The sequence below is a fragment of the Salmo salar genome, chromosome 09 (genome assembly GCF_965601325.2).
Source record: "Salmo salar chromosome 09, fSalSal1, whole genome shotgun sequence".
NCBI lineage: Eukaryota > Metazoa > Chordata > Actinopteri > Salmoniformes > Salmonidae > Salmo > Salmo salar.
Genome location: NC_138299.1, coordinates 86,428,100 through 86,489,047, shown reverse-complemented (window position 1 = coordinate 86,489,047; position 60,948 = coordinate 86,428,100). Strand labels below are relative to the sequence as shown.

The following is a 60,948-nucleotide window of genomic DNA, read 5'->3' as shown; positions in this document are numbered from 1 at the left end:
ACACCCAAACTGTTATAGACCTATATCCATCCTGCCCTACCTTTCTAAAATCTTCGAAAGCCAAGTTAACAAACAGATCACCGACCATTTTGAATCTCACCGTACCTTCTCTGCTATGCAATCTGGTTTCCAAGCTGGTCATGGGTGCACCTCAGCCATGCTCAAGGTCCTAAACGATATCATAACCGCCATCAATAAAAGACAGTACTGTGCAGCCGTCTTCATCGACCTGGCCAAGGCTTTCGACTCTGTCAATCACCGCATTCTTATCGGCAGACTCAATAGCCTTGGTTTCTCAAATGACTGCCTCGCCTGGTTCACCAACTACTTCTCAGATAGAGTTCAGTGTGTCAAATCGGAGGGCCTGTTGTCCGGACATCTGGCAGTCTCTATGGGGGTGCCACAGGGTTCAATTCTCGGGCTGACTCTTTTCTCTGTATATGTCAATGATGTCGCTCTTGCTGCTGGTGATTCTCTGATCCACATCTACGCAGACACCATTCTGTATACATTTGGCTCTTCTTTGGACACTGTGTTAACAAACCTCTAAACAAGCTTCAATGCCATACAACACTCCTTCTGTGGCCTCCAACTGGTTTTAAATGCTAGTAAAACTAAATGCATGCTCTGCAACTGATTGTTGCCCGCACCCGGCCGCCCGACTAGCATCACTACTTTGGACGGTTCTGACTTAGAATATGTGGACAACTACAAATACCTAGGTGTTTGGTTAGACTGTAAACTCTCCTTCCAGACTAACATTAAGCATCTCCAATCCAAAATGAAATCTAGAATCAGCTTCCTATTTCGCAACAAAGCATCCTTCACTCATGCTGCCAAACATATCCTCGTAAAACTGACTATCCTACCGATCCTTGACTTCGGCGATGTCATTTACAAAATAGCCTCCAACACTCTACTCTGCAAACTGGATGTAGTCTATCACAGTGCCATCTGTTTTGTCACCAAAGCCCCATATACTACCCACCACTGCGACCTGTATGCTCTCGTTGGCTGGCCCTCACTACATATTCGTCGCCAAACCCACTGGCTCCAGGTCATCTATAAGTCTTTGCTAGGTAAATCCCCGCCTTATCTCAGCGCACTGGTCACCATAGCAACACCCACATGTAGCACGTGCTCCAGCAGGTGTATTTCACTGGTCATCCCCAAAGCCAACACTTCCTTTGGCCGCCTTTCCTTCCAGTTCTCTGCTGCCAATGACTGGAATGAATTGCAAAAATCACTGAAGTTGGAGTCTTATATCTCCCTCTCTAACTTTAAGCATCAGCTGTCAGAGCAGCTCACTGTACCTGTACACAGCCATTCTGTAAATAGCACACCCAACTACCTCATCCCCATATTATTTATCCTCTTGCTCTTTTGCACCCCAGTATCTCTACATGCACATCATCATCTGCACATCTATCACTCCAGTGTTAATACTAAATTGTAATTATTTCGCCTCTATGGCCTATTTATTGCCTACCTCCCTACTCTTCTACATTTGCACACACTGTACATATAATTTTCTATTGTGTTATTAACTGTACGTTTGTTTGTGTAACTGTGTTGTTGTTTTTGTCGCACTGCTTTGCTTTATCTTGGCCAGGTCGCAGTTGTAAATGAGAACTTGTTCTCAACTGGCCCACCTGGTTAAATACAGGTGAAATAAATAAAATAAAATAAAAACTCCATATTAATGCCCATGATTTGTAATGAGATGTTCGATGAACATGTGTCCACATACTTTTGGTCATGTAGTGTATGTTATACCCACCAAATTTTTGCCTGCTTGAACGGCAATAGCTCAGATACACATGAAAACATGAAATGACCCAGGGAATAGGTAGAACAACGCTCAGAGATGCACAAAAACAATGGAACATTCAAAATGGGTGAACCTTTACTTTAAGTACTATGGAAGAAGTTAGTACAATGCTGCCACCTACTGCAGAAGAACACAAACAAATCAAATCAAATTTTATTGGTCACATACACATGTTTAGCAGATGTTATTGCGGGTGTAGCGAAATGCTTGTGTTTCTAGCTACAACAGTGCAGTAATATCTAACAATTCACAACAATACACACAATACACACAAACCTAAAAGTAAAAGAATGGAATTAAGGAATATATAAATATTAGGATGATATGAGATGAGTAAAGCAAAAATATGTAAACATTATCAAAGTGACTAGTATTCCATTATTAAAGTGGCCAGTGATTTCAAGTCTATGTAAATAGGGCAGCAGCCTCTAAGGTGCAGGGTTATGTAACTGAGTGGAAGCAACCTAGTGATGGCTATTTAACATGGCTTTGAGATAGAAGCTGTTTTTCAGTCTCTCGGTTCCAGCTTTGATGCACCTGTACTGACCTCGCCTTCTGGATGATAGCGGGGTGAACAGGCAGTGGCTCGGGTGGTTGTTGTCCTTGATTATCTTTTTGGCCTTCCTGTGACATCGGGTGCTGTAGTTGGGCAGACCGCATCACTCTCTGGAGAGCGTGCAGTTGGCGTACCAGGCGGTGATACAGCCCGACAGGATGCTCTCAATTATGCATCTGTAAAAGTTTGTCAGGGTTTAAGGTGCCAAGCCACATTTCTTGAGCCTCCTGATATTGAAGAGGCGCTGTTGCGCCTTCTTCACCACACTGTCTGTGTGGGTGGACCATTTCAGATCGTCAGTGATGTGTACGCCGAGTAACTTGAAGATTACCACCTGCTCCACTGCGGTCCCGTCGATGTGGATAGGCGCATGCTCCCTCTGCTGTTTCCTGAAGTCCACGATCAGCTCCTTTGTTTTGTCGACATTGAGTGAGAGGTTATTTTCCTGACACCATACTCCCAGGGCCCTCACCTCCTCCTTGTAGGCTGTCTCGTCATTGTTGGTAATCAGGCCTACTATTGTCATGGGTGAATAGGGAGTACAGGAAGGGGCTGAGCACGCACCCTTGTGGGGTCCCTGTGTTGAGGATCAGCGAAGTGGGGGTGTTGTTTCCTACCTTCACCACCTGGGGGAGGCCCTTCAAGAAGTCCAGGAGCCAGTTGCACAGGGCAGGGTTCAGACCCAGGGCCCCAAGCTTATTGATGAGTTGGATGGTACTATGGTGTTGAATGCTGAGCTATAGTCAATGAACAGCATTCTTACATAGGTATTCCTCTTGTCAGATGGGTTAGGGCAGTGTGCAGTGCGATGGTGATTGCATCGTCTGTGGATCTATTGGGGCGGTAAGCAAATTGAAGTGGGTCTAGTGTGTCAGGTAAGGTAGAGGTGATATGATCCTTAACTAGTCTCTCAAAGCATTTCATGATGACAGAAGTGAGTGCTAGGGGGCGCTAGTCATTTAGTTCAGTTACCTTTGTTTCTTGGGTACAGGAACAATGGTGGACATCTTGAAGCAAGTGGGGACAGCAGACTGGGATAGGGTGAGATTGAATATGTCCATAAACACTTCAGCCAGCTGGTCAGCACATGCTTTGAGTATGTGGCTAGGGATGCCGTCTGGGCTGGCAGCCTTGCGATGGTTAACACGCTTAAATGTCTTACTCACATCGGCCACAGAGAAGGAGAGTCCACAGTCCTTGGTTGCGGGCTGCGTCGGTGTCTCTGTGTTGTCCTCAAAGCGGGCGAAGAAGGTTTTTAGCTTGTCCGGAAGTCTCTCTCATGTAGGCCCCTTTCTGCCTGAAATGTGAATTTCATATTTGAAGGTATTACGAAATAGATCAGTTGGTTGGTACACACAAAGAAGTCCAAAAAAGATTTTGAACAAATACAGCCTTTCATGTAATCCAAGATATCTGTTTAATACATAAAAAATGTAGGCAGTGACCTTATATATAGACAGGCTTTAATGTTCTAAACATTTTCGGGAGCAAAGAGATCTAAACAGGCTTGGGCTCTTCTTTATTTTCTTTTTAACACAAAGGCCTCCAGTTGTTCCTGGGCAGAGTGCCAGCCGCTGAGCGACCTGCTGCTGCTTCCTCCTGATATTAAATTCCTCTGGCATGTACTCTGCCCTGGCTGACGCCAGGCCGCCACCAGGTCTCGAGTAAATATTTCCAGCTGGCACTGTTGCTGTGCTGCTCTGGTGAGGTAATTCATCGTTTTTTTGTAAGGATCGTACTGTTAAAATATAGTTTTCATCATACTCATTTGGAGGCACATCTGTTTTGTTAATTTCTTTTCCTCTTTCCAACAAATACTATATTAACTGTTACTTTGTCACATTACACTGGATTATCTTTTATTGGACTATTGTTGAACAGGAGTGGATCTTGAACCAGCATTACAAAGTGTCATAAAGGTCAAGATCACTTGGCAGACAGGTTGTAATAAACTTAAAGTAGACTATTCTGTCTCACTTTTTTGACCATGAGATTACCTTTTTAAAAATACATTATTTTTCATTTTACATACTGAAAGAATATATTGTGGCGTTTACGGGGTTATTAACCACTCAAAGTTGGCCTTAGTGCGGGAGTGACCTACTCTGGCCCGTGGTCTGCTCACCCTACCCCAGAAGGGTCACTACAATATTTATTCACCATAACGTTTATGAACGCAGATTGGTTCTTGGTTTGGTTTTGCTAATTTATAATGCTACAGCTGCAGTGATAGGTTGACTAGACTCAACAAAATAACCTGATAAGGCTCACGTGGTTGGGAAATTTACTTGAGAACAAACTATTCAAAAAGCAGTTGATTGGATTACCAATTTTAAAGAATCCATTTGATATATCCAAACTGGTGGAGAGAGTGCTGGGTAAAGTGAAGGCTGTGAGGATCACGAGAGGCGGGCTTGTTTAGATGTTTTGTTCTTCTGAGGATCAGAGGGAGCGTTACCTCAACATCAGAGTGTTGCCTCTCACCCGATTTGAGAAGTTTGATGTGTCCTGTGTGCCTCTTCGGAACAGGGCATCCCTCAAGTGGGTAATATCTTGCAGTCATGAAAAATATTCCTGGAGTAAATGATGCTTGTCGGATGAATCGTGTGGTGAATGAAGAAAAAGTGTAGACTATCTGTTCTTTTGTTTTTTAATATGGAGTCTCTCACTACTCAAGTGCATTTGGGATATATAAACTACCAAGCCAGAACATCTGTTCCAAGACCATCATTGTAAAGCTTTTGGATATGTTTCAAGTGTTTGCAGAATGGAGAAGCCGAGATGTTCAAGTTGTGGAAAAGATCAAATGTGTTTTAAAAGTGATGAAAATGTGACATGTTGCAATTGTGGTGGGAACCATGAAGCCATGTCTTTGGAATGCCCAACAAGGGTGAAAGAGAATGAGGTGTCCAAAGTCAGGGCTGTTCAGAGCGTTTCATATGCAGTGCCTGTTAAAAGGGTTGAGGGTTCAAATGGTTCTCCTGAAGAGTCCATGGTGGTGGATAGGCCTTCACTGAAGGCTGCAGGGGTTGCCCTTCAACAGCAGGACCCAGATATGTTCAAGGTTAAGCAGGTGGACTTTGTGGTATTTATAGCTATGGTGATTAATGGCACTGCCAAGGTGGAGAGAAAGTCCAGGAAAATAGATATTGTGGATGCGGCGGAACGGTTCCTGGCTCTGAAAGACTTCTCGGCGGAGGAGTTGCATGGAGTGTTGTCACAAGCCGTACCACCCTCTCAGGTCATAGAGCCTGAGAAGGAAGATATGGAGATTTGAAGGAAGGAAGAAATGGGAGTTTGGGGTTTTTGTTTTGTCAATGTGTTTTTTTGTTTTATTTGGGGTTGATTAAGTTACTTTTCCCTATCACACTTGGGTTTTATTTTACCATGGTTTTTTCAACCCAGTACACCTTTTTGGTTTGTAGTGTGCCATAAAATGTACAGAAGAACCCAGGCTGCCGTCCAAACTCATGGTTGTCAGCGCTAAACCCTCAGCCTTTGAATAACGTTTTACATCGTCACGTCCGAGTGTACCTTAAATGTCCCTTGCCGAAGCAATTTAAAAAAAAAAAGTAACCTTTATTTAGCTAGGCAAGTCAGTTAAGAACAAATTCTTATTTACAAGAACAGCCTACCCCGGCTAAAGGTTGGGCCAATTGGCCGCCGCCCTATGATACTCCCAATCACAGCCGGATGTGATGCAGCCTGGATTCAAACTAAGGACTGCAGCGACGCCTCTTGCTCTGAGACGCAGTGCCTTAGACCACTGTGCCACTAGGGAGCCCTTAAAGTAAGGGAGAGTGGTGATCAGAGAGGCAAGGTTCTTGGTGGAAATCTTGGAAGTTGAGCTTAAAAACAACCAACTTAAAACTATGAATGTAGCTAGCACCCGTGTCAGGCAGCTAGCTACAGTTACCCATAGCAGGCTAGCTAGTTTTTTAGTTTGGTCATTTATTCCAATACATTTTAGTATTCCTAAAAGCTAGCTAGGTTGATTAAATGCCACTTCGCGGCCACCGAAGTATGACGCTCAACTACAGTTTGCATTAAATTGTGGGTCATATCAACCACAAGTGGTCTAACTTCGTCACTCGCTCCCTTGAGCTAAATCGAGGGCCGTGGGGGCAAAGTTAGTGAATTGGACCTTCACTTAAGATGGAAATCAAACTGCATCCGGTTTCGACGGGGATTCCCCTAAATGAAAGGGTAGAAATAACTTGTTTGGACTGCAGCACCTGACTTTTATTTTGAAAATTCAGGGGATAGCGAAAGTCGTGGCACAGGATGTTGTCATTTTTTGGTCTGGTTTCTTCCTATTCAGTTCTAGCTACCTAATGTGTTAATAAAATTAGCTAGACTGTTAGCTTCACTAGATATAAATACATTGGTAACATGGATCGGCCAGAAGTAACGTTTTCTTTAGCCTACATAGTATTAGCGTTTTGCTTTGTATTTACACCAAATGAATTTCGATCAGCTGGTTTCACCGTGCAAAATCTGTTTTCAGGATGGCTCGGAAGTGAAGATATTGGTTTCATTCAATATCATGTGAGGAGAACGAGCGTCACTTTACTAGTTCATTCAACTTTGCCACTTGGTAAGTCACTTAGCTAGCAGCTAACTAGCTGTCAGGGGCCTAGTGAAAAATAGCTAATGACATGCAATACCCACATTAATCACTGTCCTGTCAAGTGATCATTCATACTAACTGATTTAATTGTTGTTTTTTTACTATAGTTTAGCTCGTCTCAATTTTATCTGTGATAAGTCTGCCTAGCTAGTAGCTAGCGACATCATTCAAACATCAATTCTATTGACATTTGAGCAAACTTTCTGTTCCGTATCCAACAGGTTACTACATGGGAATGTGCATAGCTGCTCCAGAAAAGTATCTGGCCTATGTTCACTTAATAAGTGATGGCTGGAGGGCTTTCTTTACATTGTCACTGGCTCTTCAGCTCTTTAGCTGGGTGCTCGTCATCTACTGGTCTCGGCACAAATGGGGAAATCATCCAATATCAAAGAACCTTAAAGCCCATGCATTGCCCCAGTCCGGCTGGGGGGCAGTTGCCTCCTCTGTCAACACAGAATTTCGCCGCATTGACAAGTTTGCAACGGGTGCTCCTGGTGCAAGGGTTCTCATCACTGACACCTGGATCATGAAGGTCACTACCTATTATGTACATATTGCACTGCAGCAAGACACTCACTTGACAGTCACAGACTCAAGGCAACACCAGCTCTCCCCTGACTCAGCTACTCCTGTTCAGATCCTGACACTCCGGGTCGCTAGCATCAACCCCAGCGTCAAGCCCTTTGACATAAGGTACAGTAGCTAACACGTGCTATAGGTTAAGTTATAGGCTAAGCTTGCTGTTGTCCTGTCAGCTCATTTGAGAAGTAAACCGTAAACGCCAACCCCTTTCAAAACCTTAAATAGAACTACCATATTTCTTTCACATCGTAACACCTGTTTAATGCAAATATTTTTTTTCTGATGCATAATGCTGTTGTACTATGTATGTGAAATACTCTGTTCTGAATTATGCACCTGTGTAGGCTCAATTCAACAGAATATGCAGAACTGCGAGAGAAGCTGCATGCACCAATCAGGAACGCTGCCAACGTGGTCATTCACCAGACTATGAGTGACCTCTTCTTGGAAACATTCAAATCCCAGGTGGAAATGAACCAAGTCTACCAGCTGACAAGCGGACAGGTGCACCCATGTTATATTGTCTATGGGTGAACCATTTAATGTATTCAACATTAAAGGTAGACTCAGCGATATGATGCAGAAACTAAACGACACAGCGTGAAGTGAACCTGTGCACATACTGTGTGTGGTAGCCTAGTGGTTAGAGCGTTGGGCCAGTTCCCGAAAGGTTGGTTGATCTTATCCCCGAGCTGACAAGGTAAATATCTGTTGTTCTGCTCCTGAGCAAGGCAGTTATCCCACTGTTCCTTGGGTGCCGAAGACGTGGATGTCGATTAAGGCAGCCCTCTGCACCTCTCTGATTCAGAGGGGTTGGGTTAAATGTGGAAGACACATTTCAGTTGAAGGCATTGTTGTACAACTGATTTGGTATCCCCCTTTGACTGTGTGAGCGCAAAGCGCTCACCTCAATCTCCGGTGTTGCTCGTGACAACATCATTTTGCTGAGTCTACCTTTAAATGAATTCTCCCAACATGCTTGATAAATGGTCATGAAAAAATGTGTTCTGCTCAGTGTAGTAGAAACTAGAAATATCATGCCCAATATTTCTCTGCCTCTGTTCTTAGGAGCTGGAGTCCTGCATTGGTTGCATGCAGGTCCCCGCCAACACCAAACTGTTACGGCTATGCCAGGAGGAGGGTGAAGGAGAGTGCCAGCAGTGCTACTGTAGACCCATGTGGTGTCTCACCTGTATGGGCAAATGGTTTGCCAGCCGCCAGGACCAGCAGAAACCTGAGACCTGGTTGGGCAACAGAGTGCCTTGCCCCACTTGTAGGGCCAAGTTCTGCATCCTGGATGTCTGCATTGTCCCCTGATCACTCAATACTGTTTTCTTCTCAGTCAATTCTAAAGATATGCATAGGAATCTGCTGGTGGCCTGGTGCGATGTGCATCAAATTGCCCTTGTGATTACTTTTCTAATTGTGCCTTGTCTCTGTTGCATCATTAGTGCCATTACTCTGCTATGGGAAACCTTGGCATATTGTAGTTTTGTTCCAACTTTGCTCTTCATGATTTTGATTTGATCAAATATTTTCCCCAGCACAATATGGCTACAACATGAACTTTGAGCTTTGAAGCTGAGTAGATTGCTAAGTAGAGGTTAAATTTAGTCTCAGCAAAATGACATTGCCATGAGCAGCACCAAAGATATTGCGAGATGCAAGACTCGCACAGTATCTGTGCATGTGCACGTGTTCGGGTCACACTGTTAGAGTGGTAGCTACGGGACCAAAACAGCTGAGAAGTTTAGCCTCGCGAGTCAATGCTCGTAGTTTTGTGGAAATCATCCCACTATGGCGTTTACTTTGTGCACCTACGTCATATCGCTGAGTCACTTATGCCTAAATGTTTGTCTGCCCCTTGAGTTACCTTGTTGCCTTGTGTGGTTTTCAACATATTCCACTTGATCGTACTGATGAGAGTCAAATGGGGCAAAATTTAGTCGGATCTGGACAGTACGGCACAACATATCTTTACTCTGTTTTACTGTCTCTTTCAAGGGTGCTGTAATGGAAACATTTTGTTTACCTTTGTGTTATCAGTCTTTCATCGGTCTGTTATGCAATTATGGAACTTTGTCAATTAGGGCTATGAAAATATATTAAATGAAGTAGTCAGTTGATGAAATGGGGAAATCTGATGTGGTACATGGTATATAAAATTGCCATATCTAATTTCACAATAATTATGTTACCTTTATTAAAATATAGCTACCCTCTATTTGTTTTGTTTGTTGCTGAATGTCCACTGCGTGATACCACATTTCGATGAGGATTTGTCAACAGAAAATGAACTAACCTGACCTGGGAACAAAAAGGTTAAGAATTGTTGTGTGAGAATTGCCACAAAACATGTTTTTAACAATACCGAGAATGGATGACGAAATTACTGAACTACATTGATCAGTAGGCCTAGTGATCCACCATGATGGTCTTGGGTGCCTCTTTGTGGCAATCAACCGTAATGGCGCATTCACTAGGAACTTTGGGACAAATCACGACGTCAGTGATATTCAAGTCAGAAAGTCGGAGTACTAGAAAGATGCCGGAGTTTCCGACTTGGATGAACATTCAAAATGATTTTCTCAGTTGGTGCTCGTTTTTTTCGAGAGTTTCTAGTTGTCTTGAACGCACTGAAGTTGGAAGTGACAGATTTCCGAGTTCCCCGTTTTATTTGAACGCGGCACCATTTGGTTTTTGTCAACGAAATTTATAAGCACAACATGTGTTAGCGCCGCGTTTCTAACAATTTTGAACTCGGAAATGTCCGTCTTCAGTGTGTTCAAGACAACTGGGAGCTCGATTTAAAAAAACGAGCTCATACTGGGAAAAATATTTTTAACCATAGAGAATGATAGAGCCCTCTTGCGGACGAAGTGCAGTTATCAGCATGGGCAGCGCCATTGGGTCTTCCACCATTTTAATGTAGTCAACAGGGCGAGACATCCAACTTCATTGGCTAATCTCTCCTGGTGACCCTGCTGGAGTCATGTCCAATCGGGTCATCAGGAGGGATCAGCCAATCGTACAGAATACATGTTACTACTCATTGGCGCTTCCCATGCTGTCACAGATGCAAAGACGATTCAGCATTCACGTGGTACTCGGATTTAGAAAACTCTGAAATGTATGCATAACTATCTAATTCCCAATTAAGTGGGAGTTTCATGTCGAAAACTCTGGCATTTCTGTAGACCTCTAACTTTCTGACCAGAAGATCACTGACATGATTTGACCCCGTTTTTTTCAGAGGTCCCAGTTGTCATGAATGCACCAATAGACAGTTGGGCCAATGCGGTTTCTGCATTATGACGTATTAACGACACTTCAACATTCTATGTTATGCCGCGACATTTCCGACTTGCTGATTTGTTGAACGCAGCACGTGTATAACTACTACCCGTTAAAAAGTTGGACATTTCGGAGTTTCCTAGTTCCGAATAACACATGGGCGTGGCGTTAGCTCCACATTAACAGTACATGGGGAAGAAAACATTTGTCTATAAAACTGAATGTCTAGAATGAGCATTATGACGCAGTTACATGACACTACAACATTCTATGGCAGCCATGTTAGCTCCCCATTACCATTACATGGGGAATATTTAAACAATGCGATGTAACAGAATGTATAAATTAGAACAATATTCAAAATTCTAAAAGTTTGCCTAGCTCCCTAAATATATGGCTATATTTATAACTAAACCACTCACTGTTCTATCTCCTAGCTTTGTTCTATCTGTGGTTTTGTAAACAAGCGAGACAAATCCCTCCCCTTCTGTCAGGTGACAGAATAACGTGAATAACGGGCATGTTCGTTTGCACATGGCACGGTGCCCCGGAACAGCAGAGGTTGCGAAATTAGACCATTCCATTGGTCCTTAAGCGATATCTCTACACTCCATGGGCACCGGGCCATGCGAAATGAATTCTCCAATTGTTGACTGACGTCAATGAAGCGCCATTCCTTAGCTTTGGCGCGTTTACATCAAAATCAAAAGATCTCTGCTTAAAGGAAGTAGCTACAAGTCCTTCGTTCCTCTGTAAGTATAGAAGAAAATGTCTTTTCGCCACAAATCCAGACGCACCGATGCTGAATATAACGGAGATGAAAATAGGTGAGTTGTCATGAATTTGTAAGTGTAATTTAAAAATATATTTAAAAATATATTTTGCTAGTTCGCTTTCTCGCGCCAGTCTTCTCCCGCGAAATCAGGAATTGTTGCTGCTCTGGTTAGCTAGCTGGCTAACTGTTTCTAGATACATTAGCTGGAAAAGCGTATGTTTCCTATCGTGTTAAGTATGTGAACATTTATTGCGTTGCTGGCTTATGCATGTTTGACTAGTTTTGCTACGTACAGTAACGTAGTGTTTGCTTTATTTTGATCAGATGTTAGCTAGCTAAGTTTACTGCTGGATAGCTAATCAGCTAACGTTAGCTTGCTAACTTGCCTTAACTAGTTACAGTAGCTAAATAGAAAGTGTAAACCATTTGTTTATCCAACTAACGTTAGCTAGCCAGCCAACTTTATAACTAATTTCCCTCAAAATGTAGCTAGCTAATGTAACTGGTTTGAACGCAACAGCTAACTAGCTACTAACGTTAGCTTGCTAACTATATTAACGTTGGTTGGCTAGCATATTTCGCGCTCATGCATTGTATGGCGCCGAAGCAGCTATTGTACTGTGCTTGAAATATCTCATAAATAGTCAACTAGTGTGCCTACTAGTGTCTCCACTGAGTCTGTAGTGATTGACAATAATCAACTAAAACAAAGGGAACAAGGCATTTTTAATGCTGTTATAGTGTTAAGTTCTTCGGGAAAATGATGTTCTTGACAATGGTATGATCTTTCAGTCTTGTTGATCCATATATCATTGTTTCTAGGAATAGGGGCCCTTCAAGGTGGTCCAACTGCAGGAAACGGGGAGCTGATGGCAGTATGAGATCAAATGGGGACTTGGACTCGACCGGTACCAGTGATCTGAAGATTAACCCTAACCACAGACCTGTTAGGTAAGATAAGATTCAGACTGCTCACTTGGGAGTTATCAAACGAATATTTTAGGTTGATTTTCTGTTGAGCCCTTTCTTGCGTCCCAAATGGCACCCAATTCCCTACATAGTGCACTACTTTTGACCAGAGCCCTATTGTTTCTTTATAGTGCACTTTATAGGGACACGCCATTTGGGATGCAGACCTTGACAGCCATAAATGAGGTAGACTGTCCTGTGACACATGTAATTGAGCTGTAAATGAGGGAAGCGTTTGAGAACAATAGCTAGGTTGGCAGATGGTTGCTAAATGCAGATATACCACATGTATGTCACCCTGAATAATGCTGGTAAAAACAAGCAATGAAAATGTATTAAAATAGGTGGTGTTTAATGTCTTTTTCACACCATCAGCCATCTCCAATTTAAGGTGTTTTGAGACATCTTCTGGAGAGGAGGCTCATAATAACTGTACATTTCATTCCTCTTTCAGTTTTACCACTCCTGAAAGTGAAGGTCCAGTTCCCAGATGCGCGGATTGGGGGAGTGAAGTGGAGACTGACGAAAGGCGCTCAAGTGTCCGTCGTGATATGCAACGGTCAGCAGTCACTGCAGTTTCCCCTTTTAGTTAAATGTGCTTGTAAAAGCTTTCAATTGCATATGGTATTGTTTCTTTTAGTTACAGGCGGAGGATACTAACATCAGATTTTGGTCCAAGGGAACGAAAGAACTCTTCTGGAAGGTATATTTCAAAATTGATGTCTCATACTGTGTTTTGCATGAGAGCCTAGTCCCAGATTTTTGTGGTCTTGCCAACTCCATTGCTCGCTCATTGTCAAGCCAAACAAACAATGTGCATGACAAGGAGTTGGCATGATAGCACAGACAGACTGGCACTCAGACTACATCCATTCATTGCATTTCATTCATTAAGCTGTTTCCTGTTTCTTCAGCTCAGAGTCCAGAGACTCTCCTGTCCCTGGTGAGGTCATGGAGGAGGACGAGGAAGTCCTGATGAGGAGGCAGAAACAGATCACCTACGGGAAGAACACACTCGCCTACGACAGATATATCAAGGAAGTACCCAAGTGAGTAAAATAGTGTTGGTTTTCATTCAGCTACCACCCTAATAGATCAAAGCTAATATTACCCCATTTGTTTCCATTGTTTTGCCAGGCACTTGAGGCAGCCGGGAGTTCATCCTAAGACTCCCAACAAGTTTAAGAAGTACAGCCGGCGCTCATGGGACCAGCAGATTAAGCTGTGGAAGGTGAAGATTCACGCGTGGGATCCCCCAGCCCTGGAAGGCAGTGAGCTGCAGGCCATGTAAGCCCCTCAAATATCCTGCCATTTAAAACGATCGAGTAAAAAAAATATATTGAACTTGAACTTTATATATTGAACTTTATACTCCCTTTGCTATAGTCCTTCAATTGTAAGCACAAGTTGTTTTCCTAAAATTGGATTTTGGAAATGTGTTAAAGCCATCCTGTCGGATTTTTTTTTATCTAGCTAGTCTCTGGGTATATCCTGGTGGCTTACTCAAACCAAGTTTGTTTCATCTATCATTTAGAGAGGAGGTTGACTTGGACGATGTCATGGATATTGAGCTGGACTTCCCTGAGCTGGATTCAGACTCAAGCGCACAGCCTCTTAAAGTCAGCAAGGCCTCTTCGTCTCAACCGGTTTGTTCTTTAACCAGTCTTGGCATGTTTGAAGACAACTATTGGTCCATGTTCAAAAGCAATTTTGTGAAGCTCTGTTGGACTCTTACCAAACACAATTGGAGTGACTTTGTGCTGCATTTTGTCAGTATAAAACTAATCTTCATTTTTTTTTTTTTTTATGTTGTAGGAATCCTGCCAAGGAACTCCCAGCAAGATGATGAAAATAGATGCATCAGTTGATCTTGACATGGCCTAACTGTTGTGTATTGAAAGACAATCCATGGTTATCACCCCAGAAGGGAAAAAAATGATTGAATGCTTAATTAAAATTCCAGGATAAATTCATGATAGATTAAGTTCAAGTCAGTGACCTGAATTGTATATAGTTACAATTTTCTTACGTTGTGCTGTGAATGCTTGCATTTCATAATTGTTAATGCCTTTATATGTTAAGAAAACAAATTTATTGTGAGCAGTTGGGAGTGTGTAAATTTGACTGCGTTTAGACAGGCAGTCCAAATCAGATCTTGTTTTCTTCTCTATCAGATCAGCTCTGAAAAAGGTCTGATGTGGTTGGTAAAATGACCAATTAGAAAAAAATATCAAAATTGGGCTGCCTGTGTAAACTGTTTTGAAATACAATGTTGTACTGTATTTTGAAGGGTTATGTTGACATTGGGATTTGTATAGGCAGTTTTTAAAAATTAAACAAATGAGAAGTTATGCTTCAAGGTTATTTTAGTCTATGATCAGTTTTCTGTATATGCATTCTTAGCGTTCTGCCTGGCTGTAGCTGAGAAATGTATATGTTTTTCATAGTACATTAATGCTTACTACTTAAGAGAACATTTCGTTTATAATCGGTAGCTGTGATTGATAAATTGTGTAGGTCGGAAGCATGGATGAGCAATAGATATATCTGGACGAGCGCCATAGCTCCGCCCCGTATTAGGCATAACAACAAGGGACGCTCTCTTTTCATTGGCTGTTTGTATCTCATGACGGTTACCTAGCTTTGAGCTAGCAATGCTATTCGTGGACCAAGCCCGCTACTTTCGTGAGCACTAGGATTAAAACTCAAAATAGGATTGGCTAAATTACTAACAGTTGACTGCTGTAATCCTCACAGCAAGTGTTGATGTGAAACACGGAAGTATTCAAGTACAAATGTGATGTATTACCTTTAACGGTAGCTAGCAACAATGGATGCTAATTTCCTGTTTTGCCATAGCTTGTTAACTAGAAAATATTAGCTTTCTAGCTCGAGTCGTGGCAAGCAACTTGGAGTAAAAAGTAATGTTGATACATTAACTTGCCGACGCTAGGTGTCAAGAAGAGGAAGCAGATTTACGAGCCAGCTAAATGGGGTTCTCTTACTGGGCCTTTACGTCGGATACTGATTTCACAGGTATTGTGTTATTGCCGTTTTATTATGGCAGTAAATCGCCTATACTTTTCAGATGGCCAACGCGTCAGCTACCATGTTAGGGTGTGTGTCACTGTGGGATAGAGTTGCTATGAATCTCACTAGAGTTTGGCAATGACAAGCAACTGTGAAATCGTTTTCAAATAGACACCTGTACTAGTTATGTGAACGGTGGCTATTTTTGCTTTGCTATACGATAGTCCACTATCAGCGACCGCACATATGGAGTATTTGGTGTATATTTGGTGGCGACAGCTTGTAAAGGAATACTATCAGAAAACATCAGCAGGCGAGCTTGACCTCATCCCTAAAGTTTAAGAGCTAGACGTGACCTGAATATGAAATCTAAAGAGGGTGATCATGTTACCTTGAGTAACGTTAAAGTGCTGTTTCCTGGAAATGTGTTCATTTATTCTGACTATAAGGGCATTTAATAACTTTGTTTCCAACAGCAATGTGAGCCATTTTGGGGAAGACCTCTGAATGCTGCGTCCTGTTTGATATGGCTCAGATTTTATGTACCCACCAGGAGACCCAGAATGGGACCGCTCTGGAAGTAGAGGGGCAGGGAGGTTTGGACAAGGCAGGAGGTAACCTTCTCTGTTCCCTAACGTCTACACTGACATTGTGAATAAGTAGTTTATTGTTACTTCGTGTTCTGTTTCAGAATAGAAACACTGTTGCGTGGTTTGATACTACTCTTTGTCTCCATCCAGATAAAACAGAGACATCCCCTGTGAATGAGAACCCAGAACCCTTTTCTTCTGAAGATGAACAGGTAAGTGACTAACATTCTCAATGAAATATTTTGTGGTAAGTCGATGTAAATTTTTTTTAAAAAAAAAGTAAGTTATGATTTTATTATTGACCATTCTCTGAACCATCTTATTTCAGAAGAGACTAAATACTTTGTCAGATGATGACTTTCTTTCAAAGGACAAGCTTGATGGTATGGGCAACGCCTTCTTTGTTACTGTTTTGATAGTTAACACCTGAGCTATGTAATTAGAAACAAATTGATAAGAGGACCATGCTGTTTGTGTGGCATTACAGTAGCACTATACTCCTGTCATCTTCAGCTTCTTGGTCCCAGAGTTGCCCCTTCACCAAGTCTCTGCAGAAGGCGGAGGCCCTGCTGAGGACTCGCTTCAACCCCAGCCTGAGGTGGCTACTGAGGCAGAAAAGTGATGATATGTGGGAATTTGAGAACCGGGATAACTTTGTAGCGTGCCAGAACCTCACCTCTCAGTCGTCTAGCAGGCTGCAGCGGCTAGACCAGGGCATGCTGGGTCTCAGTCCACAGTGCCAAGTGTTGCGGGGGCCACGGACAGGCCAGCTGCAGAGTTGCGTCAGGTGCCTCGCTACAGAGGGCAGTTTCTACCACCACCCTCCAGCCGCTACCCTCAGCCAGCACTATGGGCAGCTGCAGTACCTACTGGAACAGCGGGCTCAGCTCCTTTTCCTCCATGAGTATGCTCGGCGCACCAGAATCACCACTGTGTACGTTGACAAACTGACGAGCCTGCTGGAGCGGGAGCTAGGTTTGTTGATGGACAGGAGTCGAGTCCTGGAGCGACCAAACTCTGCCTGGAGCTTTGGGATGGGAGCCCTGTGCCAGGAACTACGTATCCACGTGAGCCATTGGGATGCTCTATGTGCCAAAGCCCAGTCTGACGTCTGGCTGAGAACTGTTCTGTTCCAGAGGACAGAGACCCTTGCTGTCATGCGGCAGACACTGAGAGTGCTGGGACTGCAGGCCCTGGTTCTGATGGAACGTTGTATCTATACAGCCCTCTCCGCTGTGGCCTCAGCTCAGCTGGCCAGGGTGCCTAGAGACGCCTTAGAGGACCTGCTGGCTGGGGCAGAGGTCTTTAACCAGGTACTGGAGGAGCAGAGAGTCCAGCATAGAGGCTCGCGGTGGAGGACTCAGACCCTACAGCTGTCTGACTGGCCTGGGCTGTCTAGTAGGCAGCCCACCCGGAGGGGTAGCTTTCCTGCACCGTTCCCAGTGGTTGAACTGATGAGGATACTGGCAGAGCATAGGGGGCAGATCGCGGCAGAGCAGCTGTACCAATGGGCTTCCCAACAGAGCTTCCTCCACTCCCAGGCCCTGCACACTGGAGCCCCAGCCCCTACGTGGGAGAAATTAGAACTGTTATTCCCACTGCTTTCCCCTCTACACCCATCAGAGCCCAGTCCTGATGGGCTCACACTGGATAACCTCCCTGGGCCCTCTTCAGATGAATCCAGGTTGGGAAAGCCCTGTCCCTGGTCCTCTGATCTCCCCTTTACAGCCTTCATCCGTCAGGACCGAAAGTCTCTAGAGATTCTCTTCCAGGCCCTGGTGTCCTCCACAGACCTGCTGGTTCCACACATCCCCAACAGACCCAGGCCGGAGTGGACCAACAACCCAGAACATTCTCCCAGGTGCTGTGAGGGAGAGTCCTCACCCACAGATGAGGCCAGGCAAGAGATAAAGAGACCCAAGTCAGTCCAGTCTGGGGCCTGTGTGGAGCTCTTTGGTCATTACAGGACAATGCTGTGGAGGGAGTTTGGCAAAGCCGTCATCCAGCGCTTCCACCAGCCACCAAAGAGAGACCCTTTGGGCAGTGTTAACCAGTGGAACGACCAGATGGTTTTCCAGCTTGTGATGTGGCTCAACCATGGCTGTAGAGGAGGTAACAAATGCTGCCTGTTTTTAATCAGTTGATGTGTGACTGTCACACTTTCAATAAATAATAGTTGAATGCCTTGCAGAGCTCGTCCCTGAGGAGTGTAGAGGAGTGGTTGATGACTTCAGCTTACAGCTCCTGTCCAACACTGCTTTTAGGCACTGGGATGAGGGTCAGTTTCTGTGTTTAAAACATCCTTAATCCAGTGTAATTTGACACCCATCTGCATCATGTAGTTATAGTAATATAACAACACAATGTTTTTGGTTTCTGTTAAGGTATTGCCTCTAATCTTTGTGTGTGTTTTTTTTCTCTCTTGCAGTGATGTGTGCATCACTGGGCTCAGGACTGAAAGATAAATGTCTTCCAGGAGTTGAGCGTGAGAACTGCATGGTGATGACATGTACAATGGAGAGACTCCTGCAGCTGTCCCCTCCACTCCTCACAGTGCTGCAGTGTCTTCAAACTTCAGCCCACCTGGTCCAAGGTAACCCTTATATCATCCCACCTGGTCCAAGGTAACCCCTATATCAGCCCACCTGGTCCAAGGTAACCCCTATATCAGCCCACCTGGTCCAAGGTAACCCCTATATCCATATGATTTAAATGCTTATTAATCTGGAAATCACCTCCAAATATCCCTAGGTCATTCTCCTTCTCTACCTCTTAAACATTCTACCAGGCCACACGGTAGTCATCTTGCTTTTCATAATTCATCAGGTGACAGTAATGCTCGGACTATGAGGTCCCTTCACATAGGATCGCTGAGCAGAGCGGTGGCATCCGTCCGATCCTCTACCTTCTGGGTCATGAGAAAGGCCTACCAGTTCCTTTCCTCCTGGTCCCTCAACAAGTTCCTGCTCGTCACCCTAGGAGACCTCAAGGTGAGGATTCACTCTGACATGCTTCCCAAATGGCTTCCTACATAGTGCACTACTTTGAACTAGAGCTCTGGTCTAAAGCAGTGCACTATATAGGGAATAGGGTGACATCTGGGACACACTTCTTCTATTTCCCTATTGAATATATGTTGGCCTTGCTTCAGGTGGTCTCCATCTTGTCTTTAGTGAGAAATCCTATGTTGACATTGAGGGATGCACCTACATAAGTGTGTTCTGTGCTTTAAGGTGCTGAGAGCATCAGTGGTGAGGCTACTGCAGCATGTGGAGGCCCTGAGTGTGAATGAAAATCATTATCTCCTCAAGCTGCTGGCTGCACAGCTTACTCAGGGAGTCACAGATCTACAGGTGAGGGACAACATAATGGTTGATCTCCTGTTAATTTCTAGACCAATGTTCCACTTGTCTTCTCTTATAACCGATTAGAGTTTATTACTCAAATAAACTCAGTTCTATTATGTCTGCATTGTTGAAGGTATTCTCTGAACTGGTGCTCAGAATCTTCTCCATGGACTGTAAGAGGATGTCTGAGGAGATCTTTTTGCAGACCATGCCCTCAGCAAAGCACTGGAGAGTGAACTATAAAACAGGTAAATTACAGACTGATGGAACTGAAATATCCTATATTCTAAACATGAGAAACATGTCCACTATTTGAGTTTTTGTTCTGTTGTACTTTGTGTATGGCGCCAATGTAATTGATACTTGTTTTTTTTCCTTCATCTTATTGTATCTGCAGAGTTCCCCAGCAGCCCTAGTGATTACGCTGCTACTGCAGCTCAGAGTGTAATAGGACAGGTACTGGAGGGGGTGCAGCCCCTGCCTGAGGAGGCTCGGATCCCCGCCCTGACAGAGGCCATGACGGCCTTCATGGAGGCCTGGATGGAGCACATCCTCAAGCAGAAGATCAAGTTCAGGTATGTGTACAGTATTCTCTGATTTTAGATTAGCAAATACAACCGTGCTGAATACCATAGAAATACAATTACTAGAATGGGCATAGAATCTCTGACTTGGGAAGCCCATACTAGTGATTCTATTTCTGTGATTATACTGATTATCATTACTGTTCTCCTAACATGGCACTAGTAAGGGGAGTGATAGACACACCCACTCACCAACCATTCTGTTCCTCTCTCTCTCTGTCTCTCTCTCTCTCTCTCTGCAGTATCCAGGGGGCTCTACAGCTGAAGCAAGACTTTGACCTGATCCGGAACCTGATACGCTCAGAGGAATACAGCCTGTCAGAGGAGATCCACCAGAGGCTGCTCTCCCTCCGGGTCTTCCACCAGGTGGACAACGCCATCGTGTGCCTGCTGCAGCAGCCCATGGCCAAGCCCTACATGCCTTCGCGGGGCTGGGAGCCCTTCAGACGCTGCTGTAAGTGTCCACCAGGGGGGGTGCCTTCATCATTGATAACATGATGTTTAGTTCAATCCCATCATAGTGGAATTATAAAAGTAAGCCACACAGGCAAGTCAGACGTACCACAACACTTTACAGCATTGTATTTGGCCTGTTTCTCCTGTTGACAATCATGTGATTCCTACCCGTCAGGTCCAAGTAGTGCCAATATGGTGGACCAATCGTCTAGCAGTCTGAATAACTTTGAAAGCATGGACCTCCAGTCTGCGTGTCAACAGGCCCTGGCCCAGGCAGAGGGCTCTATGAGCCCTGATCTGCTGGCCTCCACCCCGCAGGAGTCCTACCTGGTCGTGGCACAGCAAGAGTGGCTGGACCTGCGCATACACAATGGAAACCGCTGGAAGCTCCCTGGGCTGCAGTGCCTGACAAGGTCAGAGCCCTAACCCTCAGGTATTCTATCTAGAAACTCATTCCTCCTCCAGACCAGACACTGGAAATTAACAGCCTTTTGGCCTAAAGGCTGTCCTACACGGCTGCTCATCTGGAAGCCATTTTGCTCGTTGAATTAATAAATGTGTCAATGCGCTAGGGCCAGACAGCAAAATGATGGATGGTTAGTTTACTAGGTTATGAAGTTACTAGGAACATTTGGATGTTACATTTCCTAGGACTTCATCTGAACAAATCAAAGCCATGTCAATAGACTATTATGGAAGTTATTTATGTTATCATTAGCTACAAAAGGTACAAAGCAATAACGTTACTGAAAAGTATTTTTGTTTCTTTTCAAAACAAAATTTCAAATATTGTGTGTATCCATGGCATGTGCATATACTTGAACATATTTTTGTAAATCCGTGCTGATGAAGTAATGGAAAGTAAAGATTTGTTTTTCATCTCTGGCTCCTGAGGGGTTTGTTTTGTTTACTTTTTAACCTCAGAAAAGGAAACATCTGGTCATACAATAGATGATCATGGTTGATCTATAGATGGTAAACCCTCTCATAGTAAGATTACAGAATTATCGACATAATACATTGATGATGATGATACATTACAATATAGCAACATCAAGAAGTGCATTTGATGCAAAAAAAAACATTTACAGTTGATAAGCTGAAGTAGTGAGAACTTGGACTACCTGGCACCCATGACTAGAATTACAATCAGGGCGACAAGGAGACCACAGGCTAAGATGGTGGCCAAGACTGCCCACACGAAGGTGGATTTGGATTGGTCACACAGGGAGCTCCTCATGGCTTGTCTGGCCCTGCGTGCCCGTGAGCGGTCCTGGGGTGGGTACCTGGCCATGTTAATGCATTCCATGCCCAAGGACTTGATCAGGCACGCACGGTGGTGGCTGAGCTGGTCGAAGGTGTGTTTCCCGTGGTACCTGCCCATTCCACTTTGACCTGTAGGGGTTCAGAGAGCAGCAAGTGAGGTCATTATAAGATAGGATATTAGACAAGGAAAATTCACTAATGTGCTGGCCAAAACTATTAAAATACTTGAGTTGGTTATCGGTCTTACCTACGCCGCCAAAAGGAAGGGAGTTGAGCACGTAGTGCATTATGACATCATTGACTACCACCCCGCCGCTGCTGGTCTCAGCAATCATTCGCTTTATCACCTCATTGGCAAAAATACAAACAAGAATAATATAGTCTGTGTGATCCTCCACACTCTCCTAATATGGAGTCCTATTGTTTCAACGGTAGTAGCTTACCTTCTTGTCAGAGGAAAAAACATACAGCGCTAAGGGCTTCTCTTTCCCATTGATGAAGCGAATTGCATCACCCACATCACCAACAGTCACTATCGGCAACAGAGGTCCGAAGATCTCGTCCTGCATAAGTCTGGTGTGAGGAGACACATCCGTTACCACTGTGGGAGCTGGAGGAGCAGATGGGGAAAAGGTCATTGTTATTGACAGACACACAGGAAGGTCACAGGGACGGTACAGTCAGTTACATCGGCACATCACAGCACTGACAAAAGTTCATCCCAGAATTGATTCAATATGGATTTGTATACCCATTGCACAAATAAAGAAGCTTGGCATGAGTCCAGCCAACCATCTCCCCCATAAGGATTCTCCCTACCAATATAACACTGCGATGGGTCGCTCTCTCCCCCTAGTGCCACACTGCACCCCTCCAGCAGACCCATCACTCGACTAAAGTGGCGCAGGTTGATGATGCGACCGTAGTCTGGGGAAGATTTGGGGTCCGGGCCGTAGAACTCCTGGAATTGTCAAAAGACAAGGATTAAATGCTTTCTAAAACATGGATTAAGTGCTGTCTAAAATGAGGATTAGATGCTGTCTAAAATGAGGATTAGATGCTGTCTAAAAAGAAGATGCTGTCTAAAACCATACAGTGTAATAGACAGATATAGAACCCTGATATATTGTCCATGGTAAAAGACTACTCTGCTGGGTGAAGACAGATCTGGAACAGACCTGTAGTGTATTCCGGATGCCCTCCACCACTTTGTTCTGAATGCTGGGCTCACACAGGATGTAGTCAGGGGCGATGCACGTCTGCCCAACGTTGAAAAACTTTCCCCATGTGATTCGGCTATAAAAACAAACAAATGACGTAGCAAGACATGTCTATATGAGCCATGTGACTATGGATAAAATGGGTTGCTGAGCAACGGTGTGAACTAGCAAATAGCTGTTACCGGCAGGCCACGATGAGGTCACAGTCCTTGTCAATGTAACAGGGGCTCTTGCCCCCTAGCTCCAGGGTGACAGGGGTCAGGTGTTTGGCCGCGGCCTCCATCACCACTTTCCCCACTGTGCTGTTCCCAGTGTAGAAGATGTGGTCGAATCGCTGCCTCAGCAACTCCTGGGTCTCTGAAACTCCACCTGTCACCACAGGATATAACTCCTGACAGGGAAAATAACCCAACATTAAAGTGATAGTTTACCCCAAAACCACAAATTTAGATTTTTTTGTTATTACTGATACAAGGTTAGCAAAATGTAAGACCTTGTCCAGATATTGAGGGAGCAGTGCTTTGAGGAGACTGGCTGAGTGCTCACTCAACTCAGAGGGTTTCACCACTGCTGCATTCCCTGTAGAGGAAGCATGAACAGCGTGTGAGAGGGTTGCTGAGAGAAAGTTAGAAAATGAAATATGCATCCATTACAGGATCAATGAGTTAGCCAGGTAACTTGACTAAATATTGGTATATAACCTTGTATTTTTAAAGATAAGCTTGAATTGGACATGGTCTAGTTGACTCAACAACCAAAAACACATCTCTAAGTTTAACTTCATTAATGAGCCAGCAAATAAGTGGTTATTACTGGTTGTTTATCAACGTTAGGTGGCTAACTCATTGATCCTGCTTTGTAGTAAACCCCTCTGCTCCGCTTGTAGTGGGAACATTTTAAGGAATTTAATTCAACTAGGGCCTGGGGTATATACCAGCTGCGATGGCCCCGATCAGGGGCTGCAGAGTGAGGGCCCAGGGGTAGTTCCATGCCCCGATGATGAGCACCACTCCCAGGGGTTCAGGCAGGATGTACACCTGGTCTGTTAAGGTCATGATGTTCTTCTCCACATGGCGAGGGGCAGCCCACTGAGACAGCTTCCCCACCGCCAGGCTGATCTCATTCTCCAGACCAATCAGCTCAGAGAGGGCTGTGTCATACTGGCTCTGTAAAACGACAGGGCAGTGATGTCTGTCTGTATCGAGGCTATATGGATCGTTATTATTCACTTATCAACACACTCTGTGCCTGGATTAGTCATTAAAATTAAGTCGGTGGTTGGACTTTGCTAATATGGTAAGGGGTATCTCCCTCTTTTTTCCCTCAAAGTTATGAAAACTCAGACATTCATTTTGTTACTTTTATGATTTGTGAAGCATCTATATAGGTCTTATAAATGCATAACGATTTACGAAGGCTTTATTACGTCTAAAAAGCTTGGTGTATATCTATATGCCCTTTGTTGATACATTTGAGTGTACAAAACATTTCGAATACCTGCTCTTTCCATGACATAGACTGACCAGGTGAATCCAGGTGAAAGCTATGATCCCTTATTGATGTCAATTCACTTCAATCAGTGTATAGGAAATGGAGACAGGTTAAAGAAGGATTTTTAAGCCTTGAGACAATTGAGACATGGGTTGTATATGTGTGCCATTCCGAGGGTGAATGGGAAAAACAAAATAATTAAGTGCAATTGAACGGGTTATGGTAGTAGGTGCCAGGCGCAACGGTTTGGTCAAGAACTGCAACGCTGCTGGGTTTTTCACACTCAACAGTTTCCCGTGTGTATCAAGAATGGCCCACCACCCAAAGGACATTGAGCGAACTTGGCACAACTGTAGGAAGCATTGGAGTCAACATGGGCCAGCATCCCTGTGGAACGCTTTCGACACCTTGCAACTCAATATTAGGAAGGTGTTCTTATTATTTTGTACACTCAGTGTATGTCTATTTATCAAATATTTTTTTCAATGACTTCCAAACTCTCACCCTGTTGAGGTCCTGCTTGAGCGCTATGGCAATCTCTCCTTGTCTTTCTGTGATCAGCCTCTGAAGGGACTTTAACTGTTGAACTCTGAACTTCAGGGGTTGGGACCTCCCTGTGAGAAAAGCATCCCTGGCAAAGTCCACAGTCTGCTTCTCCATGTGTACGTCCATCTATCACAGACACCTGTAGCCCACAACCATAATCACAATGAGAAAGACGCTAAAATATGCACACCTACAGCAATAGACCTAATCCTTTTGGTTTGAAAATGTCCTAAAATATACTACATTTACTGTGATATGCCTGACCAACTAATCAAATCCAACTTTATTAAAAGTGCTTTTCAACATCATAATAATGCTATTTTTCTGATAGGCAGAGGGTTGAAAATTGAGCACAACATAGGGTAAAGTGCAATACTTACATGTGAATGAAAGCAGTAGCCTACACAAATCCTAATGTTGCATGTTGTGCTGTCATCAAACCCATAAATATAGAGATGGTCTGTAAAGAAATGTAAATCCCAAATCTATTCACTGTTCGATGAGTACTACAAAGGCTGCTGCATATCTATTGAGAGGAAGTTGTTATATAGGCTACCCAGGGTCATATAAAATCATTACCCAGTTCTAGTGAATATTCAATCAAATTGTATTAGTCACATACAACAGGTGTAGCCCTTACAGTGAAAAGCTTACTTACGAGCCCCTAACCAACAACGCAGTTGAAAAAAAATAGGGATAAGTAATAAAAGTAACAGGTAATTAAATTGCAGCAGTAAAATAACAATAGCGAGACTATATACAGGTGGGTACCTTTACAGAGTCAATGTGCGGGGGCACCGGTTAGTTGAGGCAATATGTGAGTCACAAAAGAGCAGGACTCTACTAAAGCCTCGGGCTCACCGGACACTGCCTCTGATCCCCCCCGACCTAGGCAAGGTCATGGCGGCGATCATTAAGTCCGAACAGACTGTGCTGGCTAAGGTGGAGTCACTATCCACTGACCTATCCGCACAAATAGCCATTCTTGCCACCGAGGTCAACACAAAGATCGACTCCGTTAAAGACGACTTGGCGAAACATGACACCCGTCTGAATAGCTTGGAAGGCGGTGCAAATACTTACTCCGACAAAGTGGTGACACTGGAAGAGGAAATCACCCAGACTGGCTGCCTTAAGCAATCTTCGTGAGGTTCAACTCATTCCGTTACATATTTGCTGACAGTACATTTCGTTCTGATTCATTAACAGAAAATTATATATAGTCCATCCCAGCTTCCGTGAAGTCTTATCACTTCTGCAGATTATCATTAACCAGGGAGGGGGCAGAAACACATCGTTTTACTTTTCAACAGTAATGTGTTCATATCCAAGACTTGTGTGAAGATACATTTTTTTATTTAAATGTTAATTCATTAACTTTCATTTTATTTTACTCTTGAAAACCTTAATTGCACAATATCAAAACACCCTGTACTGTATGAGGTTCGTGATTGGACTTGGACTGCTACATATATGGCAAAGTTATAAAAGAATGATCAAGTTCTAGGGTATAATAACCTGACGCTTCTATGGAAGCTTCTTCCTGATACCTACCTCACTGACGTAACTTTGGGTGACACCGTGGACAATTGCCAGTTATTTTTACCGCTTGAGATATCAGAGGCAGCCTGTTAGTTTAATCATTACCTTAGCTCTCTAATAATTAGCACGTGCCATTGGGGGCATCAGTACCACTATAAGAATCTGGCCTTGCTGGACAATCCCAACATCATACCAGGAACCAGTGCTGGTCCACGGAGCAGAGGTTGAGAAACTCTGAGCTAGACTGTCTGTAGTCTCTTCAAAGCAGCTGTGAAGAGACTTGACTGGCTGCCTTAAGCAATCTTCGTGAGGTTCAACTCATTCCGTTACATATTTGCTGACAGTACATTTCGTTCTGATTCATTAACAGAAAATTATATATAGTCCATCCCTGCTTCCGTGAAGTCTTATCACTTCTGCAGATTCTTATTAACCAGGGAGGGGGCAGAAACACATCGTTTTACTTTTCAACAGTAATGTGTTCATATCCAAGACTTGTGTGAAGATACATTTTTTTATTTAAATGTTAATTCATTAACTTTCATTTTATTTTACTCTTGAAAACCTTAATTGCACAATATCAAAACACCCTGTACTGTATGAGGTTCGTGATTGGACTTGGACTGCTACATATATGGCAAAGTTATAAAAGAATGATCAAGTTCTAGGGTATAATAACCTGACGCTTCTATGGAAGCTTCTTCCTGATACCTACCTCACTGACGTAACTTTGGGTGATACCGTGGACAATTGCCAGTTATTTTTACCGCTTGAGATATCAGAGGCAGCCTGTTAGTTTAATCATTACCTTAGCTCTCTAATAATTAGCACGTGCCATTGGGGGCATCAGTACCACTATAAGAATCTGGCCTTGCTGGACAATCCCAACATCATACCAGGAACCAGTGCTGGTCCACGGAGCAGAGGTTGAGAAACTCTGAGCTAGACTGTCTGTAGTCTCTTCAAAGCAGCTGTGAAGAGACTTGACTGGCTGCCTTAAGCAATCGTTGGGAGGTCCAACTCATTCTGTTGCATATTTGCTGACAGTACATTTCGTTAGGATTTATTGACAGAAAATTCTATATCGTCCATCCCTGCTTCCATCAAATCAAATCAAAAGTATTTATAAAGCCCTTCTTACATCAGCTGATGTCATAAAGTGCTGTACAGAAACCCAGCCTAAAACCCCAAACAGCAAGCAATGCAGGTTTAGAAGCATAAACATTGCTTCCATGAAGTCTTATCACTTCTGCAAATTCAGATAAACCAGGGGAGGGGGAGGAAGCAATCTTCATTACTTGGTGTTCTAGTCCAACATACCACAGTACATTTGTTTTCAGTTTGGATATTGGTTTGATATTTGGAGTTTGTTAATAAATACCTCTTCGACAGAAGGTCCTAGGATGATTAGGGTGATATATCTAGAATCAGATGACGCTAGAGAGCAAGGTACAGCCTTTTTTTTCTTCTCTGTTCCGTTTTCAAAAAGTGACTTCAAATTGGTTTCAATGGGAGAATATTATGCATGGGGGACTGTCTTAAAGGGGCTGTCTTAAAAGTGCAATCAGCAAAACCTGGTGTTTACAGAAAAACTTTTTTTTGTCTCAATTAAATGATCTAGAGATCTTAAACCAACTTTATGTTTTTCCCCACAACAATTACATTTAAAAATGTTAACCTGTTTATATTTCATGGATTTTATATAAAAATATGAACTCAAAAAGAATAAATGGTGAGCAGCAAAATGTGAAGATGCATTTTCTCGGTGCTCCTGTCCAGGGCTAACAATTTACTATGAATACTTCACCAACATCTCCCCTACCATGTTAATTTTGTAACATTTTTGGCCTTTTGATTGTGAAATATCAAAACAACCACGGCCACGAGTCACAAAAGAGCAGGCCTCTACTAAAGCCTCGGGCTCACCGGACATGGGATGGGGGGGGGAGACCCAGACCCAGACCCAGACCCAGACCCAGACCTAGCCATGGTAATGGCGGTGATCATTAAGTTGAACAGACTGTGCTGGCTAAGGTGGAGTCACTATCCACTGACCTATCCGCACAAATAGCCATTCTCGCCACCGAGGTCAACACAAAGATCGACTCCGTTAAAGACGACTTGGCGAAACGTGACACTCGTCTGAATAGCTTGGAAGGCGGTGCAAATACTTACTCCGACAAAGTGGTGACACTGGAAGAGCAAGTCACCCGGCTTTCATCAGATGTCGTCAAACTAACTTCCAAGGTCGAAGACCTCGAGAATAGACAGCGCCTGGGGAACGGTCACATTTTTGGCGTGAGAGAGGAACTTGAGTCCGTAGGTGGATTGCGGCCTACCCTCTCCATAGCTAAATTGCAATTGGAAATTCCCGACCTTGATTACGCCCCACTCTTGACCGTGCGCACAGAAGCCTTCGAGTCTGCACTGAAGAATGGGGAGCTGCCCAGACCCAGCGTAGTTAAATTCCACTACCTTCAGAAGGAGAATGTCTTCCGAGTGACTCCCATCACCTACGACGGCCAGAATATTCACATTTACCCGGACTACACGGTGGCAGTCATGAAGAAGAGGTCAGCCTTCAACGAGGTGAGGGGGCTCCTACACTGCTGTCTGGGCACCAAGTTCAGCATTCTTTACCCAGCTGTACTGAAGATCACTATTCCCAAAGGACCACGTGTATTATTCTTTACTATTTGACTGGTTGGTCCGCCTTGGCGCTTAGTGGCAGCTGGCACGGGAGCGCAGGTTGTATAGCCGAGCGAACACTGCAGGACGGTTATTAATTACCATGCGTTTGGCAGTCATTTTTCGATGTTCTGGCTTGTTAGGATGTTCACCAGAGAGTTACATTTATTCCATTTTTGAATTATACTGGGTTTGTTTTCCTATTTACTTATTTCAATGTTTTTATATATATATTTTTTTTCCGTTAGTCATCAAGTGGATGGGGTTGGTGGGGGGCACTGATAAGGGAATTTATATGTTTAAGGTAATGACTAAAGAATTCCACCCTGAAACGTAATTATTAGATTATGTAACATGTATTATGAATAATTAGACAAACGTAACTATTAGATTATGTAACATGTATAATGAATAATTCAAGTTAGAAACTTAAGTCCAATTGTAATGGCTGTCGTAGGAGAGAGAGGACCAAGGCGCAGCGGGTTGCGTGCTCATCATTATAATTTATTAAATAAACGTGAACACGGAAAACAAGAAAACAAAGAACGAAAGACCGACAGTTTCACAGGCTACAATAATAACAGCAGTGCGAAATACAACTACCCACAAACTACAAACAAAACACCTATATATAGGACTCTCAATCAGAGGCAACTAAAAACACCTGCCTCCAATTGAGAGTCCAACACCCAATTACCTAGACATAGAAATACAAAGTACTAGAAATAACATAGAAATACAGAAAAACATAGAACATAACCCAAAACCCGGAAATAATAAAACAAACACCCTTCTAATCAAACCACCACCCCGAACCAACCAAAACAAATACCCTCTGCCACGTCCTGACCAAACTACAATACAAATAATACATAAATACTGATCAGGACGTGACACCAATAAGGTTTGGTCGAGACCAGTAAGGGAGAGAAATGTGTGTGTGTGACTAAGAAAATACAGAGGACAATTAAACTATTCACGACCTGACCTGGTTGGAACTCTAAGAAACTTACAACAGGAAAGGGAGTCCTGTCAAGGTCCCTCTAATCTCGGGAGGATAGAACTGCCAGCCTGGTAGTGATAAACGTACTTTCCAAGTGATACTTACGTACTTTCTAAGATGGCATAGCAGTCAGACGTCCTTTGTCCTCCTCTTGTCGTGTCCCGTGTATATATATTTACATCTTTTCTTCGCATATCTTTTAATATATTTAAAAAAAAATCAACCTCAAAACACTCCTCCTCTGTTCCTCTGGTGATGTAGAGGTGAATCCAGGCCCTGCAGTGCCTAGCTCCACTCCTATTCCCCAAGCGCTCTCTTTTGATGACTTCTGTAACCGTAATAGCCTTGGTTTCATACATGTTGACATTAGAAGCCTCCTCCGTAAATTTGTTTTATTCACTGCTTTAGCACACTCTGCCAACCCGGATGTCCAAGCTGTGTCTGAATCCTGGTTTAGGAAGCCCACCAAAAACTCTGAAATCTTCATCCCTAACTACAACATTTTCAGACAAGATAGAACGGCCAAAGGGGGCGGTGTTGCAATCTACTGCAGAGATAGCCTGCAGAGTTCTGTCCTACTATCCACGTCTGTACCCAAACAATTTGAACTTCTACTTTTAAAAATCCATCTCTCTAAAAACAAGTCTCTCACCGTTGCCGCCTGCTATAGACCACCCTCTGCCCCCAGCTGTGCTCTGGACACCATATGTGAACTGATTGCCCCCCATCTATCTTCAGAGCTCGTGCTGCTAGGTGACCTAAACTGGGACATGCTTAACCTGTTAGGGCTAGGGGGCAGTATTTGCACGGCTGGATAAAAAAAATGTACCCGATTTAATCTGGTTACTAATCCTACCCAGTAACTAGAATATGCATATACTTATTATATATGGATAGAAAACACTCTAAAGTTTCTAAAACTGTTTGAATGGTGTCTGTGAGTATAACAGAACTCATTTGGCAGGCAAAACCCTGAGACATTTTCTGACAGGAAGTGGATACCTGATGTGTTGTATTACCTTTAAACCTATCCCATTGAAAAACACAGGGGCTGAGGAATATTTTGGCACTTCCTATTGCTTCCACTAGATGTCACCAGCCTTTACAAAGTGTTTTGAGTCTTCTGGAGGGAGATCTGACCGAACAAGAGCCATGGAACGATGATGTCCCATTAGACACCTGGCGCGCGAGTTCATGTTGGGTACCCTCGTTCCAATACGTTATAAAAGAGTATGCATTCGTCCACCTTGAATATTATTCATGTTCTGGTTAAAAAAGGTCCTAATGATTTATGCTATACAACGTTTGACATGTTTGAACGAACGTAAATATATTTTTTCCTCTCGTTCATGACGAGAAGTCCGGCTGGCTTAGATCATGTGCTAACAAGACGGAGATTTTTGGACATAAATGATGAGCTTTTTTGAACAAAACTACATTCGTTATGGACCTGTGATACCTGGAAGTGACATCTGATGAAGAGAATCAAAGGTAATGGATTATTTACATAGTATTTTCGATTTTAGATCTCCCCAACATGACGTCTAGTCTGTATCGCAACGCGTATTTTTCTGGGCGCAGTGCTCAGATTATTGCAAAGTGTGATTTCCCAGTAAGGTTATTTTTAAATCTGGCAAGTTGATTGCGTTCAAGAGATGTAAATCTATAATTCTTTAAATGACAATATAATATTTTACCAATGTTTTCTAATTTTAATTATTTAATTTGTGACGCTGACTTGACTGCCGGTTATTGGAGGGAAACGATTTCCTCAACATCAATGCCATAGTAAAACGCTGTTTTTGGATATAAATATGAACTTGATAGAACTAAAAATGCATGCATTGTCTAACCTCTATGGGCTAGGTGGGACGCTAGCGTGCCACCCGTGGTGCACTCCATCAACAGCAGGTGCATTTCAAGAGCGGCAAATTTGAATCCAAATAAATGTCAAAATTCAAATTTTTGAAACATACAACTATTTTACACCCTTTGAAAGATAAACATCTCCTTAATCTAACCACGTTTTACGATTTCAAAAAGGTTTTACGGCGAAAGCATAAATTTAGAGTATGTTAGGACAGTACATTTACAAGAGTTGTGTGTAATGTTTTGTCAATTCAAAGACAGGGTAACCAAAACCATAAAACCAGCTAAAATGATGCACTAACCTTTTACAATCTCCATCAGATGACACTCCTAGGACATTATGTTAGACAATGCATGCATTTTTAGTTCTATCAAGTTCATATTTATATCCAAAAACAGCGTTTTACTATGGCATTGATGTTGAGGAAATCGTTTCCCTCCAATAACCGGCAGTCAAGTCAGCGTCACAAATTAAATAATTAAAATTAGAAAACATTGGTAAAATATTATATTATCATTTAAAGAATTATAGATTTACATCTCTTGAACGCAATCAACTTGCCAGATTTAAAAATAACCTTACTGGGAAATCACACTTTGCAATAATCTGAGCACTGCGCCCAGAAAAATACGCGTTGCGATACAGACTAGACGTCATGTTGGGGAGATCTAAAATCGAAAATACTATGTAAATAATCCATTACCTTTGATTCTCTTCATCAGATGTCACTTCCAGGTATCACAGGTCCATAACGAATGTAGTTTTGTTCAAAAAAGCTCATCATTTATGTCCAAAAATCTCCGTCTTGTTAGCACATGATCTAAGCCAGCCGGACTTCTCGTCATGAACGAGGGGAAAAAATATATTTACGTTCGTTCAAACATGTCAAACGTTGTATAGCATAAATCATTAGGGCCTTTTTTAACCAGAACATGAATAATATTCAAGGTGGACGAATGCATACTCTTTTATAACGTATTGGAACGAGGGTACCCAACATGAACTCGCGCGCCAGGTGTCTAATGGGACATCATCGTTCCATGGCTCTTGTTCGGTCAGATCTCCCTCCAGAAGACTCAAAACACTTTGTAAAGGCTGGTGACATCTAGTGGAAGCAATAGGAAGTGCCAAAATATTCCTCAGCCCCTGTGTTTTTCAATGGGATAGGTTTAAAGGTAATACAACACATCAGGTATCCACTTCCTGTCAGAAAATGTCTCAGGGTTTTGCCTGCCAAATGAGTTCTGTTATACTCACAGACACCATTCAAACAGTTTTAGAAACTTTAGAGTGTTTTCTATCCATATATAATAAGTATATGCATATTCTAGTTACTGGGTAGGATTAGTAACCAGATTAAATCGGGTACATTTTTTTTATCCAGACGTGCAAATGCTGCCCCCTAGCCCTAACAGGCTAACATAATGTCCTAGGAGTGTCATCTGATGGAGATTGTAAAAGGTTAGTGCATCATTTTAGCTGGTTTTATGGTTTTGGTGACCCTGTCTTTGAATTGACAAAACATTACACACAACTCTTGTAAATGTACTGTCCTAACATACTCTAAATTTATGCTTTCGCCGTAAAACCTTTTTGAAATCGTAAAACGTGGTTAGATTAAGGAGATGTTTATCTTTCAAAGGGTGTAAAATAGTTGTATGTTTGAAAAATTTGAATTTTGACATTTATTTGGATTCAAATTTGCCGCTCTTGAAATGCACCTGCTGTTGATGGAGTGCACCACGGGTGGCACGCTAGCGTCCCACCTAGCCCATAGAGGTTAACACCCCAGCCATCCTACAATCTAAGCTTGATGCCCTCAATCTCACACAAATTATCAATGATCCTACCAGGTACCACCCCAAAGCCGTAAACACGGGCACCCTCATAGATATCATCCCAACCAACTTGCCCTCTAAATACACCTCTGCTGTTTTCAACCAAGATCTCAGCGATCACTGCCTGCATCCGTAATGGGTCAGCAGTCAAACGACCTCCACTCATCACTGTCAAATGCTCCCTGAAACATTTCAGCGAGCAAGCCTTTCTAATCGACCTGGCCTGGGTATCCTGGAAGGATATTGACCTCATCCCATCAGTAGAGGATGCCTGGTTATTTAAAAAAAATGCCTTCCTCACCATCTTAAATAAGCATGCCCCATTCAAGAAATGTAGAACCAGGAACAGATATAGCCCTTGGTTCTCTCCAGACCTGACTGCCCTTAACCAACACAAAAACATCCTGTGGCATTCTGCATTAGCATCGAACAGCCCCCGTGATATGCAACTTTTCAGGGAAGTTAGAAACCAATATACACAGGCAGTTAGAAAAGCCAAGGCTAGCTTTTTCAAGCAGAAATTTGCTTCCTGCAACACAAACTCAAAAAAGTTTTGGGACACTGTAAAGTCCATGGAGAATAAGAACACCTCCTCCCAGCTGCCTACTGCACTGAGGATAGGAAACTCTGTCACCTCCGATAAATCCACTATAATTGAGAATTTCAATAAGCATTTTTCTACGGCTGGCCATGCTTTCCACCTGGCTACCCCTACCACGGTCAACAGCACTGCACCCCCCACAGCTACTCGCCCAAGCCTTCCCCATTTCTCCTTCTCCCAAATCCAGTCAGCTGTTGTTCTGAAAGAGCTGCAAAATCTGGACCTCTACAAATCAGCCGGGCTAGACAATCTGGACCCTTTCTTTCTAAAATTATCTGCCGAAATTGTTGCAACCCCTATTACTAGCCTGTTCAACCTCTCTTACGTGTCGTCTGAGATTCCCAAAGATTGGAAAGCAGCTGCTGTCATCCCCCTCTTTAAAGGAGGGGACCCTTTTGACCCAAACTGCTACAGACCTACGTCTATCATACCCTGCCTTTCTAAGGTCTTCGAAAGCCAAGTCAACAAACAGAATACCGACCATTTCGAATCCCACCGCACCTTCTCCGCTATGCAATCTGGTTTCAGAGCTGGTCATGGGTGCACCTCAGCCACGCTCAAGGTCCTAAACGATATCGTAACCGCCATCGATTAGAAACAATACTGTGCTGCCGTATTCATTGACCTGGCCAAGGCTTTCGACTCTGTCAATCACCACATCCTCATCGGCAGACTCAATAGCTTTGGTTTCTCAAATGATTGCCTCGCCTGGACAACTACAAATACCTAGGTGTCTGGTTAGACTGTAAGCTCTCCTTTCAGACTCACATCAAACATCTCCAATCCAAAGTTACATCTAGAATCGGCTTCCTATTTCGCAACAAAGCATCCTTCACTCATGCTGCCAAACATATCCTCGTAAAACTGACCATCCTACCGATCCTCGACTTCGGCGATGTCATTTACAAAATAGCCTCCAATACCCTACTCAATAAACTGGATGCAGTCTTTCACAGTGCCATCCGTTTTGTCACCAAAACCCCATATACTACCCACCACTGCAACCTGTACGCTCTTGTTGGCTGGCCCTCGCTCATACTCGTCGCCAAACCCACTGGCTCCAGGTCATCTACAAGACCCTGCTAGCCTGTTAGGGCTAGGGGGCAGTATTGACACGGCCGGATAAAAAACGTACCCGATTTAATCTGGTTACTACTCCTGCCCAGAAACGAGAATATGCATATAATTATTAGCTTTGGATAGAAAACACTCCAAAGTTTCTAAAACTGTTTGAATGGTGTCTGTGAGTATAACAGAACTCATTTGGCAGGCCAAAACCTGAGAAGATTCCATGCAGGAAGTGCCCTGTCTGACAATTTCTTGCCCTTCTTGATTATCTCTATCCATTACAGAGGATCTCTGCTGTTACGTGACACTTCCTACGGCTCCCATGGGCTCTCAGAAGGCGGCAAAAAGCTGAATCGTGGCTTTGCAGGCTCTGGCTGAAAAAAAGTAGCGCGTTTGGGTAGTGGCTGATTACAGTACTGTGAGACTCAGGCGCGTGCCCGAGTCGACCTCATGCTTTGTTTTCTTTCGTCTGTTTACCTAAACGCAGATTCCCGGTCGGAATATTATCGCTTTTTTACGAGAAAAATGGCATAAAAATGGATTTTAAACAGCGGTTGACATGCTTCGAAGTACGGTAATGGAATATTTAGAATTCTTTTGTCACGAAATGCGCCATGCTCGTGACCCTTATTTACACTTCGGATCGTGTCTTGAACGCACGAACAAAACGCTGCTATTTGGATATAACGATGGATTATTTTGGACCAAACCAACATTTGTTATTGAAGTAGCAGTCCTGGGAGTGCATTCTGACGAAGAACACCAAAGGTAATCAAACTTTTGTAATAGTAAATCGGAGTTTGGTCAGGGCTAAACTTGGTGGGTGTCTAAATAGCTAGCCGTGATGGCTGGGCTATGTACTCAGAATATTGCAAAATGTGCTTTCACCGAAAAGCTATTTTAAAATCGGACACCTCGATTGCACAAAGGAGTTCTGTATCTATAATTCTTAAAATAATTGTTATGTTTTTTGTGAACGTTTATCGTGAGTAATTTAGTAAATTCACCGGAGGTTTGCGGGGGGTATGCTAGTTCTGAACGTCACATGCTAATGTAAAAAGCTGGTTTTTGATATAAATATGAACTTGATTGAACAAAACATGCATGTATTGTATAACATAATGTCCTAGGTGTGTCATCTGATGAAGATCATCAAAGGTTAGTGCTGCATTTAGCTGCTTCTGGGTTTTTGTGACATTATATGCTAGCTTGAAAAATGGGTGTCTGATTATTTCTGGCTGGGTACTCTGCTGACATAATCTAATGTTTTGCTTTCGTTGTAAAGCCTTTTTGAAATCGGACAGTGTGGTTAGATTAACGAGAGTCTTGTCTTTAAAATGGTGTAAAATAGTCATATGTTTGAGAAATTGAAGTAATAGCATTTCTAAGGTATTTGAAAATCGCGCCACGGGATTACACTGGCTGTTGCGTAGGTGGGACGATTTCGTCCCACCTAGCCCAGAGAGGCTAGGTAAAGTCCTCCCTTATCTCCGCTCACTGGTCACCATAGCAGCACCCACCGTCTCTCCTTCCAGTTCTCTGCTGCCAATGACTGGAACGAACAACAAAAATCTCTGAAACTGGAAACACTTATCTCCCTCACTAGCTTTAAGCACCAGCTGTCAGAGCAGCTCACAGATCACTGCACCTGTACATAGCCCATCTATAATTTAGCTCAAACAACTACCTCTTCCCCTACTGTATTTATTTATTTTGCTCCTTTGCACCCCATTATTTCTAATTCTACTTTGCACTTTCTTCCACTACAAATCTACCATTCCAGTGTTTTACTTGCTATATTGTATTTACTTTGCCACCATGGCCTTTTTTGCCTTTACCTCCCTTATCTCAACTCATTTGCTCACATTGTATATAGACTTATGTTTCTACTGTATTATTGACTGTATGTTTGTTTTTACTCCATGTGTAACTCTGTGTTGTTGGATGTGTCGAACTGCTTTGCTTTATCTTGGCCAGGTTGCAATTGTAAATGAGAACTTGTTCTCAACTTGCCTACCTGGTTAAATATATAAAATAAACGAGGAATGAGGACTGTGGGGAAAGATACATCCCACCTACTGTTTGTGTGTCTGTGTGTGCGTGGAAGTAGGTGGGGGCGAGAGTTATAAAATGACATGTCTTTGCATTTTTGGACTTTAGAGCGTTCTCGTGAATAAAGAACCAACCTTTGCCTAATGAGTCTTTGCATAATTATTATTAAACCCAGGGTCTTACAAACCTCGGGGATTGGTCAAAGCTTAAATAATTGTTTAGTTATCATCATTGGGATTGAAAATTCTCGTGACAGGAACATACAGTATACCTCCTTTTTTATATATTGTTTTACTATCCTTCAAATATGCATATTGCATAAGATACATTAGAGAACTAAGGTGGTTCCCTCCTGAATCCCTTCCCTATGTGTAAACTTGATTATGTTCGCCCTGGATAGAGTACTACTGAATTTCGGTTTAACATGGTAGTATTTTGCTCTAGTCTAGGAGAGGTAGATGCAGTCTTCCAACAGGGGGAATGCCAGCATAGGGGTCCAAGGTTTTCTTCTGGGTATTTTGTTGTTTTTAGCAGTTTTTTTTCATTCGTTTTTTTATTTTCTTTATATTTTATTACTCTGACCTTTCAGCACACTGGCCATGTGATCATACTAACATTAATTACTATGACTATGCCTAATTAACATACTCTAAGTTCCACTTGCTTTATCAGCTGGAACTTAAAAGGAATTAACCATACGGTCAAGCGTAGCCGAGTGTTTGCTCATTTTAAGTCTTTACAGTGAGGGAAAAAAGTATTTGATCCCCTGCTGATTTTGTACGTTTGCCCACTAACAAAGAAATGATCAGTCTATAATTTTAATGGTAGGTTTATTTGAACGGTGAGAGACAGAATAACAACAAAAAAATCCAGAAAAACACATGTCAAAAATGTTATAAATTGATTTGCATTTTAATGAGGGAAATAAGTATTTGACCCCCTCTCAATCAGAAAGATTTCTGGCTCCCAGGTGTCTTTTATACAGGTAACGAGCTGATATTAGGAGCACACTCTTAAAGGGAGTGCTCCTAATCTCAGTTTGTTACCTGTATAAAAAACACCTGTCCACAGAAGCAATCAATCAATCAGATTCCAAACTCTCCACTATGGCCAAGACCAAAGAGCTCTCCAAGGATGTCAGAGACAAGATTGTAGACCTACACAAGGCTGGAATGGGTTACAAGACCATCGCCAAGCAGCTTGATGAGAAGGTGCCAACAGTTGGTGCGATTATTCGCAAATGGAAGAAACACAAAAGGACTGTCAATCTCCCTCGGCCTGGGGCTCCATGCAAGATCTCACCTCGTGGAGTTGCAATGATCATGAGAACGGTGAGGAATCAGCCCAGATCTACACGGGAGGATCTTGTCAATGATCTCAAGGCAGCTGGGACCATAGTCACCAAGAAAACAATTGGTAACACACTACGCCGTGAAGGACTGAAATCCTGCAGTGCCCGCAAGGCCCGCATGTATCTGCTCAAGAAAGCACAGATACATGCCCGTCTGAAGTTTGCCAATGAACATCTGAATGATTCAGAGGACAACTGGTGAAAGTGTTGTGGTCAGATGAGACCAAAATGGAGCTCTTTGGCATCAACTCAACTCGCCGTGTTTGGAGGAGGAGGAATGCTGCCTATGACCCCAAGAACACCATCTCCACCGTCAAACATGGAGGTGGAAACATTATGCTTTGGGGGTGTTTTTCTGCTAAGGGGTCAGGACAACTTCACCGCATCAAAGGTACGATGGACGGGGCCATGTACCGTCAAATCTTGGGTGAGAACCTCCTTCCCTCAGCCAGGGCATTGAAAATGCATTGTGGATGGGTATTCCAGCATGACAATGACCCAAAACACACGGCCAAGGCAACAAAGGAGTGGCTCAAGAAGAAGCACATTAAGGTCCTGGAGTGGCCTAGCCAGTCTCCAGACCTTAATCCCATAGAAAATCTGTGGAGGGAGCTGAAGGTTCGAGTTGCCAAACGTCAGCCTCAAAACTTTAATGACTTGGAGAAGATCTGCAAAGAGGAGTGGGACAAAATCCCTCCTGAGATGTGTGCAAACCTGGTGGTCAACTACAAGAAACGTCTGACCTCTGTGATTGCCAACAAGGGTTTTGCCACCAAGTACTAAGTCATGTTTTGCAGAGGGGTCAAATACTTATTTCCCTCATTAAAATGCAAATCATTTTATAACATTTTTGACATGCGTTTTTCTGGATTGTTTTGTTGTTATTCTGTCTCTCACTGTTCAAATAAACCTACCATTAAAATTATAGACTGATCATTTTTGTCAGTGGGCAAACGTACAAAATCAGCAGGGGATCAAATACTTTTTTCCCTCACTGTAATAGTTATCGTGACGTTGTCCTCTGAGTACAGGGAGGACAGTTGACCCCCTCCCCCTTGCACCATCCCCCAACCTACCTTCCCCCACCCAGTCCCTGTGTGAAGGAGTGGTAAAATTCCAGAGAAGAATCTCTGGCCACATGGCCCATAGAGAGACACAGGAAATTCTTCCAACTCACAGAATTGGGGAACCGAGTGACATTTGTGTTCTGGAGAAGGTATGGAAGATTGGTGAAGAATCCAGCTACGAACTGGTCCGCTTGGTACAATTTTGTGATACTCAGAAGAGACAATATAGCCATATTACCATAAAACGGTTTATATAATAGCCTCAGCTATGAGACTTGCATCCACATGGTTGTATAAAATGTATTAATAAGGATAAAGCTATTTGTAATACATTGAGATGCTATGTACTGATGTTAATGTGATAGAATTGTATTTCTGTACCAAGCTTAACTCAGTCATCGGCACGCCCCCAGGGACACAGACAGGACCAGGCGTCATGTGACAAGCCTGTTCTATGTTCACTATAAAACCATACCCTGATTTACTTTCTATCAGACCAGGCCTCCACTCCATTGCGAGTTGGCCAATAGGTTTGACCATCCAAGTATTCTACTGAAAGTGAACTATACCACGTGGTTAACTTTTAGACTATTGATACCGACAGAATAAGAACAAGTCTTTGATATTAATTAATAGTCTGCAGCTAGAAATTATATCATTGAACGCGAAGACCAACGAAACATCCATTCTATAACGACATTAATGAATGTCGCTTTGAAAGATCCATTCTAACCGAGAGAGAGAGAACGCGGACAAAACTCTCCAACAGAACGACGCTTGCAATTTTTCCCGAATGAGTGAGCGTTCATGTGCAAAGGCTTAGCATGTCAATTGTTAATATTAATGAACTCTGTGTGTCTCCTCAGCTGAACATTTTATGACCCATTGTCTAACAGACTAGCCATGCCTGTTTTAGCCCACTAGGGCACATTACCCTACCAATTCTTTGTGATGATAATTACTGTTTGTATACTTTCTGTGAATGACTTAGTTTAGTAAATAAATGATTTTTAAGACAATTGATGTATGGATGACTCTTAGTAAAGGCTGGGTTCATGCAGATACAACAATTTACGACGTTTGGAATGAGACTGGACGCGAGGTAAAATACACCATTTAAACCAGAAGATAATCGGCCTATACTATAATAGAATATAATATATAATGTTATAATATAGGAAAGTTATATTAGGAAAATTATAACTTTGTAATCTGAATATTTTCCTTGGTGCCCCGATCTCCTAGTTAATTACAATTAAACGATTAATCAGTTTTATTGCATGATAATAATTACAGGGAGTTAATTGATAAACATGTCTTCAGTTTAATGGTACCCCAAAGACACGACATAGTGTCTAATAAAAAAGACGGCAATGTATGCAAAGCATGCATCTGTTTGAAGGTTATTGTGTGTGTGTGTGTGGTGCAGTTTCTCTTGATGTCCAATATTCTCCATCTCACATCAGGCCTTGTGGGTGTCTGATAGTGTCGAGGGTGTCTGAGGCTCCAGCCCCCAGAAAAAAGTATCCATAACTGTTATAGGGGTCTACTGTCCTCCCTCGGCTAACCTTTGTACACTCGAGGAGTTAACTAGTTTGTCTTCTTTTATTAAATCAGAAGTTATTATCCTGAGTGACCTAAACTATGATTCAGAAATGTAGGCTTCAGACAATCACCACCTTCCGGAGACACCTGAAACCCCACCTCTTTAAGGAATACCTAGGATAGGATAAAGTAATCCTTCTAACCCCCCCCCCCCCCCCCCCCCCCCTTAAAAGATTTAGATGCACTATTGTAAAGTGGTTGTTCCACTGGATATTATAAGGTGAATGCACCAATTTGTAAGTCGCTCTGGATAAGAGCGTCTGCTAAATGACTTAAATGTAAATGTAAATATGTAATGATCTAAACCTAACCCAGCTTGTGACTAAGCCTACGCGACCCAACCCTAAAGATCCTTTAAAGTCAATTCTGATTGATCTTATTTTAACGAATACAGATAAATATGTTTCTACTGGTGTCTTCGCACAAGACATTAGGGACTATTGCCCAGTTGTTTGTGTTAGAGATGTGAGACTACAAAAATCCAAGACTCGTGCCATCACAAAGAGGAACTTTAAAAACTTTAGTGAACAGGTTAAAAAAAAATACAAAAATTCCACACTGAAGATATCATCCACTAATAGAGGGTTAGTAAATGCCCAGTGCACTACTTTTGTGAAAAAATGTGAACTAAATGTATTTGAGTGTTTACCAGCATTTGTAATTTGAGTCTGTTAATTATACCCACACACAAGCATGAACCTTTCACCCAGAAACAGGCTCCAAACAGAACAACAGCCTTACCCCTGGTGTGCAGGATATAACACTTTGCTCTGTCTCCAGTTAAGCTAAGAGGAACCAGTTAGTTTCTGTCAGCTCTTGGCTGAGCACCCAGACATCATGGGGTCATGCTACACACACAGAACAGTTAGAAGAGGCCTATACTAATGCACACACACTTTTCTATCTTATATGATTTAGTTTCTTTAACAATCTCAAGCCCAATGCCTAGGCTTAAAGAATGATATTTTAGTACACAAGCATTATTCAGGTTTAACAGAAAATTCCCTCACATTCCCCACTTGATAAACTAAGTTTATTCTAAACTTTCAGTTAAACCCTTACAGCGTTAAAAATAATCATACAAACAATAAAGTTAAAATAAAAGAAAGAGCAATAAAACCCCTCTAGTGCTCGGCACTGCCATACATGGTAAATAACCTAAATAACCCATACATGGTAAATAATCCCTTTCTGCCATCAGCACAGTCTTCTCTACATCAAATAGTATTTACACACAAGTTTCATTAAAACACACAGGACAATCGTCATGCTGGCACCTGGCACAATGATAAGGGTCAGCATGGTGGAAATGACAATCAACTCTGGGACCACGTCTTCCTTTTGAACACCATCTGCAGTTTCCCCTCTTAGGACAACGTTTACAGACCAAATGGGCCATCAGGTCAATTTGAGCCCTGTGCTCAGGGTTTGGATCATTATCATCCTCAACGTAGCCTGGAATTGGGAATGGGTCAGGGAAATCAGACATGTACCCATCAGTGCTTTCCCGATCATTGTCAGGTTCCCCACCTTCCTCATCATCAGACTCCGCTTGGGCTCAGCCCCTCAATGATGGCGTGGTTAGTGTATTTGGTCCTAGAGCTGTACCAACCCATCGCACCAGAACAGCTTTCATGCATGTTATTACTATAGTGCAAGCACAAAACATGAGGCTTAAAACAATCCCAACTGGAAGGAGAATTTGGAGGAGCATAGTACCACATGGGCCTAATGTATTGTGGAACCATGATTTTGCCGAAGTCCCGGCACTCTCAGAGGGGGCAAATGAGTGCACCAATGCCTCAAGCCTGTCCATTAATGCTGTTAAGTTATCATGTGGATCAGGCAGCAGAGTACAGCATGCTCCTCCTGTAAGGTTCAAAGCAGCACATTCCCGCCTTGCCTTGCCGGAATGTGGTCAAGTGCCATTTGATGCTGCAGCAACATCATTTGGTGGTTCTGCTGGGCGTTACTTAAAGCTTTAAATGTCTGTATAGTCAGGTTAGAGAACTGCCACATAGAGTAAGTGATATTGTCAATATGTTCAGCTAAGAACACAGTTCCATACCAAGGGAAAATGCCGATGCCCCACTTCTCTCCAAGGGATGTACGCCAGTGGAAAAGTTGGAGGTCGTTAAACCATGCCATGTACTTTTTCAGTCTATGATGCCCCCCCCAGATTTGTTAATCAAGGAATTTAGTGGAAATATGGCCAAATCAGTGGTGAGTGTGGACAAATGACAGCAACCGGCATAATCACGAGGAATGAGAGTGTAAGCATCTTCCCCGCATATCCAATATTTCCCAGCTGGCGTTCCTAGTTCCAGCGTCATCCCAACTGTAATCATGTTGCTGTGGTCATGGTTTGTCATATTAATTTTAAAGCAGCAAGCTGTGGTGTTACACACTGGTTCACTAGCTATTTGCTTAGCACATACATACGTTCCTAAGTACATTCTTTTATCAGAAGTAGTAGTTTTACATTTAACCGCAGTCTGAGTACTGCCTCTACAAATACAGAAGGCCGGTTTCTTCCCTGGAATTACTTTAACGGTCTTGGTGCAGATAGCTATATCAGTAGAATTGTCTGGAAAAACCTAATCAAGGCTCCACTTTTTTTTTTTTTTTTTTTACATTCGTTGGCACCAGTGGTTCGGGGAAGCAAATAGGGAAATACACTAAGGGTCGTTACTAGGCCCAAACAGGTGGTTTTGTTAATGGGTGTGGGATTCGGTAATCTCCCCTCGATTCATTTGGACATGAGGAGCAAAGCGCACCTGGTACTTGCATCCTCCTCTGGATTGTCATATAGAGTTAACATAGACGTATAGCTAGTGGGGGCAGGGAGACATGCTATGCATGTTTGCTTGTTCCTTTGCCTGACATGGAACGTCAACATATCATACCACAAATTGTTCGTCCACGAGCTTACAATGTTCAAGGCTTCAGAGTGATACCACCAGGGTGTTCAAATCAAATCAAATTTATTTATATAGCCCTTCGTACATCAGCTGATATCTCAAAGTGCTGTACAGAAACCCAGCCTAAAACCCCAAACAGCAAGCAATGCATGTGAAAGAAGCACGGTGGCTAGGAAAAACTCCCTAGGAAAAACTCCCTAGAAAGGCCAAAAACCTAGGAAGAAACCTAGAGAGGAACCAGGCTATGAGGGGTGGCCAGTCCTCTTCTGGCTGTGCAGGCTGGATATTATAACAGAACATGGTCAAGATGTTAAAATGTTCATAAATGACCAGCATGGTCAAATAATAATAATCATAGTAGTTGTCGAGGGTGCAACAAGCACGTCCGGTGAACAGGTCAGGGTTCCATAGCCGCAGGCAGAACAGTTGAAACTGGAGCAGCAGCACGGCCAGGTGGACTGGGGACAGCAAGGAGTCATCATACCAGGTAGTCCTGAGGCATGGTCCCAGGGCTCAGGTCCTCCGAGAGAAAGACAGAAAGAGAGAAAGAGAGAATTAGAGAGAGCATATTTAAATTAACACAGGACACCGGATAAGACAAGAGAAATACTCCAGATGTAACAGACTGACCCTAGCCCCCCGACAAATAAACTACTGCAGCATAAATACTGGAGGCTGAGACAGGAGGGATCAGAAGACACTGTGGCCCCATCCGATGATACCCCCGGACAGGGCCAAACAGGCAGGATATAACCCCTCCCATGGACGGCATGGAAGAACACCAGTAAGCCAGTGACTCAGCCCCTGTAAAAGGGTTAGAGGCAGAGAATCCCAGTGGATAGAGGGGAACTGGCAAGGCAGAGACAGCAAGGGCGGTTCGTTGCTCCAGCCTTTCCGTTCACCTTCACACTCCTGGGCCAGACTATACTTAATCATAGGACCTACTGAAGAGATAAGTCTTCAGTAAAGACTTAAAGGTTGAGACTGAGTCTGCGTCTCTCACATTGGTAGGCAGACCATTCCATAAAAATGGAGCTCTATAGGAGAAAGCCCTACCTCCAGCCGTTTGCTTAGAAATTCTAGGGACAATTAGGAGGCCTGCGTCTTGTGACCGTAGCGTACGTGTAGGTCTGTACGGCAGGACCAAATCGGAAAGATAGGTAGGAGCAAGCCCATGTAATGCTTTGTAGGTTAGCAGTAAAACCTTGAAATCAGCCCTTGCCTTAACAGGAAGCCAGTGTAGGGAGGCTAGCACTGGAGTAATATGATCAAATTTTTTGGTTCTAGTCAGGATTCTAGCAGCCGTATTTAGCACTAACTGAAGTTTGTTTAGTGCTTTATCCGGGTAGCCGGAAAGTAGAGCATTGCAGTAGTCCAACCTAGAAGTAACAAAAGCATGGATTAATTTTTCTGCGTCATTTTTGGACAGAAAGTTTCTGATTTTTGCGATGTTACGTAGATGGAAAAAAGCTGTCCTTGAAACAGTCTTGATATGTTCTTCAAAAGAGAGATCAGGGTCCAGAGTAACGCCGAGGTCCTTCACAGTTTTATTTGAGACGACTGTACAACCATCCAGATTAATTGTCAGATTCAACAGAAGATCTCGTTGTTTCTTGGGACCTAGAACAAGCATCTCTGTTTTGTCCGAGTTTAAAAGTAGAAAGTTTGCAGCCATCCACTTCTTTATGTCTGAAACACAGGCTTCTAGCGAGGGCAATTTTGGGGCTTCACCATGTTTCATTGAAATGTACAGCTGTGTGTCATCCGCATAGCAGTGAAATGTAACATTATGTTTTCGAATGACATCCCCAAGAGGTAAAATATATAGTGAAAACAATAGTTGTCCTAAAACGGAACCTTGAGGAACACCGAAATGTACAATTGATTTGTCAGAGGACAAACCATTCACAGAGACAAACTGATATCTTTCCGACAGATAAGATCTAAACCAGGCCAGAACTTGTCCATGTAGACCAATTTGGGTTTCCAATCTCTCCAAAAGAATGTGGTGATCGATGGTATCAAAAGCGGCACTAAGATCTAGGAGCACGAGGACAGATGCAGAGCCTCGGTCTGACGTCATTAAAAGGTCATTTACCACCTTCACAAGTGCAGTCTCAGTGCTATGATGGGGTCTAAAACCAGACTGAAGCGTTTCGTATACATTGTTTGTCTTCAGGAAGGCAGTGAGTTGCTGTGCAACAGCTTTTTCAAAAAATGTTGAGAGGAATGGAAGATTCGATATAGGCCGATAGTTTTTTATAATTTCTGGATCAAGATTCGGCTTTTTCAAGAGAGGCTTTATTACTGCCACTTTTAGTGAGCTTCGTACACATCCGGTGGATAGAGAGCCGTTTATTATGTTCAACATAGGAGGGCCAAGCACAGGAAGCAGTAGTTTCAGTAGTTTAGTTGGAATAGGGTCCAGTATGCAGCTTGAGGGTTTGGAGGCCATGATTATTTTCATCATTGTGTCAAGAGATATAGTACTAAAACACTTTAGTATCTCCCTTGATCCTAGGTCCTGGCAGAGTTGTGTAGACTCAGGACAATGGAGCTTTGGAGGAATACCCAGATTTAAAGAGGAGTCTGTAATTTGCTTTCTAATGATCATGATCTTTTCCTCAAAGAAGTTCATAAATGTATTACTGCTGAAGTGAAAGCCATCCTCCATTTGCGAAGGCTGCTTTTTAGTTAGCTTTGCGACAGTATCAAAAAGAAATTTCGGATTGTTCTTATTTTCCTCAATTAAGTTGGAAAAATAGGATGATCGAGCAGCAGTAAGGGCTCTTCGATACTGCACGGTACTGTCTTTCCAAGCTAGTCGGAAGACTTCCAGTTTGGTGTGGCGCCATTTCCGTTCCAATTTTCTGGAAGCTTGCTTCAGAGCTCGTGTATTTTCTGTATACCAGGGAGCTAGTTTCTTATGACAGATGTTTTTAGTTTTTAGGGGTGCAACTGCATCTAGGGTATTGCGCAAGGTTAAATTGAGTTCCTCGGTTAGGTGGTTAACTTATTTTTGTCCTCTGACGTCCTTGGGTAGGCAGAGGGAGTCTGGAAGGGCATCAAGGAATCTTTGGGTTGTCTGAGAATTTATAGCACGACTTTTAATGCTCCTTGGTGGGTCTGAGCAGATTATTTGTTGCGATTGCAAACGTAATAAAATGGTGGTCCGATAGTCCAGGATTATGAGGAAAAACATTAAGATCCACAACATTTATTCCATGGGACAAAACTAGGTCCAGAGTATGACTGTGGCAGTGAGTAGGTCCAGAGACATGTTGGACAAAACCCACTGAGTCGATGATGGCTCCGAAAGCCTTTTGGAGGGGGTCTGTGGACTTTTCCATGTGAATGTTAAAGTCACCAAAAATTTGAATATTATCTGCTATGACTACAAGATCCGATAGGAATTCAGGGAACTCAGTGAGGAACACTGCATATGGCCCAGGAGGCCTGTAAACAGTAGCTATAAAAAGTGATTGAGTAGGCTGCATAGATTTCATGACTAGAAGCTCAAAAGACGAAAACGTCATTGTTTTTTTTTTGTAAATTGAAATTTGCTATCGTAAATGTTAGCAACACCTCCGCCTTTGCCGGATGCACGGGGGGTATGGTCACTAGTGTAACCAGGGGGTGAGGCCTCATTTAACACAGTAAATTCATCAGGCTTAAGCCATGTTTCAGTCAGGCCAATCACATCAAGATTATGATCAGTGATTAGTTCATTGACTATAACTACCTTGGAAGTGAGGGATCTAACATTAAGTAACCCAATTTTGAGATGTGAGGTATCACAATCTCTTTCAATAATGGCAGGAATGGAGGAGGTCTTTATACTAGTGAGATTGCTAAAGCGAACACCGCCATTTTTAATTTTGCCCAACCTAGATCGAGGCACAGACACGGTCTCAATGGGGAAAGCTAAGCTGACTACGCTGACTGTGCTAGTGGCAGACTCCACTAAGCTGGCAGGCTGGCCAACAGCCTGCTGCCTGGCCTGCACCCTATTTCATTGTGAGCGCTTCCTCATGCTGAAGCGGCTATTTTTTACTGGACTCCTGTCCTGAGCCTGTCGTTGGATCGAGCTGGAGCGGCTGTTATTTAACCTGTTTAGGATAGGGGGCAGTATTGACACGGCTGGATAAAAAACATACCCGATTTAATCTGGTTACCACTCCTACCCAGTAACTAGAATATGCATATACTTATTACATATGGATAGAAAACACCCTAAATTTTCTAAAACTGTTTTAATGGTGTCTGTGAGTATAACAGAACTCAAATGGCAGGTCAAAACCTGAGAGATTCCTTTACAGGAAGTGGCCTGTCTGACCATTTCTTGAACTTCTTTTCCATCTCTATCATTTACTAAGGATCTCTGCTCTAACGTGACACTTCCCACATCGTCCATAGGCGCTCAGAGCCCGGGAAAAAACAGAATGTCGTCATTCCAGCCCCAGGCTGAAACACATTATCGCCTTTCTCAAGTGGCCGATCAAGGGACACTGGGCTTAGGCGCGTGACCCGACCGCCCCCGCCTTTGGGATTTTTTCCTCTGTTTGCCGAAAAGGAGATTCCCTGTCGGAATATTATCGCTTTTCTACGAGAAAAATGGCGTAAAAATTGATTTTAAACAGCGGTTGACATGCTTCGAAGTACGGTAATGGAATATTTAGAATTTTATTGTCCCGAATTGCGCCATGCGCGCGACACTTCTTTACTATTTCGGATAGTGTCTGGAACGCACGAACAAAACGCCGCTATTCGGATATAACGATGGATTATTTTGGACCAAACCAACATTTGTTATTGAAGTAGCGGTCCTGGGTGTGCATTCTGACGAAGACAACAAAAGGTAATCAAACTTTTATAATAGTAAATATGATTATGGTGAGTGCTAAACTTGCCGGGTGTCTAAATAGCGAGCCCGTGATGCCTGGGCTATGTACTTAGAATATTGCAAAATGTGCTTTCACCAAAAAGCTATTTTAAAATCGGACATATCGAGTGCATAGAGGAGGTCTGTATCTATAATTCTTAAAATAATTGTTATGCTTTTTGTGAACGTTTATCGTGAGTAATTTAGTAAAATGTTAGCGAATTCCCCGGAAGTTTGCGGGGGGTATGCTAGTTCTGAACGTCACATGCTAATGTAAAAAGCTGGTTTTTGATATAAATATGAACTTGATTGAACAAAACATGCATGTATTGTATAACATAATGTCCTAGGGTTGTCATCTGATGAAGATCATCAAAGGTGAGTGCTGCATTTAGCTGTCTTCTGGGTTTTGGTGACATTATATGCTGGCTTGAAAAATGGGTGTCTGATTATTTCTGGCTTGGTACTCTGCTGACATAATCTAATGTTTTGCTTTCGTTGTAAAGCCTTTTTGAAATCGGACAGTGTGGTTAGATTAACGAGAGTCTTGTCTTTAAATAGCTGTAAAATAGTCATATGTTTGAGAAATTGAAGTAATAGGATTTTTAAGGTTTTGAAAATCGCGCCACAGGCTGCCAGTGGCTGTTACGTAGGTGGGACGAATTCGTCCCGCCTAGCCCAGAGAGGTTAAGTCCCACTGTGGGACTATGCTGGTGTTTCTTTCGGCTGGACTGGTCTCATTTACTCCTCGACACGTCTCTGCTCCTCCCAGGGTCCATACCACAGCTGCGATGAGCAGACTGATCACAATGGCCCCCAGCATGATGCGTAGAGTCCGGTCCTGGTCCTCCCATAGCCCTCTAGGTCGCACCTGGTGGCGGCTCATCCTCCGGTACATCCTCAGCTGGATCGTGTGGCACCTTCCTGCAGTGACCGGCGTGGACCCATGTTAACCTCTCTGCGATCTTTACAGCAGTTGGAGTTATCAGGATTACCTGGAATGGCCCCGTCCAGTGCTTCTGACTCCAATGCTTCCGACTCCAATGCTTCCGGCGCAGGTCCTTCACCACCCCCCAGTCACCAGGCTGAAGTTTGTGTAGCCACCCCTCTTTAGGCTGAGACAGTGCTACTTTCACCCTGGGAAAGATAGCTTTCACAACATTCATTGTTTTAGAGCTGTACAGTCACTTACCATCTGGTCATCACAGCCCATCAGGGCCAACCTGTTCTGTGGGAAAGGGGTATCTATCATTCTCATAGGTCTACCAGTCAGTATCTCATGAGGGGCCAACTCTGTGGTCCTGTGGGCCCGCCCCCTCGTACATCAATGCCAATGGTATCACCGTCACACATGGGAGACCCGTTTCTGCCATACGTTTTACCATCTTAACCTTTAGGGTCTGGTTAGTGCGTTCCATGAGCCCGCCCGACTGGGGCCTGTAACTACACTGCACAAAAAAATAAAGGGAACACTTAAACAACACATTTTTTGTAAACATTTTTAGTCATTCAGCAGACGCTCTTATCCAGAGCGACTTACAGTAGTGAGTGCATAGATTTCATACATTTCTTTTCCCTATTTTTTTTCCCCCCCCGTTCTGGTCCCCCGTGGGAATCGAACCCTGGCGTTGCAAACACCATGCTCTACCAACTGAGCCACACGGGACCTATGTAACTCCAAGTCAATCACACTTCTGTGAAATCAAACTGTCCACTTAGGAAGCAACACTGATTGACAATAAATTTCACATGCTGTTGTGCAAATGGAATAGACAACAGGTGGAAATTATAGGCAATTAGCAAGACACCCCCAATAAAGGAGTGGTTCTGCAGGTGGGGACCACAGACCACTTCTCAGTTCCTATGCTTCCTGGCTGATGTTTTGGTCACTTTTGAATGCTGGCGGTGCTTTCACTCTAGTGGTAGCATGAGACGGAGTCTACAACCCACACAAGTGGCTCAGGTAGTGCAGCTCATCCAGGATGGCACATCAATGCGAGCTGTGGCAAGAAGGTTTGCTGTGTCTGTCAGCGTAGTGTCCAGAGCATGGAGGCGCTACCAGGAGACAGGCCAGTACATCAGGAGACGTGGAGGAGGCTGGAGGAGGGCAACAACCCAGCAGCAGGACCGCTACCTCCGCCTTTGTGCAAGGAGGAGCAGGAGGAGCACTGCCAGAGCCCTGCAAAATGACCTCCAGCAGGCCACAAATGTGCATGTGTCTGCTGAAACGGTCAGGAACAGACTCCATGAGGGTGGTATGAGGGCCCGACGTCCACAGGTGGGGGTTGTGCTTACAGCCCAACACTGTGCAGGACGTTTGGCATTTGCCAGAGAACACCAAGATTGGCAAATTCGCCACTGGCGCCCTGTGCTCTTCACAGATGAAAGCAGGTTCACACTGAGCACGTGACAGACGTGACAGAGTCTGGAGACGCCATGGAGAATGTTCTGCTGCCTGCAACATCCTCCAGCATGACCGGTTTGGCGGTGGGTCAGTCATGGTGTGGGGTGGTATTTCTTTGGGGGGACGCACAGCCCTCCATGTGCTCGCCAGAGGTAGCCTGACTGCCATTAGGTACCGAGATGAGATCCTCAGACCCCTTGTGAGACCATATGCTGGTGCGGTTGGCCCTGGGTTCCTCCTAATGCAAGACAATGCTAGACCTCATGTGGCTGGAGTGTGTCAGCAGTTCCTGCAAGAGGAAGGCATTGATGCTATGGACTGGCCCGCCCATTCTCCAGACCTGAATCCAATTGAGCACATCTGGGACATCATGTCTCGCTCCATCCACCAACGCCACGTTGCACCACAGACTGTCCAGGAGTTGGCGGATGCTTTAGTCCAGGTCTGGGAGGAGATCCCTCAGGAGAGCATCCGCCACCTCATCAGGAGCATGCCCAGGCGTTGTAGGGAGGTCATACAGGCACGTGGAGGCCACACACACTACTGAGCCTCATTTTGACTTGTTTTAAGGACATTACATCAAAGTTGGATCAGCCTGTAGTGTGGTTTTCCACTTTAATTTTGAGTGTGACTCCAAATCCAGACCTCCATGTGTTGATAAATTGGATTTCCATTGATTATTTTTGTGTGATTTTGTTGTCAGGACATTCAACTATGTAAAGAAAAAAGTACTTAATAAGATAATTTCTTTCATTCAGATCTAGGATGTGTTGTTTAAGTGTTCCCTTTATTTTTTGGAGCAGTATACAATGAGTTCTGAGGTCTATCTGCAGAGATTGTCGTGGAATATCTAATCAAAGGGAAGAGAGACTGCAGATTCTTTCAAACAACACTTTATTATAAGATTTGCAAAAATTGAGAATTAACTATCCACTCAACAGTGCATAGTTGAAAAGCTCAAACAGTGCCGGTTCAATGCTTTTATAGAGAAAATACATACAACCCCTTTCTGTATACGTGGCAGTCAGCAGATAGTGTGTAAAAGGTAATTTGTTGTCTGTTTAAACTTAAGATAGCACAAGGTTGATAGGCCTAGGGCTCAACAGTCTAACTGCATTCACAACAACAAACACTATATTGTACTCCTTCTGCAAGGTTCCATAGATGTGACTTTCTGTAGATAGTAAACCCACGGGATTTCACATGCTGCGGTTGCACACAAAAGTCTCTCAGCTGTAAGCCCAGTCTTATGACTAAGTCACACCAAGACAAGTTTGTATCAGGTTAGAAAAAACACTAGCATATAACAAGAGGCTATTCTTTAAGCATTAAAACACAGGATAGCATGACTAATTATGTTATTTCCCACAACATTTCCTCCCTTTTGAGACTAAGTCTCAACCTAATAGAAAATTACTTACAAGCATTTCCATTAAAACAAGCATTAACATGAGGGGAAATAAAATACTTTCTTACACTTAGTACATTACAATTGTAAATTACCTCTGTTGTCATTCAGTTTCAACCCTTCATATAGTGCAATTCACTCTCAGAAGGGGGAAAGGAACATATGAATTCAAACATCTGTCCATACTTTATCACTACACACAAGGCAATAGCTTTGTTGAGACTGTCCATATTGCCACAGGGTCACCATGATGGTGTTCCCTACCTTGGGAGCACCATTCACATAACCCCCGCTGTGAGCATGGCCTATGGACATGCTGCACCATTAACTCAATATGTGTACCTCTGTGTTATGGATTATCATAGTCTTCATCAGACATGTAATCAGGCATAGGAAATAAAATCAGGTAAATAGGGTTCTGAGGCATCTCCTTCAGGGGTCAGTAATGGCATGGCAAGAATAGTCTCAACGGCTTTGCAGCACAATTTCTAAACATCAGAATTATTGTAATAAAAAAAATAACTAAGCCATAAATCAACCAATGAAATATTGTAGTTCCCATAACACCAAATTATGACCTGAACCCATCCAAACAGATTCCAATCCCCACTGAGCTCTTTCAGATTTTCCACTACAATAGTGAAGTTACCCTCACCCTGGGGTATGAATGTACAGCAATGGTCACCTATCATTTGGCACACTCTTGTACAAACATTCTGTCCCCATATGTACTTAGCCTACGGCTACAAATACATTTTGCACAAAGAATCATTCTAATTCATAACACGTTTGTCACTACTGCTAGTCCACTTACATTGTTATAAACATACTAAAACATGCTCAGATCAATTGTACTTGTAATCGGCCTGTGTGTAGCTGGTGTAGAGAGTCAGGCGCAGGACAGCAGATATGGGAATTCAACGTATTTACTCAAGTATTCACAAATACAACACAATATACCGAGCCCACAATAACGGACCGTATACAAGACAAACAATTACTCACAAACAAACATGGGGGAACAGAGGGTTAAATAAGGAACAAGTAATTGGGGGATTGAAACCAGGTGTGTAAGACAAAGACAAAACAAATGGAAAATGAAAAGTGGATCAGCGATGGCTAGAAGGCCGGCGATGTCGACCGCCGAATGCCGCCCGAACAAGGAGAGGGGCCGACTTCGGCGGAAGTCGTGACAGTGCTGTATCATCCAGAAAGCCATATTTATTGATGCGCTTTAACATTAGAATTCTGATAACATGGTAAAATAGAATCTCTACTATCAATGTTATTTATCCCAGATTTAGTGCTCCACGTTGAGTCTATCACTCAAATTCAAGACCCTCAATTTAGTCTACCTACGACTCAGAACTGAAACTGACTAACTGTGTTGTAAATGAGTCTGCCTACAGCATGGAAATGAGGGAACCTGCCCACGAGCCACAACTTGAGTCTGTCTACGACCCGGACCCCAATGAGTCTGCCTACAACCTGGAGGGCAGGAGGCCGGAACCAGAGCCACCTCCAGGATAGGTGGGTTGGGGAGGGAGGGTGTAGCACAAGTGCCGTCGTTGACGGCAGCCACCCTCCCTTCCCTCCCTTTAGTTTAGGGGGATTTTTTTTGTTATTGTTGTTGTTTTAAAAAAAAAAATATTTATGAGGTGCATCCGGGGTCTGCACCTTTAGGGGGGGGGGTACTGTCATGTCCTGACCAGTATAAGGGTTATTTGTTATTGTAGTTTGGTCAGGACGTGTCAGAGGGTATTTGGTTTATGTGGTTCGGGGCATGTGTATTATGTAGAGGGTAGTTGATTTATGTATTCTGGGGTTTTTGGTCACTGCTCTATGTTAGTCTATTTCTATGTTCTTTCTAGTTAGTCTGTGTCTATGTTTAGTAAATTGGGGTGTGGACTTTCTAGTTAGTCTGTGTCTATGTTTAGTTAATTGGGGTGTGGACTCTCAATTGAAGGCAGGTGTTGTCTAGTTGCCTTTGATTGAGAGTCCTATATATTAGGGTGTGTTTGTTTGTAATTTGTGGGAGGTTGTTTCTTGTTTAGCTGTCATTGCCTGACAAGACTGTCTTTGTCATCGTTAATCATTGTTGTTATTTTTGTATACGTGTTTGTTTGGTTTTCCTTCTTTCACCTATTAAAAGAAGATGAGTATACAACCCTCTGCGTTTTGGTCCTTCCCAGACGACAACCGTGACACCGTTTGTAAATGTATAATCTATGGACAGTTTGTACTACTTATTATTTTATCATTACAGCCCCCGTTTATCCCCGTCTTACACTGTCGTGAGTGGCATGTTAATGACAGATCGGTATCTCAATGCATTCTTAGCCTAAATAACTATACATTTAGCAGTGTGTAAACCTCCTCAATCAACCTGATACCCTAAAATAACAATTTTAGACAAGTCTAAATAATTTATGACACAGTTGACCAACCCCATAACCTCGAGAAAGGCCAGATCAGAACAACAATTCAGTTCAGTTTATATCTGATTCAGGAAATCCTGACAAATGATCTACTATATGACATATTACTTCGGACCAATATTATTAATACAAATCTCTAAAACAAATGTCAAAGAGAATAACAACACATTCTGTTGAAACAATTTTTCCAAATTAGTTATGCTCTTCTTAGCACTGTCACGACTTCCGCCGAAGTCGGTCCCTCTCCTTGTTCGGGCGGCGTTCGGCGGTCGACGTCACCGGTCTTCTAGCCATCGCCAATCCACCTTTCATTTTCCATTTGTTTTGTCTCGTTTTCCCACACACCTGGTCATCATTCCCTCATTACATGTCGTGTATTTAACCTCTCTTCCCCCCATGTCTGTGTGTGTAATTGTTTATTGTTGAGGTTGGCACGCTTCCGGCTGGTTTGCGCTGGGTTTATTTTATTACCCGTGCTTTGTGGCAGCCTGTACTTTGTACTGTTTTTGTACCTTATGCTGCCTCACAGGTTCGTTGGGCATTTGTTTTGTGATGCAGTTGCGTTCTGTGCAAATGATTGCCTTAGTAAAGTGCTTTGTCCACTCATCTCTGCTCTCCTGCGCCTGACTTCGATGCACCAGCTACACTCACACCTTGACAATCACACTGTCAACCTCATCGCAGAGTCATAGGATCAGGAAATTATCCCGATCATCCAGCAGACCCAATCTGGTGAGATTTATCTAAACAAAACAGAACAAACAACGCAACAATACACTCCTTCATACATCACTCTATACATCCCTACATATCACTCAAGGTGTGTAAACATGACTCACCATAGTGACTAACGTGTAAAAAAACAACAACAAATAAACAAATAAAACAAATTAAAATAACAAAATAGAATTAGAATCACTACCCATAATAACTTCATAAAGAAAAAGAATTGTACCCATAACTTGATTCAAGGAATAGAAAAATAGACTAGAGACAGGACTATATCTATCTCGTGGTCCGAATCACACACATTAATTATAAACTTCTCAGTAAATATCAGTATTATAAATGACCTTAAATCATCAACTAACCATCTCTTGGTTTTCCAGTGAGGGCGATCAAACCACACTAGAAAGTCAGGACAGAGGTCAGAGGTCATTCAAATAAGTGTTTCTTTCTCTATTAGATTAATTATTTAAAAACAGTCAAACATTTCATACATGTCATACATGTCATACATTTCGTATCCCAGGTTACAGTCTCTTCAGTACATTCCTTATCAAAAGAATACACATGTTCAATTAAAACTCAGAAAATAAAACTTCAGAAAATGTCATTTGTGTACCCCTTTCAAGATACCTCGGCTCTAACCCGTGAAAAACCCACAGAAAACAAATAAAATAACCCCACACCATGAATCAGACATGGTATTGAAACACTAACAAACATTCTGGATGTAAGGTAAAAACAAACAACATTTTCCATGCCTTATTTAAAGTGGTAGCTCCCTTAACATGCATATTGTAGTGGACTTCCATCAGTCCTGGAAGATAGAATCCTACTCAAAACACATCAGATAATACTGTGTCCCATTATGAGGAATATACCCCATCTAAAGTAAACAGTACCAGAGCCCCTTTCTGGTAATCCTGTCATTTTAACCTGTTACATTAATTTAGTCAAAATATAAAACCTGTTTTAACAAATCAGCTCAATTCTCATCAGCTCAATATTCAGTACTAAAACATTCACTTTAGATACTTTCCACTGTTCCATGTAATGGAAACAGAGTATCGTTTTAAATGAGAAATTCACAACTACAAAACTGAGCAATAATAATCAGGAACTGACAAAGAATGTTTCTGATTCAACTATTCAGACCTCTGCTTCACTGCGTCCCTTACAGCCTGATATAGCCCAGCGAGCACGACTCGCATTCACCTACGGAATTAAACATGGCATTATTAGAGTCTATCCAAAAACCACTAATAACATATTTCCATTCACATTATTAGAGGGCATTGTTTTCATTTCAGTCCATCCTAACAATATTACTCTATATTTTTAATACCAACCTCTGCTGGATTTTCCCTTTCTGCTTCCTACTTATTAAACCTCTATTATTATAAGATTAACATGTAATGTGCCAAATCCACAAAATACATCAGCCAATTCCTAAGGGAAAAGATACATTTCGATGGGATTTAAAATAGTTCACAATATTTGAGCCTCTTTCTGCCCACAACTTCAATTCAGTCAGTAACATGGACCCAATGGTATTGAAATTATGAGTAAATTCCTTAAATAACCAAATTATAATGGTTTGTAGTCTTGACATCTGGCACATAATAATAACACAACTACCAGAAAATAGCCTTAACGTTCATCCAAGTGTTTCTTTCCAAAGATTTCACATGTGCAAAGGGGATTTAGCAGTCAACGACTTGAGTGAGCGCAGTTGCACTTGGCCAAATCAATTCCTGTAATTAATTCAGTAATTACACATTTACTCTGACACGTCGCAACCCACTATTAACAGGTCCTGGTCGCGACCCATACATTAAGAAAGGCTGACCTAGATGGGCAGAGAGTTCATGCAGAGGGAGAAGGCATTAAGTTGCCCAACTGTCCCAATGCATTTTAACATCGGTGGGGCCTGATTGCAGGTGGCCAAAGAGATCCTGGACAAAGGTGAGATTGTCTATCACTTTCAAAAGATCTGACAATGTAAAGCTGAAGGATTGTAGCCTAGTCTACATCATACACTGCTCCTTGTGTCATTACCATGTGATGGGATATAAGGTGCTACAGTACATTGTCCTGGATCCACTTTATAGAATATTACTAGTGTTTGATAGCACTATTGTTTTTACCTACCATGTTTGTTAGCTAATTCTCAAGGTCAATGTTTGAATTTAAGTATATACAGTACCAGTCAAAAGATTGGACACACATACCCATTCAAGGGTTTTTCTTTATTTTTACTATTTTCTACATTGAAGAATAAGAATGAAGACATTAAAACTATGAAATAACACATATGGAATCATGCAGTAACCCAAAAAGTGTTTAAAAAAATCAAAATATATTTTATATTTGAGATTCTTCAAAGTAGCCGCCCTTTGCCTTGATGACAGCTTTGCATGGGGGGTTAATTAAAATGTTGTAAAAGCGTTACAGTGAAAATGGTTAACTTTGTTAAAGCAAGGCCCCTGAACTATTGTGTATTGTCTGCACTGTGCAATGATATGGGCAGCGACAATGTAACGCCTTTACAACATGCATAAGTGCACTGGTTATCAAGGGGCAAAGTTTGAGATAAAAGTTCTCTTTACTGACCATAATTTTCACTTGTCTGACCACTTGCATGATGACAAGTTTCTCATATGACTGGCCTATCTGGGTGATGTTTTTTCTCACCTGAATGATCTGAATCTAGGATTACAGGGACTCTCTGCAACTATATTCAATGTGCGGGACAAAATTGAGGCTATGATTAAGCAGTTGGAGCTCTTCTCTGTCTGCATTAACAAGGTCAACACACAGATCTTTCACTCATTGTATGATTTTTTTGTGTGCAAATGAACTCAAGCTTACGGACAATATCAAATGTGATATAGCGAAGCACCTGAGTGAGTTGGGTGCGCAATTACGCAGGTACTTTCCCGAAACGGATGACACAAACAACTGGATTCGTTATCCCTTTCATGCCCTGCCTCCAGTCGACTTATCGATATCTGAACAAGAGAGCCTCATCGAAATTGCAACAAGCGGTTCTGTGAATTTACTTTAATCAGAATCTATTGCCAGATTTCTGGATTGGGCGGCGCTCAGAGTATCCTGCCTTGGTAAATCCCGCTGTTAAGACACTGATACCCTTTGCAACCACGTACCTATGTGAGAGTGGATTCTTGGCCCTCACTAGCATGAAAACTAAATACAGGCACAGACTGTGTGTGGAAAATGATTTAACACGGAGACTCTCTCCAATACAACTTAACGTTGCAGAGTTATGTGCATCCTTTCAAGCACACCCTTCTCATTAACCTGTGGTGAGTTATTCACAATTTTCAATGAACAAATAAGGTTTTATATGTAAGATGGTTAAATAAAGAGCAAAATGATTGATTATTATTATTTGTGCCCTGGTCCTATAAGAGCTCTTTGTCACTTCTCACGAGCCGGGTTGTGACAAAAACTCATTCTTATGTTTAATAAATGTATCGTATAGTGTGAATGTGGCAGGCTTACAATGATGGCAAAAAACAACATTTGAGAATGAGCTGACCCTGGTGCTAGAGGGGTTACGCAGCTGGAGGTTGAATGTTTGAAGGGGTATGGGACTATAAAAAGTTTGGGAACCACTGCCGTTGTCTAAACCACTGCTGTCATCATTACCGCCAAGCATTTATTAAAGTTGGATCGTCTTTGGATGCCGACAGCAGTCACACTATTGGAAGACATAGCTTGAGCTCTTTTCCCGTGATTGATCAAACACATTTGGTGTGTCATCATAGTGGTCTCTGACTTGTGATCAGACTCGCCCAGGTGGAACAAACTTAAACTTGCTCCTTTTTTCAATGCTGATTTGAATGTCATTGAGAAAACAGAAGTGTCCCAAAACATCCTTTCTGTATTTAAAAGTAATCCTCTAAGTAATATTCAAGTTTTTCAAAAGTATCTGTAATCTGATTACAATATTTTTGCTAGTAACGTAACTGATTACAGTTACCGTTTTTTTGTAATCCCTTACATGTAATGGATTACATGTAATCTGTTACTCCCCAACCCTGCTCACACCCCTGCACATCGACTCGGTACCCCGGGTACACTACACTGAGTGTACAAAACACAAGGAACACTTTCTAATAATATTGAGTTGCACCTCCTTTTGCCCTCAGTACAGCCTCAATTCGTCGGGGAATGGACTCTATACGGTGTCGAAAGCATTCCACAGGGATGTTGGCCTATGTTGACTCCTATGCTTCCCACAGTTGTGTCAAGTTGGCTGGATGTCCTTTGGGTGGTGGACCATTCTTG

At 42.8% G+C, this 60,948-nt stretch overlaps 4 protein-coding genes across 13 annotated transcripts; 3 read left to right on the top strand and 1 right to left on the bottom strand.

Annotated features, from left to right (window-relative positions):
- Window positions 1–6,702: 6,702 nt before the first annotated feature.
- tmem129 (transmembrane protein 129, E3 ubiquitin protein ligase) lies at window positions 6,703–9,826 on the top strand. Its single transcript, NM_001173774.1, is given in 4 exon segments — window positions 6,703–6,984; window positions 7,239–7,713; window positions 7,947–8,106; window positions 8,671–9,826. Coding segments are annotated over 4 exon segments (1,089 nt in total). The 5' UTR covers window positions 6,703–6,779; the 3' UTR covers window positions 8,920–9,826.
- Window positions 9,827–11,424: 1,598 nt separating this feature from the next.
- Window positions 11,425–14,991, top strand: slbp (stem-loop histone mRNA binding protein). 4 transcript variants are annotated; one of them, XM_014212672.3, is made up of 8 exons: window positions 11,425–11,723; window positions 12,494–12,622; window positions 13,095–13,199; window positions 13,287–13,343; window positions 13,555–13,689; window positions 13,778–13,927; window positions 14,175–14,286; window positions 14,456–14,991. In XM_014212672.3, the coding sequence occupies exons 1-8, from the start codon at window positions 11,665–11,667 to the stop codon at window positions 14,522–14,524; spliced, it is 816 nt and encodes a 271-aa protein (XP_014068147.1). In that variant the 5' UTR covers window positions 11,425–11,664; the 3' UTR covers window positions 14,525–14,991. The 4 variants fall into 4 exon arrangements, with proteins under 4 accessions (XP_014068147.1, NP_001265953.1, XP_045579277.1 ...); NM_001279024.2 differs by having other exon boundaries at window positions 11,576–11,723; window positions 13,281–13,343; window positions 14,456–14,988; XM_045723321.2 differs by lacking the exon at window positions 11,425–11,723 and adding an exon at window positions 11,814–11,905.
- Window positions 14,992–15,107: 116 nt separating this feature from the next.
- ccdc142 (coiled-coil domain containing 142) lies at window positions 15,108–21,526 on the top strand. Of its 2 annotated transcripts, none has more exons than XM_014212766.3 (13): window positions 15,108–15,676; window positions 16,224–16,284; window positions 16,411–16,472; window positions 16,589–16,643; window positions 16,774–18,372; window positions 18,452–18,538; window positions 18,689–18,853; window positions 19,087–19,250; window positions 19,494–19,613; window positions 19,741–19,855; window positions 20,005–20,182; window positions 20,434–20,645; window positions 20,823–21,526. In XM_014212766.3, exons 5-13 carry the CDS (start codon window positions 16,887–16,889, stop codon window positions 21,071–21,073), a joined length of 2,778 nt encoding a protein of 925 aa, XP_014068241.3. In that variant the 5' UTR covers window positions 15,108–15,676; window positions 16,224–16,284; window positions 16,411–16,472; window positions 16,589–16,643; window positions 16,774–16,886; the 3' UTR covers window positions 21,074–21,526. The 2 variants fall into 2 exon arrangements, with proteins under 2 accessions (XP_014068241.3, XP_045580024.2); XM_045724068.2 differs by having other exon boundaries at window positions 16,147–16,284.
- Window positions 21,336–26,550, bottom strand: al3a2 (Fatty aldehyde dehydrogenase). 6 transcript variants are annotated; one of them, XM_014212661.3, is made up of 11 exons: window positions 26,254–26,462; window positions 25,551–25,630; window positions 25,129–25,309; window positions 24,068–24,299; window positions 23,627–23,712; window positions 23,316–23,524; window positions 23,092–23,209; window positions 22,733–22,874; window positions 22,357–22,523; window positions 22,161–22,260; window positions 21,336–22,042 (listed from the first exon to the last, which is right to left on the bottom strand). In XM_014212661.3, the coding sequence occupies exons 3-11, from the start codon at window positions 25,294–25,296 to the stop codon at window positions 21,768–21,770; spliced, it is 1,497 nt and encodes a 498-aa protein (XP_014068136.1). In that variant the 5' UTR covers window positions 25,297–25,309; window positions 25,551–25,630; window positions 26,254–26,462; the 3' UTR covers window positions 21,336–21,767. The 6 variants fall into 6 exon arrangements, with proteins under 6 accessions (XP_014068136.1, XP_045579216.1, XP_014068137.1 ...); XM_045723260.2 differs by lacking the exon at window positions 26,254–26,462 and adding an exon at window positions 26,134–26,151; XM_014212662.3 differs by lacking the exon at window positions 26,254–26,462 and adding an exon at window positions 25,942–26,113.
- Between the last annotated feature and the right edge of the window lie 34,398 nt (window positions 26,551–60,948).

Bases quoted from the DNA above. Each gene is read 5' to 3' on its own strand.
- slbp (NM_001279024.2), top strand. From the start codon at position 11,665: ATGTCTTTTCGCCACAAATCCAGACGCACCGATGCTGAATATAACGGA. The intron at 13,690-13,777 runs GTGAGTAAAATA...TTGTTTTGCCAG, and splicing joins TATATCAAGGAAGTACCCAA to GCACTTGAGGCAGCCGGGAG. The intron at 13,928-14,174 runs GTAAGCCCCTCA...TCTATCATTTAG, and splicing joins GGCAGTGAGCTGCAGGCCAT to AGAGGAGGTTGACTTGGACG.
- ccdc142 (XM_045724068.2), top strand. From the start codon at position 16,197: ATGGCTCAGATTTTATGTACCCACCAGGAGACCCAGAATGGGACCGCT. The intron at 18,373-18,451 runs GTAACAAATGCT...AATGCCTTGCAG, and splicing joins CAACCATGGCTGTAGAGGAG to AGCTCGTCCCTGAGGAGTGT. The intron at 18,854-19,086 runs GTAACCCTTATA...ATAATTCATCAG, and splicing joins TTCAGCCCACCTGGTCCAAG to GTGACAGTAATGCTCGGACT.
- al3a2 (XM_014212659.3), bottom strand. From the start codon at position 25,296: ATGGACGTACACATGGAGAAGCAGACTGTGGACTTTGCCAGGGATGCT. The intron at 23,525-23,626 runs GTCTTACATTTT...TTTCCCTGTCAG, and splicing joins TCCCTCAATATCTGGACAAG to GAGTTATATCCTGTGGTGAC. The intron at 22,875-23,091 runs GTCTGTTCCAGA...TGACAATTCCAG, and splicing joins GCATCCGGAATACACTACAG to GAGTTCTACGGCCCGGACCC.